Source organism: Fundulus heteroclitus, chromosome 20 (assembly GCF_011125445.2).
Source record: "Fundulus heteroclitus isolate FHET01 chromosome 20, MU-UCD_Fhet_4.1, whole genome shotgun sequence".
Classification (NCBI taxonomy): Eukaryota; Metazoa; Chordata; class Actinopteri; order Cyprinodontiformes; family Fundulidae; genus Fundulus; species Fundulus heteroclitus.
Window position 1 is genome coordinate 42,630,020 of NC_046380.1, and position 72,089 is coordinate 42,702,108.

Here is a 72,089-nt window from a genome sequence, read left to right on the forward strand (position 1 = left end):
TAGAAGGAAACACATGGCAAGGAGCATTGAAGGAAACACATGGCAAGGAGCATTGAAGGAAACACATGGCAGGGCAGGCCGCGTTGCAGGGAGCGTAGAAGGAAACACGGCAAGGAGCATAGAAGGAAACACGGCAAGGAGCATAGAAGGAAACACGGCAAAGAGTATGGCAGGGAAGGCCGCATGGCAGGGAGCATGGCAGGGAACACACTGGGAGCACACTGGGAGCATGCAAGGAGTATGCAGGGAACGTAGTGGGGAACATGGCAGGGAACATGAATAAATGAATGACCATGAAAGAATGAACAGAATAACAGGACAACTGCATGGCGGGACGCCTGGATGACAGGATAAATAACAGAGGATGCTTAGGGATGATGCACATAAATGAATGAGTGACCAAGAGGGAATGAACAGGACAGGACGCGGGCTTAATGAGACTTGAATGAGATTTGAATCCACCACCAGTATTCGTAGTTAGATTACCTTTAAGATGAGCATTAGGCGGCTAAGATGAATGAAAAGTAAGAGCAGATATGTGAGGCATGCTGATGATAGCCATCACCTACGATTGGGCTCCACAAGCGTCTGCTGTTGCGCAGCTCACATCCTGAATGCTGAAATAACTCAAGATGAAAGGCCACAAAATTAACGATTTCTTTGACAATTTCACGAATCTGCAAACCAACTGTTTTTAGAATCCTCTAAAACTTACGGATGCACATCCGTAAAATTTAACGCATCAACAGACAAAAAGACATTATAGAAAGTGTATTTCAAATCCGGACGAGAAGCAAGCCAGACCAGAAGGAAAGTTCAGAACGGCAACTCTTAACCAGAGTATCCTGTTCAAGGAGGGAAGGAAACGAAATTAGTGAGCTCAAGCTGCCTGGAAATAAAAACGTGACTCTTAAAATGATGCACATGCGAGATTGAGGTGACCGAGCGAGGAGAGCAGCCGACGCTCAGAAATAACTGATATGAAACTGATATTGAGAATTCGAGAGCTTGTCTGCAGGCAAAAGCCATCATGGAACTAGGTTAAGATCAATACGTAGAACTCAATGCAGGCTGACAGGTTTAGTTTGAGAAAACAACTGGGAATAGTGAAAAGAATATCAATAAGAAGAAAACATCCAGAAAATGAAGGACCATTAAACACGGGTAACACTTCTTAAGACATAATCGATAATGTTTGCTTAGCTCATAAATACGTAGAATGCCAAACGCATACCAAATGCTGTTATGAATAGATTAGCTTATTTAGCTTATTCCATGTCGTTTGGATGAATTTAATAATTTAATTCAGATTCTGCCCTGCATCCTGCTAACTGATGATCTCGTTGCTTAGTAGCTTTAGTTAGCCTCACAACTGCAGAGAGGATCCGTAATTGAAAATAGTATCAACCAGACAACAGCACCTTCAGTGATGCTCTCCGGTTATTCATCTTGAATGAATTCTTGAACCTAAAAGAAGAAATAGACAATCCCTAAATACATGAGCAAGTTGCTGTTAAAGATCGCCCAATACTCAAACCATCCCCACAGCCATCCGTACGTAGGATCCCAGCTGACATTCAGATAATACCTTCTAACAAAACCTTAAATAACTTTAACATGTATAATTTCACCAGCGTTGTATAGTAATGAAGTAAAAATACTTCACTACTGTACTTAAGTATATTTTGGAGTACTTTATACTTTTCTCGAGTATACAATTTTTTGATAACTTTTACTTTTACTTCACTATATTTCTGAACTTAATTGCATACTTTTACTCCAATCCTTTTTTAATGTTTGGTTTAGTTACTCGTTACAAAAAGAGAGAGAGAGACTCGAGCACGCAATTGTTTTGACCCCACCTACTGATTGACTGCGACAAAGTGGGGACTTGCCTGGTCTTGTTCATCACCACTAACAGGATATGAAGCTGGTTCGGTGGTAAATAAGGTTAAATTAACCTTGTGGTATAGTTAAAGCATCTAATAGCAGAGAGTCCTAATTTTCTTAACTAAATGATAACCTGCAGGTGTATCTATTAGCAAGTTTACCACTTCCTGTAGGTTGGCTGGACCTGGTTTATCAATTAACCATGTTCTTAGTATACACCCCCTGGTCTAAATTTTGCCTGCACTTGGTTGTGTACAATTTTAAAGTGCATAGTACTGACCTTACTTGAAGAAGGAAAACTGAAAGCTCACAAAAAGGTTGTATTTTCTGTCTAAATTTAGTCTAAATTTCTCCTGCACTTGGCTGTTTATATTATTTCAAGTGAATTTGACTTTCAAAGTTTACCAAAATCGAAAAAATGTCATTCAAACTGCATTTGCTTTGTTTTACTTCTTACTTATACTTTTTATTACATTACTTGAGTACATCTATTTTTACAGTAATTTTCATACTTAAGTACAAGACATTTCAGATACTTTAAGACTTTAACTCAAGTAACATTTCAGTCAGTGACTTGGACTTTTACCAAAGTCATATTTTGGAGAGGTACCTATACTTTTACTTGACTCCGAGATTTCAGTACTTTATACAACACTGAATTTCACAACACCTGAAGAATTGATTGGCAAAACATTGAAATGACAAGAGTGACAGAAGTGGCCTGGTCAGCATAAATGAGAAGTCTGAACCCAATACAGACCAGTCCAAGCGGATGCCAAATTGCACCAGAGTTGCAGCGGTTTAATAACAATTGGTATCAATTGCTGAATTTAAAATGCACTTCATACTCTAACCAGTAGGTGGCAGCAATGCCACCTCAAGCCCGGTGGCTACCGGCAACACCAGAAGAAGAAGAAAACGAAAACAAACAGTAAAATGAAATACGTTCGCCTGAATAGAGGACGAACATGGGTGAATACACATATTACCTGAGCTGGCTCCGAACGCATTAGCGAGTGAATGAGAGAGTAGAACCGGCTGAAAAGTTGCGGCCGGGACGAGCGGCAAGGTGGCGCCGCAAAGCCGATGAAAACCAGAGGAGGTCCCGGATGAGTCGGCGGATCCGTGAACCAAGAGCCAGCCCCACGGGATCAGTTTGAGAAAGACCCCGGCGCGCTATGAAGCGAAGCTGACCGGAACTTAGGCAGAGTTGGGACGCGTCTGCGTCGCTCGCGAGTTCTTTGCGCCAGGAATCGGAGCTGACGAAAACAGAGGTTGGAAAGGAAGATGTGCAGCTAGACGGTATTCCTATGGCAGGAGGATTTCAGGATAAGTTATTGTCTCTTGAAACCGGTCGACAGAGTCCAAACCGGACACGCGCAGCCACTGCTTGCTCGCTGAGGAGAAGGCCGAGATGAGGATGTGGAGTTCTTTTTAAGATGAACCCAGGATGCTGATTGGCTTTGAGGAGGAGCAGTTCAAAGCTGATTGGCTTGCGTCGGAGGCGGATGAGTCCCTGATTGATGGAGGTAGGCAATAGCGTTTCTTCAGTCTGAATTTTCGCTTAAGCTGCATTACTCTGTGAAAAGATAGAGGCCACAAAAAAAGGGAAGGTGAGAGGGTAAAAAACACTCAAACTTTATCCTATAACAGGATACAGTTTGAGGTATCACAAAACCCATAGCTCTCAACTCTCACGCATTGACCGTGTGACACACGCATTTCATGAATTGCACACGCTCACACGCATTACTTTGAAAATCTCAATCTTACAATGAAAATCTCACTCTTGAAACGCACGCGTACGGACGCTTCACGTCATGGCGGAACCAATTTGCGGTACAATGGTTTCCGCACGTCCAGTAGTAGCGGTAACACAGCTGCAAGGACCGGCGCCGCGCAAACAAGGTTCCCCCATCCAAAGTGAAACACTTCTACGGTCCGTGCTGTATGCGAATGAAATGGTAAGTCGGCATGTGTTATTGAAGTCCGTGTAAAATAGTGACCGTCTTCGATCTAACAACAGCCCCCCCCCCCCCGTTGGACCGTCTTCGATCTAACAACAGCACACCCCCACCCGTTGGACCGTCTTCAATCGACCAACAGCCCCCCCCCCCCCCCCCGTCAACAATCTCACTCTCAACAACCGTCAAAAGTTGAGAGGTATGCAAAACCTCTTGCACAAAAAGTACAAATAATATGAGACACATATAGCAGAAGGACCACCCACATGTGGGAAATGGCACTACTGACCATTTTGGTCAAATGTTGAGTTCTGGACCCAGATGTGGTGAGGCTGAGTTGCTAAAGGAGGCCAATGTGACCCATGAACTTTGGTCACGTTTGGTGACATTAAGTATTGGCACCCCTATTTGAGGCACTTCCCAGTACAGGATTTGGACCAAACTGACAGAGTACAATCACCCGGTGATACTGAACACAACCATGCTAGCGGCTAACGGTTAGCATGTTGCTAACCGGAAGTAGCTCTAGGAAGGTCTCACCAACTTCTACTTCACAGAGTCTGTACTTCCTTTAGAGAGAAAGCTCCACAAGAAATTTGGGCTACGTTGCATAAAGCATCTCCAAGCTATGAGGTGTCAAACATCCAACGCTTTTCAATGGGGGACCAAACCCCTTATGGTCCCAATACTGCATGCCCATATATGGTGCTACAGTATAGCTCAGATCGAAAGTGCAGGCTTTGCACGCAAGAGGTCATGGGATCGATTCCCGTTATGGAAGACTTGGAGTTTTGTATTATAATCCCCACATTGTGAATATCAAAACATGTGTGCTGATCCCATGAAGTATTTTTTGTACCACCTGCCATTTTGAGTTACCATGGCAACGTTATAAATTACGTATTTTCTCCCTATTTGAGGCACATCCCTTTACAGGATTTGGACCAAACTGACAGAGTACAATCACCCAGTGATACTGAACACAACCATGCTAGCGGCTAACGGTTAGCATGTTGCTAACCGGAAGTAGCTCTAGGAAGCTCCTACAAACTTCTGCTTGACAGATTTGGTGAATTTTAGGATTTTCTCCCTTTGTAGGCACTTCTCAGTACAGGATTTCAACCAAACTAACAAAGTAACATCACCCGGTGATACTGAACACAACCATGCTAGCGGCTAACCGTTAGCATGTTGCTAACCAGAAGTAGCTTTAGGAAGGTCCTATGAACTTCTGCTTAGCCAGGGTTCTTCTGCCTTTATAGACAGAGAGAGGGCTGCAGCTGTCAGTGAGTCTCCATGACAACGCTGCTAGCAAGAGGCTCCTAGAGTGGTCCATTGACTTAACATGGCACCTTTCGACAGCCGCCGCGGGGGCTGTGAAGGCCGTAGGAAGCTGAAATTCGCAGTGTTGCTTCCTGTTGCTATTTCTGACGGTACGGTACGCACCAAATGGCAGGCGCCTTGCTAAATTTCTTCAGAAATTTTCTAGTTGAAATAATGTTCCCTTTTTTTTTATTTATAGCCAATAATAAAAAATTAGGTTTATATTCTTGTCAGTAATTGACCTAATTTTTAAGTTAACAAAATGTCTTACTTGTAAATATCGATAAAAGTTCTGTTTGTCCAAACAATATTTTCTCTTGAGTGTTTCAAAATCACTTAAGATTTTGTTGTTCATTATTGTGCACATAGCAGTGATTCCCTTGGATGTCCAGTCCTTAAACCTGGTGTCCAGTTTGTTTGGTGGGAAGTCTGGGTCATATGCATTCCATTTTATGATTGCCAGGCCGTTCTCTAGTTAATTTTTTAATGATAGTTTTCCACACTCTAAGGGTTGTTTTCATCCACCGGTTATCTATATTATTTATGAGACTTTGTAGATTTGCATCGGTCAAAATTGCCTGCACAGGAATGGGTGTCGCCTTTGTTTCAATAGTTTTCCATTGAGCATTATATGTTGGGTTGCAACAGTATATTAGTGTTCTTGCTAGTGCTGCTAAATAATAATCTCTAAGGGAAGGTAGCCCCCAGCCTCCCATTTTCTTTTCTAGTTGTAAGAACTTATATCCAATTCTAGGTATTTTACATTGCCAAATATATCTTTATAATAGTTTGTCCCATTCATTAAAAACTTTTTGATTTATTTCAATTGGTAAAGTCTAGAATAAACAGAACAGTCTGGGCAGTTGTTCATCTTAATCGAGTCAATTCTTGAGCTAAAATTTAGAAAAGGAGTGTGTCAGGGTTCTCTGTTTGGTCGGTGTTCTAACTCTGCTTCACAGGTGGTTCTAGTTGGCTGAGGGGCGTGGCCCACACCTGCGGCTCGTTTGGAGCAGTGTTCACTGGCATCTTAAAGGTATACTATGCAACCGGGGTTGATTTTCCAGCGAGGCTCCCCCCAGAGGGCGAAAGTAAAAGTGCATTGTCGTAAAGATGCTCAGCTGTTCTGGTTTCTCCGTCAAGCCAGGCGCGGTTGTTTTGAGCTTAGCAGACAGGCGAACGCAACGAAAAGTCAAAAAAATCGGCAGTACAAACAATGACTAACACAGTGAAGGTATGAACATCAAGCTTCCCGCCTCGCCAAGCCGCCGCCTCGCCAAGCCGCCGCCTCGCCAAGCCGACGCCGCCTCGCCAGTTTTATTATTATTATTATTATTTATTTTTTTATGTTGGCGAGACGCTACCGCCACCGCCTCGCCAAGCCGCCGCCGCCTCGCCGCAGCCGCCTCGCCGAAGCCGCCGCCGCCTCGCCGCGGCCGCCACCTCGCCGTGGCCGCCACGGTAGCGTCTCGCCAACATAAAAAAAAAATTAAAATAAATTTAAAAAAAAATAATAATAATAATAAAACTCGATATGCTTGCATGTTTATTTGACGTTAACACGCGGTTCTTTGTTGTTGCTTTCGCGCGTGCATATAGTGAATGTCAGGGCAAAAACACATGGAGTTCTCGCCGTAAAGCGAGACTTCTGTGTGTGCGGGCCGCAAGTTCGTTATTTCCCCCACAGACCCCCAGGGCGGCCGAGAAAACCTTTGTTCGAACTGAAATGACTCATTTAATCATCCAAAACAGTATGGAACACATTAATTAACTGAAAAATGTTGCATAGTATGCCTTAAAGGATGACTCAGGCAGATGGAAGACGCCAGAGCCTTACCCAGTCGTAGTACGATGTGGCCTCTGACCAGATCTTGGAAACCTGAACTTGTGAGTTTTTTCATATCTCTGAAATGTGACTAATGTGACTTTTGGATCTCCTGCTTTTTTAAGGAATAAGAATTCCGCGCTCCCTGCCAGGCTTCCTGCCAGGCTTCCAGCCATGTTGTCTCTGTCAGAGACCCAGGAGGAAAATTCACAGCTTCAGGACTCACAACTTCCCTCCGGCCAAGGAGATCCAGCCTCCCCGGACCCTTCTCAGCCTGAGGACACGCAAATTCCCCACAGCCAAAGAGAGACTAACACCGGGGCGGATGAAAACGATGGGTGGATTCGCTTTGGCTTCATCAAAGCAGTGAAAGCTGTGGTGTATCATCTTTTGAATGCAGCGATTGAAAAGTACATGCGTGATAAATGTTACGGGTGTAGCACGGGCGTCCTAGCTGTTTGGAGCAGCTTGAGGACGGGTTCTTTGAAAGCAATTACTATCGTGTAATGCCTGTATTTTGTAATGCATGTCTCATGGATGCCGTTCAACAGTTTTTAGCCGCTCGCAACATCCATCAAGACAGCAGCACAGTCAACGCTGTAGCACAGGCGTATCTGTACGAATTGACGATGGTCAAGCGGGTGCACGACCCCATCAACCAGGTGTATGATCAGCTGGTTCAAGAAAACTATGAATTAAAAGATCAACTTGAAACCATCACGCGGTACTGGCGGGGGTCTTGAAAACAAGGCATGCATGTTTTCTCTTGTATTTCTCTAAATATGAAATGACTGTTTTTTACAAATACTTTGTGATATACTAAATGAGTGTTTTCTACAACTAGCTGGTGATATATGAAATTAGTGTTTTTTACAATGAGTTTGTGATATATTAAAGTAGTATTTTCTGCAATTAGTTTGTGACATCGTATTAAAATGAATCTCTTTCTCTAAATATGAAATGATTGTTTTACAATTAGTTTGTGGTATAATAAATGAATGTAATTTCTTTCCTGATTATGTTAATAAAATATATAAAAACCCGAATACACGCGTCTTTTCCTGTCTTTCATCATCACTACGTGTGTGTGTGGGAAGGTATGGCTGAAAAAAAGTTAATGAAACGGGTTTATTACAAGCCTTCGCACCCTGGCTCTTTCGGTGGGGTAGATAGATTACAGAGAACTTTGGAAAGTGAAACGAGTGAGAAGGTACCGGTTGGAAAGGTCCGAGACATTTTATCAGGACAAGATACTTATTCTTTGCATAAACCCGCAAGAATAAGATTTACGAGAAATCTGTGCACATCATTATACATACAAATTTGTGCCATTCTTGAATTAAAGTTGAAGAGAAATTCTTTTCAAGGGCTTCAAATGGCCCCTGGAAATAGTTTAGGCACTCCTGCCTTGGGCGGTTGCCTACTAGGCAGTCCCGTGGAGGTGGTGTGGACAACTAAGATAACATCCGCAGGTATTATAATCACAACACATGTCCTCAGCTGCGCTTCTCCCCTTGCGCCTGTTCTCCGTCTCACTCAGCGGAGTTACAAAAGAGAAGCTGGCATGCAACTATGCAAAACCCAGTAAAATAAATTAATTAATAACAGCTTTTATCTGCAGCTCATTTTTTATTGTCTCCCTAGAGAGCTTGTCCATAAATTTGGCTTGTTTCTAAAAACTCCCGACTCTATAGTTCTACTTCCAGTGTTACTCTACAAAGAGCAGAATGACATATCGGAATATTGTTTTGCACATGATATCTAGTGGAAACTTCAATTAAGTTTGAATGTTTAAAACACTAAGTTTTAAAGTGAAAGTTTTAAAAGAAAAAACTTCAGTTAAGTGGCTGGTGCAAAGTCTTAAAATCAGCCTCTCTACATGTGTGACAGCTATCCCGTCCCACAAGCACATAAGGGTATCAGATATTAAGCCTTTATTTAGTCTAATTCAAGCACAACTTCTCTTTTACCAGAGAGATGTGAAAGTGGAGTGGAGAACATGACAGGACACATGACATCTGTGTTTTTAATGTTGATTTCAGAAGTCTTCCTGTTGCAAAACATTAGCGTTGTTAATTAAAATTGAATATAGGCTAAATATATTTTCCTTTCATTACTTCAATCCTGAAAACACTACATATCTTCTTTTTTTCTAATACCGACTACTTGTCATTTTTATGCAAATTATGATAATTTTGTTATAGTTCATAAGATAAAACCAAAAATGTCTATTTTAATCAAGCAAATACTTCTAAGTAGTGTATAAACATGTTAAAAGTTGAAGAACTTTTGCAAAGGTATATTTATTTTCTAAAATGAAAATAAAACTTGGTAGAAACTGTCATGGTTTAGTTTTTGGTCTGGCCTTTTTCCTGTTTTTTTTATTTTTCAGTTCCTCCTCTCACTCAGCTCACCCTCCAGCTTCGTGTGGGTAATTATATTTCTGATTAATTTTTAGTTGAAAACGGCACCCCTCAGGGGAGCATCATTAGTCCAGTACTATTTTCTATTATAATAAACGATGTTTATAAGAAGGTTAAACCTTACATAGGAAAATCACTTTTTGCAGATGACAGGGTAATTTGGAAAAGAGGAAGGAATATGGAATATGTTGTAAAGAAAGTTCAGGATGCTATTGATGTGGTGGAAGATTGGTCTTTGAAATGGGTATTTAAGTTATCTGTTGAGAAATCTCAATCCATGTTTTTCACGAGAAAGAAAGTCAAAGAAGATATTTGTCTGAAATTGTATAAACAAAGATTAGAAAGGGTAAAAAGTTTTTAAATTCTTGGGGTTGTGGTTTGATAGTTTGCTTACGTGGAAAAATCATATTAATAAGATAGAAGATAAATGTAAGAAAGTATTGAATATTATGAGGCGTTTAACATGAAGTGTATGGGGAGCTGATCGTATGCCATTGAAAATTTTATATATTGCATTAGTTAGATCAGTTCTAGATTACGGTTGTATTGTTTTTGATTCAGCTGCTAGTTCATCTTAATAATTAATAATTCAGGCTCAAGCGTTGAGAATATGTTGTGGAGCAGTAAAATCAACTCCAATATCGGCGCTTCAGGTGAAGGTTGGAGAAATGCCATTAAGTCTTAGAAGGAAACAGTTGAGGGCAAATTATTGGGCTAATTTACAAAGTCAAAAAGAAACACAAACAAAAAGAATACTAATTGAAAGTTGGGAAAGTAGTAAAATTAAAAAGGAGGTATGTAGTAAGGGAATTATTCAGATAATTGAGGAGTTAGGAATCAATAATTGGGCCGTTAGTCTAACTACCTTAATGCCAGCAATACCATCATGGTTACTACCTCAACCTAGTGTTGATCTTTCTTTATTAAAAAAGATTAGTTCAAACAATAACGTGTTAAGTATACAAGCTTATGTAAACACTTTGATACATGATGGAGATATGGGTATTATGCACATGTATTCACGGATGGGTAAAAAAATCCAGAGAATGGAAAAACAAGTTGTGCTTTTTACATTCCTGAATTTAAAGTTAAGGTGTTTAAAAAAATAACTGATCATTTTTCGGTTTGTGCAGCAGAAATGACGGCAATAATGTTATTATTACAATGGATAGAGGAAGTCAACCATTGAGCCAAACCCATGAGAATACTAATATGTTCAGATTCAAGTGCAGCATTGGCTAGTCTCAAAAGTGTGTCATCTAAATGTAGGGAGGATATTATGTTAGAATGTTTGTTATCATTATACAGAGTATGTAGTCTGGGGATGGATGTTCAGTTTTTATGGATTCCAGCACATAGTGGCATTCAAGGGAATGAGATGGCAGATTCTGTAGCTAAGAAGGGGTTGACGATAAATAAGGTAGAAGTAGAAGTACCAATTAGCAAAGCAGAAATCACATCCTACATACGAAGCAAAATTAAGGTACAGCGGCAAAAATTTTGGGATAATGGAAATAAAGGAAGACATTTATATAAGATACAGCAAAAAGTGGGGGAAGAAGAGCCTCTGGAAAAGAGCAGGAGAGAACAGGGGATGTTTAGCAGATTTAGACTAGGCCACACAAGGCTAAATGCGTCACTACACTATTGGGAAGCATCCAACAGGAAAGTGTGAGATGTGCAGTTAACCAGAAACTGTGGAACATGTGCTGTTTGAGTGTATTGAATACTCAAATCAAAGAATGGCTGTAAGGAATGGACTGGAACAAGAAGGAATCAAACAACGGAACATTACAAATATCTTCTCAAATAAATCCGGAAAGATGGTGCTTAAGATCATGTCATCTTATCTACAACAAACTGGACTAAACCTGAGGATTTAAGGAAAAGTATAGCTGCTCCCAACTTTTTCTAACTGGTTGATGCAAGTGCAATTATCCAACTGATGGTTCCAAACGTTTATTACAGGATTTTCCGTCATACAAACGCTCAAGACCACCATGAACACTGCAAAATACACGGTGGAAAATATTCATCAGTGAAACCGTCATGTTCCCTTATATGAATTATCAGCTGAAACTTATTAAACAAACATAAATTCTCTCAGTCGTCCATACCGTATGCCCCTCCAACCAGAAGGTTAGGAGTTGCTAGAAGTCCTTACAAGTCCATTTCTTCTATATTTCAGTCTCTTGCCTTTACTCTTGCACACGCCGACTGAGTATAAACGAAACTCAGAATTTTTACATCAAAGACATCACGCGAGAAAGTGATGACCCAATCAGTGACGTCTCCATCTGACATTATTACAATATTTCCCCGAAGTATGTACGTATTATTCAAAAAATACACAAATATGAAATAGATATTAAAAGTAAAACATATTCATATTCACAAAAAATAAAAATTCACTCAAAAAAATGCTTATGTAACTGCGTTCGCTACAAAAAGTAACTATAGATCAAGTAGGTGGCGATAATTTGATTGCTCCATTTGATTGCAAGACGGCAGTAAAAAAAGAGGAAGAAGAAGAACCTCACCCTCCACTCGCTCAGCAATCTGTCACACCTGTTGGGCACTAATTAGTCAGAACTGACTCCACCTGCCAGCCTCCCTACATAAGCCTCCCTCAGTGTTATCTTCCCTGTCGGTTCGTCTTCGGTCTCCACTCACTTCACGTCTGCCTGGTTGTTCCCTGTTTCAGCCGCTGGATTTTCCTGCCACCTCTGAGCTTCAAGTCAAGCCTCTGTTAGCTGCTGGGTTTCTTGTCTTCGTCTGTGCCTCAAGTCAAGCCTCAGTTAGCTGCTGGGTTTCCTGCTGCCCATGTACTACAGCAACCCTGCATCTCATCTACATTTCTCTTCTCATCTACATTTCTCATCTCATTCTGATTTCCTCATCCACTAATCATCTCTCTTTCTTTCAATAAACTATCAGAAAATAGTTCAGAAAAAGTTAATCCAAAGATAAATTTATAACAGAAACAAGTTTGCTTTTAGCTCAAAATGAAAAACTGCCATATTTGTTTTAAGTATGTGGGTTTAGTACGGTGAAAATATTTCAATTAAATGTTGTCCATGCCTAACAGATAAAATAATTAGCAAGGTGGGACAAGAGAAGGTGAAAAAAATATCCCTGCCATTTTTAACACCAGAAGTAATTCAATCATATATGGGTCATCCGTCTTCTTTTTCAGTCTTCTTTTTTTTTTGAAAGCTGAACTCCACTTCCATTTCGCTTTTACGAAAGCATTTCTAAGCTTTACCAGAGCATCATTTTTTGTTTTAATATAACTGCTGGCTGGATTTTTCTATACTGTTGTATGCGTGTAACTACAAATACATGTAGTTTGTACAACTGAATATTGTACACACAGTTTGCTAGGTTAACAAATGACTGCTAAACCACAATGTTGTTGGATTCAAACAGCATATAGGAAAACCAAAACCAGCAAGGTTAAAGCTATTGAACACAACTTCAAATATGTATTATGAACCATTACACTGCATATAATCCATAAACACACACACACACACACACACACACACACACACACACACACATATATATATGTATATATATATATATATATATATATATATATATATATATATATTTATATATATATATATATATATATATATTTATATACCATAAACATGTATATGTAAATCTTAACAACTAACTTAATAAATCAGTCGAAACCGGGCTCGACCGGACCGAGCCTCGCAATCTTCCACTTTTTCTACGTTTACCAATAGGGAACCCCGGTCATCTGTTACCCCACCTCCAGAACCTATGCAGTTGGGGCAGGTTCGTTTAACTAATGAGGAGCGTCAGCAACGCTTCTCTGGAAATGTATGCCTTTATTGTTGTGGTGAAGGCCATTTTTTAAGAGACTGTCCTGTTCGGCCAAAAGACCGAGTCCGCCGTTCGTAATGGGGAGAACGGTGGACGGTAACAGAACAATTCCCCAGGTAGCCACTAAGGCGCCGTCTCTCTCTCGCTTATGTTTGCCAGTCACTTTAATTTTTGACCAGGACGGCTTTGACGTTTCGGCTTTAGTAGACTCTGGTTCTGATTTTAATCTTATTGACCAAGCCATAGTGGATCAGCTTCGTGTGCCCGTCGAGCCGTTATCAGAACCTCTTCAGGTCTCGTCCTTAGATGGACAAAGGTTAACCCTGATCACCCATCGGACCCGACCACTAGTGGTAATAGTCTCTGGTAACCACCGGGAACAACTCTCATTTTTTGTTTTTCCAGTGAAGCGTTCACCCGTGGTTTTAGGATTAGCCTGGTTAACCCTCCACAACCCACAGTTTAACTGGGCTGAGTCCCGACTGGAGTCATGGTCCCCAGCTTGTCATTCCCGGTGTTTACAGTCCGCTCGCCCCGTTTCTGTTCCCCCGACCACCTTGGCTGAATCAGAGGACGTTATTGACCTCTCTCGCGTTCCGGAGGAATACCACGACCTACGGGTGGTATTTAGTAAGACTCAGGCTTGTTCACTTCCTCCATATCGCCCTTATGATTGCGCCATTGATTTGTTGCCTGGGGCTCCACTACCGGTCAGTTGGCTTTACAACATTTCAAGAGAAATATATAGGGGAGTCTCTAGCTACAGGGTTGATCCGCCCTTCATCCTCCCCATTAGGCGCCGGCTTCTTTTTTGTCGGCAAGAAGGACGGGTCCCTTCGACCCTGTATCGACTATCGAGGGCTCAACCAAATAACTGTTAAAAATAAATACCTGCTTCCTCTGTTATCTTCAGCTCTCGAACCAGTCCAGAATGCCACAATCTTTACTAAGCTTGATCTGTGTAACGCTTATCATTTGGTTCGGGTGAGACAGGGGGACGAGTGGAAGACGGCTTTTAAGACCCCGCTAGGTCACTTCGAGTACCTAGTTATGCCTTTTGGTTTGTGCAATGCCCCGGCAGTGTTTCAGGCACTGGTAAATGATGTCCTTCGGGACTTTTTGAATGTTTTTGTTTTCGTCTATCTGGACGACATCCTAATTTACTCTCGTGATTTAGAACAACACAAACAACATGTCCGTCTTGTTCTCCAGCGACTATTAGAGAATCGCTTATTCGTTAAGGCCGAGAAGTGTGATTTTCACCAGACCTCTGTTTCCTTTCTTGGTTTAGTTTTAGAAGGCGGACAAGTGAAGTCAGACCCGGAGAAAATAAAGGCAGTAATGGAGTGGCCCGTTCCTGAGTCGCGCAAACAGCTCCAACGATTTCTGCGTTTCGCAAACTTTTATAGGCGCTTTATCAGGAATTATAGCCAGATAGCCTCCCCATTACATGCTCTTACCTCCACCAAGGTTCCATACATCTGGAGTCCTGAGGCAGAGGAAGCCTTCAACAGACTCAAGTCCCGTTTTTCCCAGACTCCCATACTCGTTCACCCCGATCCAGCCAAACAGTTTGTTCTAGAGATCGATGCCTCTAATACCGGGGTGGGTGCGGTTCTGTCCCAACAGTCTGAGGTTGACAATAAATCACATCCTTGTGCATTCTTCTCCCGTCGTTTGTCCCCTGCTGAGCAGAACTATGATATGGGTGATCGTGAGCTGCTAGCTATTAAACTAGCTTTAGAAGAGTGGCGGCACTGGCTAGAGGGATCCGAGCAGCCCATCATAATCTGGACAGATCATAAGAACCTCTCCTACCTGCAGTCAGCCCGTCGACTCAACTCCAGACAAGCCCGCTGGTCTTTGTTTTTCTCACGATTTAACCTCACCATCACCTACAGACCTGGCTCAAGAAATGTCAAACCCGATGCACTGTCTCGTCAATTCGCCCCTTCTGAACAGGAGAAGGAGCCGGAACATATTCTTCCCCCTACATGTACTGTTGGAGCCCTGCATTGGGATCTGGAGGACAGGATCAACCAGGCCCAACTATTAGACCCGGACCCAGGTACAGGTCCGGCTGGACTTAAGTACGTTCCCCAGTCTGTTCGCCCTGAGGTTCTACGCTGGTGTCATGATGCTAAGTTTTCCGCCCATCCGGGTATTTATAGAACCCAGTCTCAGGTGTCCCGACGCTTCTGGTGGCCATCATGGACCAAGGATGTTAGAGAGTATGTCCTAGCCTGTCCCGTCTGCGCCCAGAATAAGCCCTCTACTCAGCCACCTTCCGGTTTGTTAAATCCTCTCCCCATCCCCAAACGTCCATGGTCCTACATAGCTATTGATTTCGTTACAGGCCTCCCTTTGTCCCAAGGTATGTTAACTATTTTGACAGTTCTGGATCAGTTCTCAAAGTCATCCCATCTCATCCCCATCCGTAAATTACCCAATGCCCTCCAGACAGCCCAGCTCCTCATAAAGCACGTTTTCAGACTCCATGGCATCCCAGTTGACATCCTCTCTGACCGGGGCCCTCAGTTCTTCTCCCAGGTCTGGCGGCACTTTTGCTCTGCTCTGGGTGCCCGTTACACACTCACCTCCGGATACCATCCTCAGACCAATGGCCAAACTGAACGTATGAACCAACAACTAGAGACCACCCTCCGCTGCCTCACGTCATCTTCACCTTCTGACTGGAATAAGTTTTTGCCCTGGGTAGAATATGCCCTAAACTCACATCACCTCAGCCACTGGACGTTCACCCTTTGAAGTTGCTTTAGGATATCAACCTCCACTCCTACCCACAGATGAACTCAGGATTCCCTTCACCCCCGTCAACGACTACATTGCTCGCTGTCAGGACATCTGGAGAACCACTATCACAGCACTCACTCGCACCGCAGAGCGGAGCAAGAGGTTCGCCGACCAGCACCGCAGACCAGCTCCCCATTATCACCCTGGTCAGAAGGTTTGGTTATCTTCCAGAGATGTCTTATCCAACCCGTCCGCTAAGAAGCTTGCTCCCCGGTTCACTGGGCCCTATGAGATAGAGACAGTTATCAACCCGACCACCGTCCGTCTACGTTTGCCCCCTCACTCCCGAGTACACCCTACCTTCCATGTTTCCCAGTTCAAGCCCGTTTTGGACAGCACCTTGTGCCCTCCTTCCGGACCCCCACCACCCGCCCAGGACAGTCAGAACCCTCGCATCCTCAGGGTTGTGGACGCCCGTCGACGAGGTAGGTGTCACCAATACCTCGTCGATCGGGAGGGTCGCAGCTCTGGGGAACGCTCATGGGTCTCTGCAGCAGCCATCTCGGACAAGGATTTGATTTTAGACTTTTGGTCTACTCAGCCCAGCACCTCTTCGTCTGGGCTGCCAGGAGGCGGCCGTTGGGGGGGGGGGGGGGTACTGTCAGGGTTCTCTGTGTTTTCCTGCTCTAACTCTACTCCTCAGGTGTGTCTAGTTGGCTGAGGGGGCGTGGCCCACACCTGCAGCTCGTTGCAGGCGGCTTCCTCTGGCTTCTTAAGCAGAGCGCTGACAGATGGAAGACGCCAGAGCCTTAACCAGTCGTGTTTTTGGTGCTTGGATGCACTCACCTGTCTTGACGTCTTGTCCGAAGAAACAGACCTGCAGAATCCACCTGCTCAGATTTTGCTCTGGCTCTCCCCTCATACTTCCTGGATGTTACCCAGCGAGGCCTGAGATTCCCCCTCCCGAATTCTGCTGGCTCTTCTCTCCCTCTGGTCAATCCATCTGTCACCCACCGCCGAGGAGGCTCGCTCTAGATCCCTCGCCAGTAACATCTGCCGCCCTCAGCCACTAGCCGCCTATCACCACCAGAGTAGGTTCACAGAGTTCCCTCGGCGCTACTTCTTCCCGGTTAGGTCTGCCCAGCTTTTATGGTAAGCAGCGCAGCTTCTAGTAGTTCTCCTGGTTCACCTTTCAGAGTCACTTACTCTTCTTCTCTTTGCAGTCATTCCAGCCTTGACGTTCTGACCCTGCCGAGTTGCCTGTAGTCCCGTCCATTAGATCTGCCTGTTTCCTAAATAAACATCTTTAAACTGTGCTTTGCTTCCCGATCGTATCTGCATGTGGGCTCGTCATCTGAAAACCATGACAGGTAGCGTATTTCAAAGTTGACTGCAAATTTCAAAGTAGACCTGTACGCTGCACATTTACCCCAGTGCTACAAAACATATAGAGGTCCTATGCAAATGTTGCATAGGACATATGCAGGTATCCTATGCAGTCACTATGTATGCACAAATGAAGAGCAATTCGCCTCGACATGCTAAATACTTAGCCTGATAAGGGTGTGACTTATTTTGTGAATAACTATTTTCTTACTCAGGGGCATTAACTAATGGACTCTGCATAAGTATTAAACTTTCCACCCAATATTGGGTGGAAGTTAAACATGTTCAACTTTCTAATGTGATTGCAATATATGCCTATATTTTCTATACCCTGTCGTGCAATTGTGCATCCGCATTTTTGTTTCAAAAACATAACAAAAGAAAACCATGGGAAAATAATGCTCACAGCAAAGGTCCTTAACATTTGTTAATCTCGCACTATGTCATACACATTCTTCTCTGATGCCAACATGCTGGATTTCTTAAAACTGCAAATAAAAGTGACGATAAAGCCTACACTTTGATTAAGCCTGGTAATAATAATAGTACTTGGGGGCACTCACAATTGCAAAATGGTCAGTTGATGCTTAAATATGAAAAAGTTAAAAATGATTGTAATGTCCCAGTAAAAATATTGTACAATGCCTGACGTTGTAGGTCACTGAATTCCACACCCTATACACATGCAATATTCAGAATAGATAAAACAGGAATTAATGTTCAGCAAATGTTCTGAATGTTCTTTTTTTGATTTTGTTTGAAGGCCTGATGGGCTCTGTACATTACATTTAAGAAAATTTTGATTTTCTTAAGCTGTACAGGAGATGTAAAGGAAGGGATGTTTTTAATCAATATGCTGTCCTATATCTGTTATCTAGAGGAGCTCTGAGTAAACCGTGGCTGGTATGTTTGGCAATTTGTCTTCATAAATTCAAATGGTTAAGAAAGTACATACAGCAAAAGTTAATGCATGCAGACTTGAATTAGAATAAGATCTATTAACCATGAATCATTGTTCTACCCGTCTTCCTCTCTGAAATTAAATGACAGAATTTTAAGGGATTTCAAATAGTCCTCTTTTGACTTTTGTAAAAACTCTCCTTCATCATAAAAGTATATAAATACTTAAAATAAAACAAATGGGAATAGTTTTGAACAATTAGCCTACTAGCCTAAAAACGGGGGGTAAAGTCTGTGACTCAGTGTTGTGCTTGACGTTTGTTTGCCGGTGGTGAGAGTGACTTAAACATAACCAATGAGGGAAGGTTGTACGGTACATTTCTGCCATTATTCTTCCTCAAACCTTGCATTGTGTTATATTTAAAACACATTTTGTTTTAGCTCAATAAACTCCAGGGGATCCTCCATATGAAGAAGGTTCTACAAAGATTTTCTTGTGGATGTAATTCATTAGTGGATAGCCACAAATTTCTTGCTTAATTTTTGAACCTGACTTCTAGTATCTGTCCTGATGTATCAATCTGGGCTGAGTCTTTAGTGCTTTTTTTTATTCAATTCAATTGTATTTTATTTATATAGCACCAATTCATTAAACATGTCATCTCAAGGCACTTTACAAAGTCAAAATCAATCAGATTATCCCTATTTAAGGGAACCGGTTAATTGAATCAAAGTCTTGACAAGCAGCATTCACTCCTCTAGAAAGTAGTTGTCTGCACTGTCCATGGCTTTGCAGCAATACCTCATACTAAGCAAGCATGAAGCGATTAAAGTCTGTCTTGACACTTGCTGCTAAGCACTAGGGCTAATTTGGAGTGACATTAAAGGAAGCAGATGGGACTGATTGTTCAGTCCGCTAGAGAGGGCAATAACAAGGAGCAATCTCTGCACTCTAGATGCAGATATGTGAAGTTGATTCTCACAGAAAAACTGTGTAAGATGTTACATTATTCCTTTGCGTGTATATACTGTACAGACCAAGCTCTTTACTGTCTGTTTTGGAAATTTTTTTGACCAACTACATGGATAAAGAAGATGCTTGATGTTGTAGATAAAAGCTAAGCATAATAAATGTATCTAAATGTGAGGCTCTCACACAAACAATCAAGTTCAATATATATATTTTTTAGTTTGGAAGCAGAATGAACAGCGTGTTGATCCAAGCCCACACCACAATGTGGAAAATGTGTATGGAATCGCAGAATTAGACTTGTAAAAATGGAATATGGTTTAGATTTTGCCCGTGAAACACTAAAACATTCACAGAGGAAGGGCAGAAAGCCTGTCTGAGCTTACTCAAAGCTGCATGCTGCTGTAACACTAACATTCATGACGTCCCAAGCAAAACATTTTATTTATAAAGAGGGCAATAATTCTTTCTGCAGGTTATGCACACATGTGAAATATTGGAACAACAAAGACTACGCTATAGAATTAAGAAATGGGACATTTTAGTACCTCATCCGTCTCCACACAACTGTTTAACAGAGCACTAAAACTGCAATCCTTAGGTTTAAAAAATAAGGTGTACTAAACTTTAAAAACTGTGTTTCAAAGACTAGACAAAGACAAATCCAACTGTAAAAGCTTTTGAAACTGCACCAGTTTTATCATTGTCTTGTTTTAGAATTTATGGACATATCGATAATAAGACCCAACTTTTGTTCAGCCAAGTTCCAGGGTTAAACGTTTTACTGAAATGCCAAAAATGTTGTAAAAATTCAGAAATAAATAATATTTGATTCTGTTAACAAAGAAAACTGTTTTAGTATGTGAAGTGCTATATGTGTTATATTAATCAACAGTGAGGTAAAATGAGAAGCCCCTGATATCTTACCTGCAGCAGGCAACTAAGTTCAATTTCATGGAAGTTGACATAATCACCTAACACACACATCATTATACATAAATTTTTTATTAACATCATGTATTATGTCGTTTAAATTGTGACATTTACAGCAGACCCTGTTAAAACATTTAGCTTTTCCATGATGATAGCTCGTGTTAATTTTTTTTCATATTTAATGCAGTTTCTTCATTAAACTCCACAGCTGTTTTTCAGCCATTCCTCACCCTCATAAATTACTTTAATTCATCTACATAACCTTTTTCTCTCAGTTTAGTTTAGTTATTTTTTTAACCTATGTTAGGAAGAACTGAAAAGTTCTTTACAAATAAAGTTTATTTGGCTGATACTGCAGGCCAGAGACTAACTTGTAATAACGTTTTAACAGAAACCCACTTCCAAAATCTTGAGCCACCCTTTTAATGTATAGTTTTTGAGAAATAATGTCTGGATATTTGTGCAAAATTGAATGAAGAAAGAACAAGAAACAGCAGTAAGCACCAAAGAGTTAAATAGCTACAATCATTTTTCAACAAGGATGGAGAGACTGTGCAGAAAGCTTAATTTTATACTGATTGGGAGCCTTGATGGTAAAGATCCATGAAAAAGTTACAATTATCTAAAAAGGGGAGACAAACATTTCACACATAAATGTCTTTGTCCTTTTCACAGTGTGCTGAAGACATTGAGGGATACTTTTCCTTATTGCAGATCTCTTTGTAGCCTTCTGTCTGTGTTAGACCACTTGCTGTTTTTTGGGGGCAAAAACACAAGGATAAAATCATGATTTAAAAAAATTATTACTCCAATAAACATTAGTAAATATTTTACCATCGATTAGGTTGTAGAGGAGGCTGTAACTTTGCCCCGACTGAGGGAGGTGTGCTTCACTTCAAGTTCTTCTGAGAACTCCTTCAGTATCTAAGGTACCAAACAAGGAACCCCACAGAAAGAACACACAAATCACTTATTTTTCATAAGCTATCCATTACAAGGATTATATTGCTAGGTTTTTGCTCAGTGTTTCCTCACCTTATAGAATGTTCCCATCAAAAAACCCTAAAATAATAAAAAAGAAATAGTTAAAACAACGTATTGGTATTTTTAAACGGATATATTAAAATGAAAGTAAATCCTACCGTAGTTCAATGGTGTTAAAACTAAATTTTCTTGCTCCACACCTGTGAGGTCTGAAAAATAATTAAACATATATTGTTACACTGCAGAAACGTAAGGGTATGAGCGGTAGCGTTATCGAGGGGATTCCTAAGACGTCATAGAGAGGATTCCCCCCACCATGTATTCAACATATAACTTAAAAAAAGACACCGCGTGAAGAACTCTCAGACAGAGGGTTAGAATATATTCATTAGAAAAGATAACTTACCGAAGAAGCGTACGCCATGTTGTGGGGTGTGCGTGGAGCCTGCGTTCTGACCCTCTGCGTGAATCTGAGCATTAGTGACGACCCGTGCAGGATCTCGTTGTGACATGTTTTGGGGGGAGTCACCGTGTATGCGTTCAATTAGGTGGGAGGAGAAGGAGCCTTATGTACATTATTGATAATACAGTTATTATGTTGTCCGTGAGATGTTTTTTTAGGATGCGTAAAGGCGTGAAATGCAACATCCTGTTGATTGTTTTTTTTGATGACAGGGTGTCAACTCTTTATGGATAGCGCGAGGGTTCTGGAGAGACAGACACAGTCTTTCTCCTGCCCGGGGTGCTTCCACACACATGCGGAGTATTGTTTTAACTACTTCCTGACCGAGTCAATTTATGAACCTCACAGTGACCTGTACACTATATGGACTGAACTTATTCTTAGCAACACTGCTGGCCCTGGTCAGTATGAGGTTAAACAGCTAGTGCTTAGAGGGGAGAAGTGAAGGATTACATTTCAGGGTTTTGCCTGGACGAGCAGTCTTTGTGTCTTTATCCCACGGGCGCTTCGAACAAGCTGAATATTGTTTTAACTGCTTCCTACCGAGTCAACTCATGAACCTCACAGTGAGAAGGTGACCGGCACAGTGTATGGACAGATTTTGTTCTAAGCTGCATTTACCAACCCTGTGAGTATGAGCTTAAGCAGTTAGTGCTTAGAGGGGAGAAGTGAAGGATTCCATTGCAATGTTCTGGCAGCGCGAACAGAGTTTGCACAAGAAAAAATTGTATTTGTGTTTTTATTTACAGATTCCAGATGGGCAAGTCGTTTATGCGTCTAAACTGTTTATTGTTTATATAGGTTTCTTTTGATTCTAAAGAGCAAAAGTCTTCTATCCTGTAGCCTTTAAGTATTCAGAGTCTGACGGCTTTTACGGCTGAAACAAAAACTGATTTCCCCCACCTTCAAGATTGGGTATGGATAACGGAATTAAATAATTCAAAATAACTTTAAATAATCAGAATAATACTAATAAAAAATTGGGTATGCATAACGGAATTAAATAATTAAAAAAAAATAATAATAAATTACAATACTATAAATGAAAATTATAGTTTTAATAATAATATTAAGACTGTTAATAATAATAACAAAAAGGAGAATAATTATAATGGAAAAGTGGAAAAGTTCTTGTTTGGAAGTAGGAAGTGTCCTAGTGTGTCACCTCAGGATTGTGTTTTTATGCTTGGAACAGCAGAACTGGCTGCTTGACTGGATTCATGCGTGAGTCTTTTTGTCAACATGCATTTTCATCTTGATGCTCTACAGAAAGAAGACTGTCATGTCCGTACCTGGCCAGCTGAATGCTTCCACCTCACCCACCCTCCGGCCCCCTGTCACATTGCCTCACCTCTATCAGCGCAAAAGTCTGTGCACATATATATTCGATTCTTTCTGTAAGAAATGTTTATTATCAGGTTTCCTCATTATCTTTCAAACCACAGACAATTTTTAAAGATGACAAATTAAATTGGATTGGCTTTTAATACATAGTCTAATGATGCTCTATATGGATGAAGCTGTTTTGTCACATTCTGTCACATCAAAAAGCCAAAGTTTGAATTTATATTTATAATTTTTCTTAATCTTGAGTTATTTTTAACGAGCAGACAGATATCGGAGAGCAATGTAAGAAAAACAACTTGCAGAGCAATCTGCTTCTTGGTTCACTTTATCATTTCAGCAGATTGTCAGCAGACTTTTCCAAACAATGCCCTCCAGCTTCTCTCTCTCCTGGGGACAATACTCTAATTTTTTTTACCTACTCTTTCCTTTGGGTAATCAGTCAGACAGGCCCATAGGCTGGTGAGATAAAGAAGTGTGGAAAACTAGCATTTGATGCCCCTGTATCCTTCTGTGTTTGTGTTCCTTTAAATGTAGCCCAGAGAGGCAATCAACTGAACATCCAAAATTGCTCAGGAGCTTCATAAGTAGACACACAGAACAGAATTTAAAAAACTGTAGTTATTACCTCCCACCACATGGTGGCGCTTTGTATTGGATTACCGACGGTGAGCATATACACTCACGCAGATAAACCAAGCCACACTCACGCTGATAGACCGAACTGAGAGCAACACACCAGTTGAGCTAATTAAACTGAGTAAGAACATAAATTAAAACTCATAAATTTACAATACATTTTTGTTGTAGAGTGTTCATAAACCTTTCGTTATTAGGAGAGAATCTTATGAGCCTTGAGAGGAAGAGAGGAGCTGCTTCAACCACATATAAGCCCTCTGAACTCCAGTAAGAGCAGGGCTACATGCTAATATGTTAAAATGCTAGGCTTCGGTTATTAGCTTTGTTGGAGTTTGCTCATGTGAGGATGTTAATTGCTGAGACAGTTTAATAAAACCAGTTGGAGTTATTATCTAAAGTTTGACCCACCGTGGTACTATGTATCATTGTGCTTTATGAAAAATAACCAAAAACATGGCTAATTACAGTGCTAATGCTAATCACGGGTAGCTTGCTATGCTAGCACAGGTAGCCTACAATGCTACTGTGTTATTAGACACAGAAAGAGATAAAATGTGATGGTAAGATGCAGGAACATTGTTCTTACGTACTGTTTTTGTGTACATAATGTGATTTATTTCATTGTGGTTATTCAAATATTCATGATGTTTAAAAAGAGTGAATGGATAAAATGCATTCATGGTTAAAAAGGTTAAAAGACAAAGTGTTCTAGTTAAAAAAGATAAATATTGATTTAAAAGGTGGTTATTAATACAAACACTGCTTTAAAAGGTTGTGAAGTCCATTTGTGTTAAGAATATAACTTCTTAATGTATAATTGTGTTGAAATAACACTAAAGTTTGTACACAATCATTTACAATGATTGGTTATAAAAATGCAGAGAATCAGAGTAAGAATAGTGATGAATATAGTACTAATGGAAGTTAGTTTCTGCACCATGTGTGTAGATTGGTGTTATTGTTCTGGTGGATCAGGAATTGATCTACAAGAAGAATTCTGAGCCTTCCATGGCAGGGTTTCCCGCAGCGCTATCTTGGCGTGGCGGCCGCCACGCCAAAGTCACGCTACCGCCACGCCAACATTCCAAAAAAAAAAAAAGAAAAAGTGACGTTAACACGCGCTTTCGCGCGTGCGTGAATGGCATGGAAAAAACACATGGATACCCCCGCTCCGCGAGTCGGTCTGCCCCCCCCCCCCCCCGCTCCGCGAGTCGGTCCGCGGAAAACGTGTCGTCCACCCCCCCCCCCCCCCCCCGCTCCGCGAGTCGGTCCGCCCCCCCCCCCCCCCTCCGCCAGTCGGTCCACCTCGCATAAGCAAATTCCTGCGGGAAACACTGCATGGTTCAGTGGCGAGCCAAGCGACAGGAAAGGAGAACGGGATTAACTTCACAAGAACTACAGACATCTTCCTACTTCTCTGATTCAGATAATCACGCTCAAAACGAACTAAAACCTACCCGGGTAGTAGAAGAGTAAATGAACAGACAACACATACACCACACAGAACAAAGTTTTTCTTCTGGCATCGAAGAAAAGGACACTTTTATTTGAACTTTTCTATTACATTTTTGTTTATCAAAGAGCTCTATTTTGTTAGTCATTGTTTTAATTCTTTGTATTAAAAGAAATAATACTTGTTGAATGCAACAAATGAGCATTGTTCAACTTCCACTCAGAGTCCAACTTTCTGAACCTAGAGAATGTGGTTTCTTCCTAACTTCAGGGTTAAAAGTGCTACATAAGGGAACCAGTTGATTGCTTCAAAGTCCCGTCAAGCAGCATTCAGTCCTGGAGAAGCGTAGAGCTACAGGGAGAGTCGTCTGCATTGTCCATGGCTTTGCAGCAATCCCTCATACTAAGCAAGCATGAAATGACAGTGAAAAAAAAAACACCCATTAGCGGGAAGGAAAAACCTCCGGCAGAACCGGGCTCAGTATGAACTGTCATCTGCCTCAACCGACTGGGGTTTACAGAAGACAGAGCAGAGACACAACAAGACAGACAAAAAAGCACAGAAGCACACATTGATCCAGTAATCTGTTCTACATTAGATGGTAATAGCGGATGATCTGTCTTCCCTGGATGATGTCACAGTTAACAGAACGTCAGACCAGGTGTACCTTGTATGAAGAAAAAAGAGAGAAAGCAAAAAGTTAAAAGCTGAAATGACAACAGTCATTTCAATGTAATGCAATGCAAAACTAGAGAACAGTAGACTGGAAAACAGTAGAACTCAGTAGAGTGAGAAAAATAGGGCCTGATGTCCTCCAGTAGCCTAAGCCTATAGCAGCATAACTATAGAGGTAACTCAGGGTAACATGAGCCACTCTAACTATAAGCTTTGTCAAAAAGGAAAGTTTTAACATTAGTCTTAAAAGTAGACAGGGTGTCTGCCTCACGGACCAAAACTGGGAGTTCCACAGGAGAGGAGCCTGATAGCTAAAGGATCTGTCTCCCATTCTACTTTTAGAGACTCTAGGAACCACCAGCAACCTGCAGTCTGAGAGCAAAGTGCTATGTCAGGGACATACGGGAAATCAGAGCTCTGATATATGATGGAGCTTGATTATTAAGTGCTTTATACATTAGAAGAATAATTTTAAATACCATTCTTGATTGAACGGGAAGCCAATAAAGGGAAGCTAAAATTGGAGAAATATGATCCCTTTTGTTGATTTTCATCAGAACTCTTGCTGCAGCATTTTGGATCAGCTGAAGACTTTGAACTGCATTTGGTGGACTTCCTGATAGTAAAGAATTACAATAGTCCAGCCTTGAAGTAACAAATGCATGGGCTAGTTTTTCAGCATCACCCCTGGACAGAATGCTTCTAATTTTGGCAATACTCCTGAAATGAAAAAAGGAAACTCTGGAAACCTGTTTAATATGGGATTTAAATGACATGTCTTGGTCGAAAACAACACCAAGATTTTTTTGTTTTTATTACCAGAGGCCAAGTTAATGCCATCCAGATTAAGTGATTAAGAAGTTTATTTTTTGAGGACTCGGGTCCAGGGTGAGAATTGAGGTGATGATTGGCCGGAATTAATTCTATAGCTGTATTGTAAGTTTTTGGGAGTTGGAACCTAAGGCTTCCTCCTCTGTTTAAGGTTGGTTTTTCTCTCTTAACGTAGATGGCTTCCTTCACACCCCTTTCAAACCATCTGTCTTCTTTGTCCAGAATGTGAACATTTTGGTCCTCAAAAGAGTGTCCTTTGTCCTTAAGGTGTAAGTGGACAGCAGAGTCTTGACCTGAGAAGATAGCTCTCCTGTGTTGAGCCATGCTTCTGTGAAGAGGTTGTTTGGTTTCTCCAATATCACCCTCATATGGGTGATCAAAACATCACTCTTTTTACCCAAGCCAATAACAACCCTAACGACTCCTCATTACAGAGGAGTGGACCAGTTTCGGTTCAATCTGCTGGCTTAATGTCTTTAACGACCGCCCATTACTAAGGGGTGGACCTGTTTCGGTTGAATTTGCATTACAAAGGCCTTGTAAGCCATTACAAGGCCTTTGTTTGGACAGTAGTATAAAGCTTGGTACTCATCATTACTCTAGACCTTTTGAATTGAGAAAGCTCACGTCTTCAACTACAGAAAACAAGTCCAGTTGCTTTCTTTTTTTACGTTTTTTACTTTTTTTTGGAATGACCATGACCTGGATGACTGAGAATCTTCACCAGCAATATGCATCTTGTTCTGATAAAGAGTCTTGAACCTTTTCAGCCGGGGCCTTCTTACCAGTTTCACTTTCCATAGCTCTCTGTAATCTATCTACTCCGCTAAAAGAACTAGGGTGAACAGGTGTGTAATATACCCGTTTCATTAACTTTTCTTCAGCAATACCTTCCCACACAAGTAGTGATGCTAAATGAAGGAAAAGACGCCTGTATTTGGGGTTTTTATGTATTTTATTAACATAATCAGGAAAGAAATTACATTCATTTATTATACCACAAACTAATTGTAAAAAAATCATTTCATATATAAAAAGAAAAGATGCAAAAATAAAACAGATACATTGAAAAGACATTCTTTTTAATACAATGTCACAAACTAATTGCAGAAAACACAGATTATTTATATTACAACCTAATTGTATTTTTTTCTTCCCAGTTTCCTGTCTAGCAATGTGGCAATAAGAATTGATGTCTTAATGGCAAATAGAGCTCGACAGATTTTGCTTTCACAAGTGGAGCAAACAGCTTTCGCCATAGTGCTCCGCTTGATTTGTGCATGTAAATAGCTTTATTGTGATTCCTGCAGGTAGAATTTCAAATTATATGGACTCTACAATGGGAAAGTATGAGAGTAAAGGAAGAACAAGAAGAGAAAAAAAAGAAAGAGAAGAGGTGAAAGAAAGAAGAGATAAAAGGGAGCGAATGATAAAACGTCCTCTGTCTGCTCTATCACCTGGAAAGAGGCGCAAAAAGAACAGCACAACCAACAGACATAAAGCAACAGACACAATCGAGTAACACCTTGATGTCATTACTAAATCATATGTAATATTATTTAAGCTGACATGTGTAATGTGATACCTGAAAAAAGAAAGTGAAAGAAAATAAATACATGAATTACAGGCTTTCTGTATATAAGTGAACACTTAATACCTGGAACCCTGCACCTGTGGGAGTTTGTGAGAGTGCACTAGTTTAGGTGAAAATGATCCAAAAGGAAATAGCTCGATAGTGGTTGTAGAGAACGACAGGCCCGCCTTCCCCGAGCACAGAGGCAGGGGTCAGAGGACCCATAACCCCGGACTCCCAAAGGGGTCCCCAAAGCAGGGCGCCCAAGAGGGGCCATCACAGGAAATCTGCAACCCCCACCGCCCCGAGGAAAGAGGAGAGACGACCCCGAGGAAATCCCCCAGCTACCGCAATGCCGACACCCCCAGAAGCCGCGGGGACGAGCCCATGGGCTACGCCTGCAGCCAGCCGCACTGAAGTGGTCCCGGCCATGGGCCTTGAGGGCCAGAGGCCCCAGGGGCGCCCCGCCCTCGCCCCCGTGGCCAGGCCCCGTGAAGCCACCACCAGGATTGGGCCGGCACCCACCCGGGAACCAGCCCCAAATCTGAGGACCGTAAATGCGCCAGAGGGCCAAGGTGCCTGCCAGCGCAGCGGAGGAGGGCAGGACGTGGGGGGATGGGCTCCAGACCTAGCGTAGACTTGAGATGTTCTTGGGAGAGGGAGCGGACCAGACCCGAACCTGAAAAAAAAACTCATTCACACCATCCCTCCCTAATGCCCCACTCACCACACACACTTACAAAAAAAGGACACTGTACACACATTCCCACATAACACTCACATCCAAAAATCCCAAGTGGATTGTCACCCCAATTAACTATACGACTGCCTGTGCCCGACCCCCGGCCCCACCCCCGACCAGACGCCCCCCGGACCAACATGAACCATACGGGCCACCTAACAAGAGCCCCCTCACCCACTAAATACCTGATAAACCCCCTCCCTCCCCGACCTTACCCTAGCCACCCCTGCCCCCCACCCCTTTCTGGGGAGAGCAGAGGCGTCAGCCCCAGACCCGGCAAGCCTCTGGCTACCCACAGCAGCCCCCCGCCAACACCCCGGACCCAGTGGCCTGTACCTCCTCCAGGCCCCAGACTCCGTGCCGCGATCGGAGATCGGGGGTGTGCAAAAGACCCCGATCCTCCCTACGCCCACTCAGATGTTGTGTTGTTGCATGTTGTTCTCAAGTGTGTTTAAAACTGGGGTGCCGAAGAGGGTGCACGGCACAGCCCACCCCCCTCCGGAAGGAAGCTGGTGCCAGCGCCCCCCTCCAAGCAACTACCCAGATCCCTCAATGTCTAAATGCGAGAGGGGGTGAAGGGAGTTGGCCGAGGCGAGGCTCACACATCATAAGCCCCCCCCCCCAGACATCTTTACCCCCACCCTCCCATACCGTGGCCTACATGAATGTGCATTGTGAAGATGTTTGGAGTGAAAGTGTCTAAAATGCATGATAAAATTGGGGAGAGGGACGTCATCAGAAAGTGGCAACCTCCAGTAACGCCCCCCTCCCCAATGACCTACATGTGTGGCGGCATGATGGAGCAGGCAGAGGGAGGAGTCCGGGGATGGGGAGCAAAGGACTGGGGAGCCAACCCAGGGAGCCAGCTCCCCTACTGACTCCAATAGGCACCCCCGCTCCCCGAAAGCCCCACCCGGAGAAAGGGGCCCCTCCAGCGGCACCACCATAGCCTGGGGCCTGGGAGAGGCTGCAGGGCCCGCCAGCCAACCACCCACCAGGACCAACACCGCCACCCCCCCAGCCCACCCACCAAGCCTACTGGCTTTACCCCCCTAAAAAAACATAAAAAAATAAAATAAACCAGGACTGGGACAGGGGGCCGGACACAAGCCCACCAGAACGTCCACCCCCCCCCCCACCTGTAGATTTAACCCCTCCCCAACACTAACATTCAAACAACTCACCATACATTCGACAGTAGACATCCAGGCTGGGTTAGTCTCTACTCCCCCTCCCTCCCCTCCCCCCACTAGCAGAATGCCGATCCAATGAAGGGGAAGAGCATCTGCCATGAGATGTCAATGTCCATGCCCCCCTACCAGCTCAACAGGCCCCGAGGCCCCCCAGCGCACCAGAGGCCCCGTGCAGGGGCAGACACCCGGGTGCGCGCCGGCCCAGACCCCAAGGGGCACACCCCTCGGAACCGGAACCGCCCGAGGGCGGCGCGCCCGGAAGAAGCAATTAGGTTTGGCATCAGTGGCCGCTATACGGACCCCGGGAAAAGGCTGGATGCACCCTCGGCTAAGAGGCCCGATGTTTAAAGGCTAAACGGTTCTCTCTGCCTCTGTCTCTCTCTCTCTCTCTCTCTCTCTCTCTCTCTCTCTCTCTCTCTCTCTCTCTCTCTCAACACAGTGTCAAAGAAGATAGCAGATACAGCGCCTGATGAGATGTCATGTGTTTTAGGTCTTTCACCTTCACCTTTTTTCAACTTTGACTGCTGGTGCAACATTACACTTACATTCAGTCAATCAGCAATCTGAATGTCCATCCATCCAGCGTCACAAGTGTCCTGGAGGTTCTGGGTTCCACTCCCACAGACTGACAGTCTTGGTCCCTGAGCAAGACTCTTAACCCCAGATTGCTCCCCAGGCGCCACACAATGGAAGCCCACTGCTCCCAAAGGGAATGGGTTAAAGGCAGAGAACAAATTTCATTGGAATGTATGTTGCAATTACAAATAAGATGATTATTATTTAGAAACTGATCAGAGTTTGAACTGTTTAGTGGAGCTTTCTGAGTTATCTAAAATTTTAGCTTCATTTAAACCTTCAACTTGTATGTTAGACCCAATCCTTACCAAGTTATTTAAGTATTCCCTTTAAATAATGCCACGATTTGGACATGATTGATGTATCCTTAGTACCACAAGCTTTCAAAGTAGCTGTTATTAAACCTTTACTTAAGAAAACCTGTCTTGATCAAGATGACTTAATAAATTACCGACCCATATCCAGTGGTCAAAGTAGTTTCAAATTCTTGCTGGTACTATTAATTAACTTTGATACACAGTTAAAATCCTCGGTTCAAACTGAGACAGGTGACCAAAGACTTTAAGCTTTGCTTAAATGACAACTTGCTTAGATTCCTGCACTTTAGAGTATATTAAGCACTCAGGGCAACGTCATTTTATTTTAATGTGCTATATACACAATGTTGAGTTGAGAATATTAATAGCTTTTAAAAAGGGGGGAATTACTTTTTTTGATTGCAAACAGCTTCTTCAAAAACAGCAACAACATATAACAATATTTTTTCCCTGACTTTAGCAAGAAAATATTGAGGTCGATAATAAAAGGAATTATCAGATTCACTTCCATGGAATGAAAACACCCCCTTATTATCATTATTCCATAGGTTTGTTTATCAATCTATGTCTATAACCAAATTTGTGACTGTGGCTGCGTTTCATCAAGCCTCCCTATGGTCCAACATGTCCTCTTCAGCTGTGACACTTAAAGTACGCAAGAGTTCACGGTGTGTCTTTATGCATGATCCAGCTGCTGATTTTTCCCTCTTTTCTGCTCCATGCACTTCTAGACTGTTACATTTTTTAACTGTTGTCATCACCTTTCAAAGCGACAGGTTTTTCATCTCAGCTTCCACCCTGAGCAGACACTTTATCTCCTCTATTGCCCAGCATGCTCTTTTGTGTAATTACGCATGCTGAAGGTTGAGTTTAAAGTTGTTCTCTGTGCACATGTTTTGTTTGTGGTCCGAGCGGACCACAAACAAAACAGAATGGACATTCTGCTTCACATTTAGTCCATGAATAGTTTTAAAGACCAAAGCCGACAAGAAATAGCACTTTCCAATTTTGGAACAGATTATCTGGTACCAACATAATTTATTCTCAATTATACTGGGTTGAGGTGGTGATGGGCTGCTTTTGTTTTTCTTCCATTGGGATAAACAGTGGGGAAAATATACATAAATAAAGATTTTAAAGGGCTCCTTTACAAGGAAGAGGAAGATTGACAGGTCTGAGCTGAAGCCCCTGATGTACAAGTCCCTTAAAAGGTCCCTTAAAAGTATGCACCTAAATTACATGTGACTAAATCATGCACACCTGAATTCAAGCGCATGGCAACACAGCAATCCATCGAAGCACTGCTTGTTCTAAGTGGTTATGATTGAACTAAATAGCATGTTCGCTGCTGTGAAGCGGGCGCTGTACCGGTCCGTTGTGGTGAAGAGAGAGCTGAGCCAAAAGGTGAAGCTCTCAATTTACCGGTCAATCTACGTTCCTACCCTCATCTATGGTCATGAGCTTTGGGTTATGACTGAAAAGCGCATTACCGAGATCACCGAGATCCCAGATACAAGCGGCAGAAATGAGTTTTCTCCGTAGTGTGTTTGGGCTCTCCCTTAGAGATAGGGTGAGGAGCTCAGTCATCCGGGGAGGACTCAGAGTAGAGCCACTGCTCCTCCACTTCGAGAGGAGCCAGCTGAGGTGGCAAAGGCATCTGGTTAGGATGCGTCCTGGACGCCTCCCTGGTGAGGTGGTCCGGGCATGTCCCACAAGGAGGAAACCCAGGGGAAGACCCAGAACACGGTGGAGGGACTATGTTTCTCGGCTGGCCTGGGAACGCCTTGGGATTCCCCCGGAGGAGCTGGGGGAATTCCCTACTGAAGCTGCTACCCCCGCAACACGACCCCGGATAAGCGGAAGATGATGGATGGATGGATGGATGGATGGATGGATGGATGGATGGATAAATAGCATGTAAAACAACTACTAACTCTGTTATTGATTTTAATTGGCACATTTTGCTACAGGCAGAAGGACATTAAATGTGGTGTTGCACGTTTTGAAGGCTGGACAGTGACAAGAACCCCTTGCTCCAAGGAAAGGGAGAGGAGAGGAGCAGAAGGTAAGAGCGTTGAGGCACAGGCACACCACATATTGTTTAGAAAAATGCATGATTAATAAAAACTAAACTTCAAAACAGATTGGGTGGTGTTTCAGACTACATCTGGTTAGAGGATCTATTATCTGATCCAAGATGCGGCCGTAACTGTTTCTGAATGAAGGATTTATATCTGTCAGTCGCTCTCTCCTCTTAACAGTAAATTAAGACAGTAAAATTATTTTAGGTACTGGCTTACTGTCACACCTGCCTATATCTAATCTTCTTTTTCCTGTCTGATTTTCTTAAGAAAGTAGTTGCTAATCAAGAATATGAACATTCACAGATAATGACCTATTTGAACAGTTTCAGTCAGGCTCATCATAGCCCCGAAACAGCGCTGGTGAAGGTCACTTACGATATTCTCATGGCCTCAGATAATGGACTTGTGTCTGTACTTGTCCTGTTATATCTCAGTGCTGCATTTGATACAGATGATCACAATATTCTCCTTGAAAGACTTGAACATACTGTAGGGATTAAGAGAAATCATTAGGCTAGTTTAAATCGTATCTTTCTGACATATTCTAGTTTGTTCATGTCAATAATATATTTTCTTCCAACTCCGGGGTTACTTGTGGAATACCACAGGGTTCAGTCCTTGGGCAAATTCTCTTTACTATATATGGTCCCGATTGGTAAAATGATCAGACAGCATGGGATTAATTTCCACTGTTATGCTGATGACAGTCTATTTTTATCCATAAATCCCAATGAATCCAATCAATTACTTCGACTACAGTCTACATGTCTTGATGACATCAAAACTTAAAATATCTGCTTTTAAATTCTTACAAGACAAAACTTGTCATATTTGGTCCAGAGTCCTTAAGAATAATCTTCTTAATCATTCACCAAATCTGGATGGCATTAAATTGGCCTCTGGTAATAAAATAAAAAAGAGTCTCTAAAAGTAGAATGGGAGACAGATCCTTTAGCTATCAGGCTCCTCTCCTGTGGAACCAACTCCCAGTTCTGGTCCATGAGGCAGCCACCCTGTCTACTTTCAAGACAAGGCTTAAAACTTTCCTAAAGCTTATAGTTAGAGTGGCTTAGGTTACCCTGAGCTATATGCTGCTATATGCTTAGGCTGCTGGAGAACATCAGGGTCTCTTTTTCTCACTCTGCTGAGTTCTCCCACCCATTCCTTTTGGGGTCGTGAGGGGTCCTGGTGCCTATCTCTAGCTGTCAATGGGCGAGAGCCGGAGTACACCCTGGACAGGTCGCCAATCCATTGCAGTATGTTCCTAACAGAGAATTTGTCTCTTAAACTGCAGGTCTACTGGTGGTTGTTCCTAGAGTCTCTAAAAGTAGAATGGGAGGCAGATCCTTTAGCTATTAGGCTCCTCTCCTCTGGAACCAACTCCTATTTTGGTCTATGAGGCAGACATCCTGTCTACTCTTAAGACTAGGCTTAAAACCTTCGTTTTTAACAAAGCTTATAGTTAGAGTGGCATAGGTTGCCCTGAGCTACTTCTGTAGTTATGCTGCTATAGGCTTAGGCTGCTGGAGGACATCAGGGTCTATTTTTCTCACTGCTGAGTTTTCAGACAGTTCTCAATTTTGCATTGTTTTTTGTTATTTCAACTTCTAACTTTTTTGTTCTATCTGTCTTTTTTCTTTTTATAATAGGTACACCTGGTCTGGCATTCTGTTCAGTGTGACACCATCAAGGAAGGCAGATCGTCTCCCATTACCATATAACATAGTAAGGATTCTATGGCTGCACAGTGGAGCAGTGGGTAGCGCTGTTGCCTTGCAGCAAGAAGGTCCTGGGTTTGAGTCTAACCCTGGGTCTGTCTGCATGGAGTCTGCATGTTCTCCCTGTACATGCGTGGGTTCTCTTCGGGTACTCTGGCTTCCTCCCACAGTCCAAAAACATGAATGTTAAGTTAATTGGCTTCTCTAAATTGTCTTTAGATGTGTGTCAATGGTTGTTTGTCCTGTCTGTCTATGTGTTGCCCTGCGACAGACTGGTGACTGGTGTAAACCCTTCTCTTGCCCAGTGAGCGCTGGAGATATGCACCAGCAACCCCATGAGGGATTAAGCGGGTCAGTAAATGGTAGGATGGATGGATTAGTGAGGATTCCTGGATCAATGTGTGGTTTTGTGATTCCAAAAAAGTTACAAAAACCATTGGACTTTTTTCAGAATTTTGAAGACGTTTCACTTCCTATCCAGAAAACTTTCTCATTTCAAAATGTCTGGAGTAGTGTGGAGTTCCAAGCTTTATAGTACTGCATTGTAATGCCTTAGATAACATGCAAATTGAACCGAAACAGGTCCACCTCCTTAGTAATGGGGAGTCGTTGGCTTGGAACTCCACACTACTCCAGACATTTTGTATTGAGAAAGCTTTCTGGATAGGAAGCAAAACGTCTTCAAACTTTGGAAAAAAGTCCATTTGTTTTGTTTTTTAACTTTTTTGACTTGGATGACTGGGAATCTTCACCAGCAACGTGTGGTTTTGTGCATTCGATGTCTCTGCTCTGTCTTCTCTAACCCCCAGTCGGTCATGGCAGATGATTGTTCACACTGAGCCTGGTTCTGCTGGAGGTTTTCCTCCCTCTTGAAGGGGGGTTTTCCTCTCCACTGTCGCATCATGCATGCATGAAGCAACAGTGAGGGTTTGCAGTGAGGGTTTGCTGAAAAGCCTTTGACAGTGCAGATGACTGTCCACTTTGGCTCTATGCTTTTTCTGGAGGAGTGAATGCTGCTTGTCAAAACTGCAATCTACTGGATTTCCTTAAATACAAAACCTTTTGACATATCTGTTTGTATGAGTTGATTGAATTTGACTTTGTAAAGTCTCTTGAGATGACATGTGTTGTGCACTGGTGCCATATAAATAGAATTGAATTGACCTTAATTTAGTTGATTGGCATCTGACTTAGTATGCGCATAGGAGGATGGACCTACATATCCTTAAAAATAGCAGCGCTCCAACTGCAGGTTGCTCAAGTGCAAGCCCACAGAATTGACAAGGTCTCCTGATTAAATGTTTTCAGAAGAGAACTGAGTGACAGTCTGTTTGCCTCCAATTTAAGCCCGTTATCTGAGGCGATGACCCGGATAACTGAGAATATGCACATGCATGATGGAGCACCAAGCTCCAACAAATCCAAAATCAAAGGCTTTTGATGTGTAGTTATTAAGCACTCTGTCATTTAAAAAAATATATCAAGTTCAGTCTTAGTGCTATGACCTGGTACATAAACTGACTAGAAAGCACTGAAAAGATTCAGAACATTCAATTTAATTAAATCACTTTCTGATGACCTTTGCTTAACATTTTGTGAGTCTATAATTACACACCATTGAAGTATCCTGAATAAATTTCTATAAACGATGTTCAATCACTGGCATTTTTGACACCTGATTCACATAGTTCAGACCTTAGAGAAGCATTACATTTCAGCATTTTTCAAGCTTGACACAGCTGAAAGTACCTTCGGGGACCATGCCGTCCTATGAAAAAATACACTGATGATGAAAAAATAAAATAAAGGGAGCAGAGCATTAACTCCTGACATCTCTTTTAATGTAAGAATAGCCTTAGCAGTCCAAACGCAACTGTTGATCTTAATGTAGCCTTTTAAGCTATAAAGCAGTGAAACAGAGGAAACCATCTGGTTAAATTTTCCTCCTTGTGGTAATACATAATGTGCCTCTCGTTCATGCCTGAACATTGTGTGAGATTGCTTTAAACAGTAAGCCACTATTTTCAGGGAAAAGATCTAAAAGTAATCAGTAGGCGGGTTGTCTCTTCGTTAAGCCATGATAAGGAGGTTTGTGCATGTAGATGGGAACTATAAGAGGCTTTGCAGCCTGACTTTATTAAAAGGATCTGATATCTACCTGCACTCTAAAAGGGCAGACATTTTTGACATCATTACTTTGGAAAATAAGGCTTGATTTGTTATATTGGTGTTTACCCTAAAGGACCGTGTCAAAAGCATTGTTAATAGAATTCTGCTTCACAACAAATCATAAAGCATTTTTTTTGCCTGCCTGTTTGTCTGCAAACATCTGATTTCACAATACATTTTATTTTTCTTCCTCCATTTTGCACACACCTCATGGAAGAAATATCTTGATGGGCACAATGTACTACAGGATTCTGCACAGCACAGCAGCTGCCTGCCAGCTTTCAGACTAAAGGCCAGTTCTCACTGTGATGGTCAGCTGGAAATTCTTTTTATTTTGATACTGTTATCATTTCCCATTTCCCTACTTGATTGAAGCTTAAAAGCAAATGCAGCTCAGATCGTGCCAACATAAATCTCCAGGCCCATTAATCCGCTCTGGTGTCGTCTTTTACACAGAACTGCCAAATCATGTCTGGATATTCTGGGGGAAATTAAATGAATGACAATCAGAAAGAACTCACCCTCAGTGCAGACTGGATGGTGAAATAGGTAGGCGTCGTTGAGAGATGTCTGTTGATTATTTTTTGTGTATTGGATATATAGGAATCAGTGGCCTCTGTAGAGACAGTTAAGGTCGAGGTTGTGTTTTTTTCCTCAACTGGTTCTTTATAGTAAATGTTTTTTAAATTCTATGAAAACAACTTTGTTTCCAGCCTGTCATGTGCATTTTGCACCAGGATACAGGACATATTTTTCACACAAGTAACCAATTCTTTTTAATAATAGAACGTATTAACAAATATTGCTCTGCTATCCTACTGCTGATTCTTTTTTTCTTTTTACAAATGAATGAATCTTCACCAATTGCTTTGTTTTTACTCTTTTCTTCCTAACTTGTGCAGAACCTGAGGACAATAAAAAGTGTGTATAGCTGGAGGGCTCTTTGCCTCTTCATGTGACCCTTTGGCTTGGTGCTTGCTGTTCCTTTGCTTCAATGATGACTTACTCATATGTTTCAATCATATGTCTATCTGGGGCTGCTGCAGCCTTCAGGATCATTGATCTAGCAGCTGCTCTTGGGTTTTACAAACTTTCTACCCTTCTTACAATTTTAACAAACTAATTTGAAATTGTTTGGTTTTATTGATCAATGTTCCTTTATGTAAACATACTTTCTTTGTACAACACTTTTAGCTGTATTTATATTTCAACTCAAATAAAACACTGAAACACCATGTAAATAATTCAGTTGAATTCAGTTTAATTATATAGTGCCGATTCACATCTCATCTCACATCTCAAGGTACTTTGCAAAGTCAAATTTAATCAAATCATCCAGACACATTGGTCAAAAGCCTTCCTATCCTAAGGTAAGCCAGCAGATTGCATTGAGTCTCTACAAGCAGCATTCACTCCTCCAGAAAGAGTGTAGAGCCACAGTGGACAGTTGTCTGACTGTCAATGGCTTTTCAGCAATCCCTCATACTTATCATGTATGAAGCGACAGTGGAGAGGAAAACTCCCCTTTAACGGGGGCAGGCCATTCTGTCTCAACTAGTCCTTTTTAGAATGTTGTAAGAATCCTGGTAAAAAAGTTATTTTTATAAAACTTTCCTCAGACTGTGCCATCTCAACTGGATCAATCAATTTACTGTGGCTTCTTGCTTCAAGCAATCCCTTGGACTTTGTCTTCGGCATAGTTGCCGATGACCTCATCTATTTTGGTCTATGTTAACTACCAGTTTGTTGTCTCTGCGCCAATCATAAGGTCATATAACATTATCCATGTACTTTAAGTAATCATTCTTATGAATAAATTATAAAAACATTACCGTGAGACATTCGGAAATGTTATATCCAGGTTAAGAGTCAAGTCAAGAGTAAAGAGTATTTTATTTGTTACCGCAAGTGACAAAATTTCTCTTTGGCCACTTCAGTTCACATTACACATAATGAAGGCAAAAACTGACAAACAAACAGACAATGAACAAGAGTTACAGTGTTTTATGTAGCGTTCAGGAGAGTCACAGATAACATATAATGAGGTAGTAAGGTGCTTATTGAACAACGAGGATTTGAGGCTTTGTTTACAGCAATGTGCATTTAGATATTCTCAAATGATCGTGTGCAAGTAGACAGTAACATTATGGTGATTGTAACATATGGAGGGCTAGTAATAGTAGGGTGATTTTAAAGTGTTGCATTAGGGGGCGATTGACCAAACAGCTCTTGGGAAGAAACTGTTTCTAAGTTTATTTGCTTTTGCTTTATGGCTTCTGTAGCGTTTACCTGATGGGAGAGGGGCAAACAGCACATTGCCTGGATGGCTGGGATCAGTGGAGGTGTGTCTGGCCCATCTTTGGATTTGTTCTAGATAAATTGAGTCTAGATCCTAGAGACAGCATCCCACCATTGTGGGGTGGACAGCAGAACAGTCCTGGGTGAAAAGGGAGCTGCGCTAAAGACACAACCCTGCCGCCATCCTTGTGTTGTGGATCAGTAGAGCAGATGTGCGTTTCCCTATCCTCATCACCTGGGGCCTGTGGGTGAGGAAGTCACTGATCCAGCAGCAGAGAGATGTGGATAATCCCATATTGTGGAGCTTCAGAGCCAGAATGTCAGGGAGCATGGTGTTGAATGCTGAGGTAAAGTTAATGATGTCAGAGCTGAGTGCAGTGCTAACGAGACAGCGTCCTCTGTGGAGCGATTCGCCCTGTAGGCAAACTGTAGGCTGTCCAGGCCAGCAGGGATGGCTTCCTTCATGTACTTTAGGAGGATCCTCTGGAAGCACTTCATGATGATGTGGGTCAAGAGTGATGGGACGATAATCAATGAGGTAAGTGATTATTGTTTTTTTTGGAGACAGGCACGATAACAGAGGATTTCAGACAGGCAGGAACCATGAAGAGCTGCAGGGAGAGATTGAAGATATCCAGAAAGACCCCTGCTAGTGGGTCAACACATGATTTAAGTGTCCAGGCTGACACCATGTCTGGACCTGCGGCCTTGGTCTCTTGGTAGAGGTGCAAGACGAGAGGCTGATGGTGCTCCTCTGGCTGTGGAAAGGTTCAGGCTCCCTGCAGCTTGGAGAGTTGAAGCGTGTGAAGAAGCTGTTTAAGTTGTCAGGGTAATCTAATGTATTATTATCTCTGTTTGGGTACTTAATTAATTTATGGAACTTGGGGAGCACAGCGTTGAAGTTAACATGGTTAAAGTCCCCAGTAGTTATCATAACTCCTTCTGAATTACTGTTCATTTGGCCAGTAACAAAGCAGTAAAATTGTCACGATCTCAGCACTAGTGCTGGTCTGATTACCATTTGACACACCTAGTCAGCTCTGCCCTGCTTCCCATCTATTCTCATCAGTTCCACCTGCATCTCGTACTATATAAGCCTTCAGATCAGTCACTAGTGCCAGATTATTACATCCCAGTGAATTAATCCAGCGTTCTTTGTCTTGTCTGATAGTGTCCTTGACCTCTTTCTGTTTTTTGACCTTCTAAGCCTTACCTGACTCCGCCAGATGGATTTGCTCCGCATATCCATCTGGAAACTTTCCGTTGAAGTAATTTTGGGAAGGGGCGAAAATACTGGTTAGCTGATTGGCCTATGTTGGTGATAGATGGGCCAAATAAACCAATCAGATCAAGGAAGCATATGACGTACTCGTCAACATGCTTCAGCGTCGCTCTGTTACGAGCGACGACGAAAACACAACCACAAGCCAAGCTACTCTTGCTGCTGCAGGTAAAGGCTCATTAGCTCAGCAAAGAAATACTCTGTAATTCCGAAAAAACTTGCTCGATAGCCACGCTAATGCTAGTTTCATCGGCTAAAGACGCCATGTTCTTTAGACTGAACTGTCGCGCTTCTCGTTGCGTCACACCTCAACCCGCCTCAAAGCCAACGCTGATTGGACGTTCGTTTGGTGAACGGCTCCAAATTTTCTTTAACGGAAAGTCGCCAGACTGATCTGCGAGTGAAACCTTGAAAGCTCACGAGATCAGGATGGTCTTACGAGGCTATTCTGAGCCTGCCTAGCCCGTTGAACTTGATAAATGTTCTTTCTGGATTGCTGACTTGGATCTTTGCCCTGACCCTGCTCCTGGATTTTGATTTGGATTGTTTTCCCACTCTGCTGATCACCTGGCTCTGACTCGGTTCTGGTTCTCAGACTACGACCGTCCTGTCTGCCTCTGCTACTACGGTTCTGACCCATTGCCTGTTCCCTGTCGACCAAGCTCTAGCCAGTCTCTGGAGTCTTCATCAGAGCTTCTCTGGCTGGATTCTGGAAAGCTTGGGGGGACTACCAGCAACCAACGGCGATGCGCAGCAGCTGAATCTTTCAATAAACTGCCTTCAAACACTACTTGTCTTGTCTGGCTGAATTCTGGGTCCTCCGGTTCTGTTCATTACAGAATAATCTGGGCATCACCGGACACATCGCCACATAAGCAGGTATCTGATAGGACTTTCTAGCCCAAACGTTAAACCATCATAGACAAACAATTCTCGCTCTGGGTTATAAATCATGATGGACACTTAGACGTTGTTTGGGACATTAGAGGACACTATACACTTATTTGAGGTCATCTTGGGAGCGTCCAGGTTGGCGTCCAGGTTGGTGATCTGGCGATCTGTCGGGCCCAGACGCCATCTCCCCCGCAACAACACTGCTTGTTGACCTACTATTTGGAGCCCGTCCTCATCCAAGTGGACACGGGTCCTGTTATCGTCACCGAAGGTCTGGTTGCCACCTCGGATCCTGCTCTCGTCACCGAGGGTCTGGTTGCTGTCTTGGAGCCTCTTCCTGTCACCAAAGGTCTCATCAACCCCTCAGGCACGGTCTGCGTGGGTGCGATGCTCGTCAGCCCTGCAGTCTGCGTGGGTGCCACACTTGCCGATCCTTCAGTCTGCGTTGGTGCGACGCTCGCTGATCCTCCAGTTTTCGCTCCGGAGTCCTGTGAGGTGGTGGTTCAGGGGGATCCGCCTCTGGTCCTTGCTCCAGAGTCCTGTGAGGTGGCGGTTCAGGTGCATCCGCTTCCGGTCTTCGCTCCGGAGTCCTGCGATGTGGGCGGTCCAGATGGATTCGCCTTCGGTCTGCATTCCAGGGCCTCGTCATGACGGCAAGCATCCAAAGTCTCACCGAGACATTGTTGTTGGAATTCTAAACAATAACTGACTTCCTAGAGTTATTGAATAAGGAAAGGGTGAAGTGATGAAGTTCCAGCATGTTAATAGAGAAACAGAGCAGAGATCACATAGATGGATTTCCCATAACAGACACCAAGCATCCAAGGTCTCATCACCGTTGTCGACGTCCGCCTCCTAGAGCCCTGCACCGTCATCGATGCTGGCCGCTAAGCGCCCTGCTCCATCGCAGGCCACCGAGGGCCCTTTTGTCTCACCCACCTGATTGAGGCTGCCCGCCGGAGACGCTGCTGCTTCGGGGCCGCCCGCCTGTCACCGGTCAGGACCTGTCCCCGGGACGCCCGCTTGACATTTTGTCACACTGAGGCCTGCCTCTGGGACACCCCCAGAGGTTTAGTTTGCCCTGTTTGGGTTGTTTTTGGTTAATTCTGTTTTGATGGACTCTCGCCTCCCGTCCTAGGCCTCCCTCCACCCGCCCTGTTTGGGTTGTTTCTTTTTTAGGGCGTCACCGCTTCTTCAGGGATGTTGCCATCTAACCACGATTCTTTAAAAATAGTTACACAGCTGTTCATCTTACGTGCAGCGATTCTTAACCGGATGTCATCAAGTTTGTTGGCAAGGAATCTTACGTTGGCCAGAGTCAGGCTTGGGAGTGTTGGTCTGTATGCTTTTAGCCGAGTCAGCAGGCCTGCCCGACAGCCTCATCGTCTTCTTCACTTACCCTGATTCCTGGGTCTCCGGGGCGGGTACAGTGGACCTTCTGTTGTCTGTTCCACGGTCGGTATAGTGAACAATCGGGTTGGGTCGCAGTTCTAACAGCTCCTCTCTCCTGTATTGTATTAGAGCTTGGAGTGGTGATAACATGAGTAAAAACCCAAAAACAAAAAGTAAAGAAACCAAAGTGCCTTAGCCGCTGCAGGAACCTGCGCCGCCATCTTATCTCATCTTCTTATCTCATGATATCAGGTTTTCCTGATATGTGGATGTAAAGTTGAGTGTTACACAGGACTGGACAGTGTAAGAAATGGTTAGAACGGTGTTGGTATTTTTCATGGCTTAAGAATGATATTTAACTCTATGAACTACAGACACTGTTTCGTGTAAAGAATTAAAATAAATTTTTTAGTTAAATCATATAGGAAAGACTTTCTTAAAGAAGGCTGTGGGTAAAATATGAAGACAGCAGTATGAGCTTACTTAGTGTAATTTTTTTTTTAAGTTTTGTAGTTTATTTGGCAGACTTCTGGTATTTTGGTTCCTGGTTCATACAGTCTCTAAAAGTAGAATGGGAAGCAGATCTTTTAGTGATCAGGCTCCTCTCCAGTGGAACCAACTCCCACTTTTAGTCCCTGAGACAGACACCCTGTCTACTTTTAAGACTAGGCTTAAAACTTTCGAGTTGCTTAGGCTATCCTGAGCTATCTCTGTAGATATGCTGCTATAGGCTTAGAATGCTGGAGGACCTCAAGGTCTAATTCTCTCACTCTGCTGAGTTCCGGCGGCGCCCCTGGCGGCAGCAGCCGAACACAGCTCCTGTACCAACTCGCGGACTTTTTGCATAAAAATGCATAAAAATGCCGCCAAACTCGCTGGAAACCACTCATCTACCCAGCCGATCAGTACTTGACCGCGAGCGCCTGTTGGAGTTACGTTGTGTTTTTGGACTTTTAAATACCACGCTCGACTGTTTACGTGACTGTGGCGTCCTACGGAGACCAGCCCCGGAGGCCTGTGAAGCGGCGGCCTCGACGAGCAGCTCACGCCGGAGGAGAGCGACGCGGAAGCGGTGTAGCCGGCCGAAGAAGCGCTGTTGCCGAGGAGGCTTAGCAGCGAGGCTAAAGGCTAACCCATTCAGACCGCCGCTACCATCCATCTGGCTTCCAACGTTCGCTCACTGGACAACAAAATGGACCATTTACAACTCGAGCTCTCTGCAAAGAGGGAGCTCAGGGACTGCTGCGCTCTCATTCTGACCGAAACATGGCTCACCTCAACAATCCCAGACAACGCCGTTAGCCTGGAGGGGCTAGCTACTTTCCGCTCCGACAGACAAACAGAACTCTGCGGTAAGTCCGAGGAGGCGGACTCTGCGTTTACACCAATAACACCTGGTGTAAAAATGCTAGATTAGTCACAAGTTTCTGCTCTCCGGACATTGAGCTTCTCTATCGGACTATCTCTGAGCTGCAATCTGCACACACAGAGGGTGTTTTCATCATTGCTGGGGATTTTAACCAGGCAAATATGAAAACTGTTCTCCCTCATTTTTACCAACACGTGGATTTTGCAACTCCGGGAGAGAACACTCTAGACTTAGTCTACACAAACATTAAAGGAGCATTCAGGGCAGCCCCCCGCCCCCACCTGGGCTCTTCAGACCACCTTTCTGTGATGCTAATTCCTGCATACAGGCCCCTGCTGATCAGAGCAAAACCAACAGCGAGGCAGGTGAGGGTGTGGACTGAGGGAGCAATGGAGGCGCTCCAGGACTGTTTTGAGTGCTCTGACTGGAGCATGTTCAAAGCTGCTGCAACTTATGAGGACAAGATCAACATTGATGAGTACGCCATGACTGTGTCAGCCTACATCAACAAATGCATTGAGGACGTCAGCACCACCAAGACCATCATCACCCGAGCCAACCAACGACCCTCGATTACTGCGGAGGTCCGTCAAGCGCTAAAAGCACGGAACTCAGCCTTCAAGTCTGGAGACAAGGAGGCTCTGAGGACAGCGAGAGCCAACCTGAACCGTGCCATCAGGCTAGCAAAGCGGAACCACAGTCAGCAACACCAGGAGCATGTGGAAAGGCATCCGGGCGATCACTGAATACAACACGCCCTCCCCCCCCCGGTGGGTGAAGTTGATGCTGACTTCCTCAATGGACTAAATAACTTCTTTGGGAGGTTTGAGGCACTAAACAGCACTCCAGCAGTGAAAGCTGTTCCCCATCAGGAAGAGGAGGTCCTCTGCCTTGACACCAGCCGACGTGTGGAAGACTCTGAGGAGAGTCAATCCGCAGAAGGCCCCAGGCCCCGACAACATACCTGGGCGGGTGCTCAAGGAGTGTGCAGGTCAGCTGGCTGGTGTCCTCACAGACATTTTTAACACCTCGCTGGACCAAGCCATAGTGCAAGCATGCTTCAAGTCTGCCTCCATCATTCCGGTGCCAAAGAAACCTCAAGTCACCTGTTTCAACGACTACTGGCCTGTTGCACTGACTCCCATCATGATGAAGTGCTTTGAAAGGCTGGTAAAGGAACACATCGTCTCCAGTCTCCCCCCAACACTCGACCCGCTCCAGTTTGCCTACTGACGGAACCGCTCCACTGAGGACGCCATCTCCTCTGCTCTTCACCTGAGCCTGGCACACCTGGAGGAGAAGAACACGCACGTGCGGATGCTGTTCCTGGACTTCAGTTCAGCGTTCAACACCATCATCCCACAACATCTGGTGGGAAAACTGGAACATCTGGGCTTCAACACACCCCTATGAAACTGGCTGCTAGACTTCCTCACCAACAGACCTCAGTCAGTCCGGGTCGGACAGAACACCTCTGATGTCATCACCCTCTGCACGGGCTCCCCTCAGGGCTGCGTCCTGAGCCCCCTGCTGTTCACCCTGATGACACACGACTGCGTCCCCAGGTTCACCACCAATCACATCGTGAAGTTTGCTGACGACACAACGGTGGTGGGCCTGATCAGAGACAACAACGACCAGGACTACAGAGAGGAGGTGGAGCAGCTGGTGGGCTGGTTGGTGCAGAGACAACAGCCTGATCCTGAACGTGGAGAAGACGAAGGAGATCATCGTCGACTTCAGGAAAAACCGGCCTCACCATGCTCCACTGCTCATCAACAACTCAGCGGTGGAGGTGGTCAGCAGCACCAAGTTCCTGGGGGTGCACATCACGGACAACCTCACCTGGACTGTGAACACCCCGTCACTGGTGAAGAGGGCACAGAAGCGACTGTACTTTCTGCGGAGGATGAGGAGAGCCCGCCTGCCCCCGCCCATCCTCACGACCTTCTACAGAAGCACCATAGAGAGTATTCTGACCAGCTGTCTCTCTGTGTGGTGCGGAGGCTGCAGTGCCTCCGACTGGAAGAACGTGAGGAGAGTGGTGAGGACAGCAGAAGGGATCATCGGGGCTCCTCTTCCCTCCATAAAAGACATTTCATCGCAGCGCTGTGTGTCTCGAGCCCGTAACATCATCAGGGACTCCTCACACCCCCACCATAGACTATTCTCCCTGCTGCCCTCTGGAAAGAGGTTCCGCAGCATCCGCTGCAGGTCCACTAGGTTCTGCAAAAGCTTTTTCCCTGCTGCCATCAGACTGTTGAACTGCTGAACAGCTGAAGTATAAAAACGGACTGTGTACCACACTCGACTCGCTGATTTGCACATTTGCACATTTGCACATTTGTATCGTATCCTGCAAAATTGCTGCTGCACCTTACCCAGAAACGTACTGCAAAACTGTTTACAATGCAACTGTCTACTTTTAAATCACTGCTGCACCTTACTGCATATTTGTTTACATTTGTTTTACATTGTTTACATTTCAACTGCCTACTGTTCACTGCTGCACTTTATCCTGAAGTCAATTGAAACATATCCTGTAAGCGACTGCGATTTATCACTGCACTTTATCCTGTACTGTAATTCACTGCAAGGTATGCTGTAGAGTTACTGCAATCTTTCTGAGCTGTGTGAAAACGAAATTTCGTTCTGTATGCACTCTGTGTATACAAAATGACAATAAAGAAAGTCTAAGTCTCTAAGTCTAAGTCTAAGTCTTCTAACTGTTCTCCAGTTTGACATTATTTTTGGTTATTTAAACTTTTAACCTTATGTTCCCTCTGTATCTTTGTATTTTTTCCCCTCTTCATAGTAGGTACACCTGGTCTGGTATCCTGTTAACTGCAACACCATCCAGAAGTGCAGATCATCTGTCATTAATAATAATACAAAATTAATTTTTGATACATTTGATCTCAAATCTTAGTGCTACAGAGATTTGTAGAGATGTTTTGCTACAATGACAAACAGATAAAAACAACAATATTAAAATGAAACATAAAAACAACAACTAGACAGAGTATGCCTTTTCTAAAAAGGTATGTTTTAAGTTCCTTCTTAAAAACAGCCGCCATCTGTGGGGTTCTGAGATGGTCCAGGAGAGTGTTCCATATACAGGGAGCTGCAGCTTCAAAGGCTCTGTTGTTCATCGTTTTGAGCCATGTCCTGGGCAGGACCAGCCGGTGCTGCTGGCCTGGTGATGATGATGGTTTAGTAGTAGAGCCTGCACAATGAAGGAGGCTGTGTTGAGAAGATGTAAGGTTTATAAATAAGGAAAATATCATTAGTAATAACATTTAACTTATTCTATCCACCTCAATCTAAAACCTTGCTTTTGTATTCTTAAGAAGATTTGTCTCCCCCTTCAAATAAATAATTAAAATAAATCGGCCTTTCTTTTAATTTAAGACTATATATAATCCTTCAGATTTTTGTCTGAGGTTCTGTGTATGATCTAGATTTCAGTCTTGTCATTACAGATCTGATCCGTGGCAATTCCTTCAATCTTCTTTTAGATGTAACATCAGCTGCTGGAATGATTGACGCTTTAATCCACAAGATTAATTTCACAGTCCAAGTTTTAAGACAATGTTACTGTGGGGAAGAGACAGAGATCATGCACACAGATTAACAAATATGTATTTTATGCTCTCTCTCAAGATAAGATCGTTGTCCACTGCACATGTCCACTTTTCTTGAAATTTGGACCATAAAGTGGCTGAAGATTACTTTTTATGCAGCCGATATAAAACTACTTTTGATGAATGATGATTTTATTTTATTTATTTATTTTATTCATAATAGGTACATCTGGTCTGACGTTATGTTAGCTGTGACATCATCCAGGGAAGACAGATCACCCGCTATTACCATCTAATGTAGAACAGATTACTGAACCAATGTGTGCTTCTGTGCTTTTTTTTTTCTCTATTGTCTCTGCTCTGTCTTCTGTAACTCCCAGTCGGTCAAGGCAGATGACTGTTCATACTGACCCTGGTTCTGTTGGAGGTTTTCCTTGCCGTTATTGGGGAGTTTTTCTTTCCACTGTCGCTTCATGCTTGCTCAGTATGAGGGATTGCTGCAAAGCCATGGACAATGCAGAAGACTCTCCCTGTTGCTCCACGCTTCTCCAGGAGTGAATGCTGCTTGTCGGGACTTTGATGCAACAACTGTGTTCCCTTATATAGGACATTTTTGACCAATCTGTATAATATGACCCTATCTGTATTGGTTCCCAATCAGTTTCTATTTGTTAAGGTATCTGTGGATCTGAATAGATCAGTCTGCACAGACACTCTTTACATACTATCTTCCATCTTTAAAAGAAACCTACCTCTATTCTTGGGTGCTTGGGATATGGGCAAGTCAATAAAGTCCACACAGTAGCTCAATATTCCTTGTTGTATGTGTACATGATAATAAAACAAAATAAATAAAGTTATAAAATAAAATAAAAACATGTTAATTTGTCAACGTACTGTATATAACCACAATGAAGTTTTCCTGTCTTCTCCCAACCCCCCAAAATATAAAACAAATAAAAGTAAATGAGTAGACAGCTGTTTCAACATTTTATTTACGGTTGATTTAAATATTCTTGGACACAATGGATAGTTAAAGAGGGCAGAATCAAAGTTTCCAGTGATAGTTTCACACATTAAATAAATGCACATTGGAGAATATATACCAGCAACATGCAGTACTCAAACACAGGATGACACATAGGTCAAGAAGAATATCTTAGAAAACAGTTGGTAAAAGGAAACTACTAGCAGACTTCAATTATACTAATCCAATACAAGATATGGAAGCCACATGATACATCCCGGAATGAAGCAAAGGTCACATAGAAAAATGTACATCATAAATTGCAAATACTTCTAAAAGATTTTTTATATTAAATAAACATTTGTTTTAAAATTAAAAAAATGTCAAATGTTCACATCCATTTAATAAAACAAAGACAAGAAATACAAAAAAACCCAAAGGACAGAAAAATCTAATTATTTAGATAAATTAAAGATTTACAAATACAGGCTACTTATATTTACTCAATATATCAGTCATTTTATAGGGATATTCATTACATTTCCAGCCTGTTGCAATAGATGGTATGCTATCAAGATCAAGATAGCAAATTTTAAACAAGTTGGTGCAGAGTTGGATTATTGATCGACTAAACTTTTGTTAAAATATCTCTACCAGGAAAAAGTCCCTCAGCATTAGTGTTGGGCGATTTTAAAGCGAGGGTTGTAACATTTTCTTACACAAAAAAATGGAAAAGCTGGGAGACTAGCTTAGGCTTCATAAATCTGATATTTTTGCCTATATGCAACCCACATCAGTTTTTTTTATGGCAGTGTGAATGGCCCAATTCCGATCTTTTCACCCCCCAAAAAATCTGATTTGAAGCCACTTCCATATGTGATACTAATTTGGATATGTATCGGATATTTTTCAAAGTGTCCGCACTGAACAGTCATGTCACATTTCATTCATCTTTTATGACACTGTCCAGACTCTCACTACACATCCACACTCGTTGGTGGTAGTTAGCGCTCAATAAAAGACCATTGTTTCTAGCTGTGCTGCTTTATTCTTACCTTACTTTATCTTGCTATGAAGTGGTCCAAATAATGTCAGCTCCCATTGCTCAACAGCTTTTTAATAATAACAAGGAGAGATGCCGGCCGCTATCTTTTTTTTTTAATTCTCTTTGACCGCTTTTAACGAAACTTTGTTAAACACCTCTAGAAACAATTACACCCATCTTTACCTCCGTAAACAAAGCAATGTTGTGTGACGTCTGCTTCTGGTATATGCCCTTGCAGGTCACTTAAATGGTCTTTTATTTAATAGTCCCAAATTTACATCTCACACAAATAGACTGGTTAAAACAAAAAAGGAAATTTTATTTATCTCATTTGTGTAGATTTAAGTCTAATTTCTCTCACCTTAATTTAGCAACTTCAACAAAGGAATTGAGAAAGCCAACTTTTAATTATAGCAATTAGTGATGAAATCAACATCATGTTTGGTCTCACAGATGTCACCAATTAACTCAATGTTTCAGAACCTCCAGCAACTCCTGTAAATTTGTAGCCATTACACCATCACTCCAACACCCCCCCCCCCCCTCCATCCCCCTACTGTGACCCACCCATGGATACATTTAACTGAACTACCACTATCACCCATATATTTTTCTTGAACCATATTTTAATGATCCAGGCCCCTCCTTTAGGGTAGGCTGCCACATTTTTCTGTGTTGCAACTAGAATTAACAGATTAAACAGATCCAACAGATTGAAAATAATATTTGCAACAAGTATCCATCCCTGTGTTTGTTTCTCTCTATGTTTGATCCTATATAACTAAACACATTTATAGATTCAATTAGGTTCTTAAAAGCCAAGATCACGATAAACATTCTGGCCAAAAATCAATGCAACAAAAATTACACAAATGTCAAATAACAGAAGGCAACATTTCTTTTTAAATGATTAAAACATGGCATCACTCATTTTGTTGATGTATTGCAAAATATTTCTAATGGTTTAAGGGAATATCCTCAGTTCAACATAAAATGAGAAATACGAGACTTTTAGCCCCTAAGAGGGCTGTTGAGCACTGTCTGTAAACCAAAGCAAGCTGTGTGACAAGCACAACTCTCTACCTCCACTCCAGCTGTCACTTTATGTAAGAGTATCCCGCTCCGACAATTAGATGTTCCTCAAATGCAAACTGTTTTTGTGTTCATTTCTTATTCTGAGCCAATGTCTGCCTCATCAAATTTTTACTATGGTAAAACATAACGACAAAAAAGTTTTTTTTATTCTTTATTCTATTGAGACCACACGCCACGTCACAATATCCATGTGAAACGTGAAGTAAAATCAATTGAAAACAAGAACTCTTGATGGCACAAAGACAGTCAAATACTGTCAGTTATTTTCAGTACTTGGATGAGTATTCTGCACATTAGCTCAGATGCTATTAGTAGTGAAATTTACATATTTTGTTTGTGCAAACTTGAATAATGCTTTGCTATTTTTTGTTTTGAAAGTAAAAAAAAATGTTTGAATGTATGACTTAGACATAAACTAAGCTGTTCTTTGTATGTCTTCATTGAAAGTGAACACACATAAATGCTTTAAACAATATAAAGTTGTATACAGTAAACATTTTTTATAGCCTGTTGCACTTAGCCAGGAAACATTCTAAGGTTTAGGGCCTGGGGTTATCTGACAAGGCAAATGTCTGTGAACAAATGTGGCTGAGATTAGGGGTGTAGATGAGAGTCAGTTGGGTAGATTATCACTGAAAGTCTTAACAGCCTTTAAATCATCCATTTTGTGTGCCGTGACAATTGCAGAGCCATTCATTTTGGGTGTATGTCTCTATGATGAATGCTTTACCTTAAAGACACAAAGGTTGTTTGTTGGTACTTATCCAACGTTATTGGGGTCTCAGTAGTAAAAACAGAAAGAAATTAGTTATTTATTTTACTGCTTGTCTTTCAGTATCTAATGAAAAACTTCTTGGCATGGTGAGCGATGGATCATTTTATTTTGATATACTGGAAATGTTTCTTTTCACATTAAATGATGTTCTTGGTACCATTCAGGAGACAAATTATGATAGTACTTGGTGGAGCAGTTGTTGATCAACATAATGCATGCTCCTCTTGTAATAAGTTTTACAGCAACATATATATATTTGACCATCAGAATGAGACTTTTAACAAAAAAAGAAAAAAAAAAAAAGAATAAAGTTTGATTTCTATTCTGAAGTCAAGAAAAGGCCCTAGATTCGTAGAATGTTCCTTACCATTTTAAAATTTTGGTAGTAACCAGATCTTTGATCTAGTTATCATTATTTTCTTCATCACTGTCTCTCATTGTGATCCCTTGCATCCCTCCTTCCCTCACCGAAGCAGTAGCTTCTTCTAAGGTCAGCCGATTTCTTACGGTCTCATACATTGTAGAGTTCAATGTTGAGTCCAGCACTCCCTGAAGACGGAAATCACGGTACTTTTTCTGTCACAAAGAATAACAAACAGTAAATGCACTGAATATATTATTTTAAAACATTAGTATGTGTCATAAATTGGGCTCCTTGTTTTGGTTTAAAAATATTTAGTTCTTCTGTGAAAATAATGATAGCAGTTAATGTAGACAGGCTGCTGCACTTTCAATCAGAGAACTGTCCTGTGTGGGAGTGAAATTTGGGAAGTTTCCATCAGCAGTTGGAAGCATGAAACACTTGGTGTGTTATACAGGCCCATTTTTGTAAACAGCTAAAACATTTAGTTTAACTTTCTGAAAATGTACACAACTTTACTTACTGAACAACAACAATTGAATTATCTATAAAACATTAATTGTTAGAAAGTGTTTTTTTATTCCCATACTTCTCTTTTGTACATGCATACTGGAGCATGTTCCAAAGCTCTCATGGTGATGATATGAACACTATGAGTGAATGCATCACTGACTACATGACCTTCTGTGTGGAGAGCATTGTGCCTACACGACGGCTATGGTGCTTTCCAAACAACCCCCCCCTGGGTTACCCCTGAGCTGAAAGTCCTCCTGAACCAGAAGAAGAGGGCTTTCTACTCAGGGGACAGAGAGTAGCAGCGTAGAGCTCAGCGGGAGCTCCAGTGGAGGATCAGGGTGGCAAAAAAAAACACTGGGAGGAAGATAGAGGAGCAGCTGGCGCAGAACAACGTCAGGGATGTGTGGAGAGGTCTCAAGAACATGTCTGGGTTTGGGCAGAGGACCAGCAGGGCTGCAGACGGTGACACCGGACAGCATCCCCCTAAGGCTGCTGAGGACCTTTGCTGATGAGCTCTGTGAGGTCCTCAGCTACATCTACAACCTGAGCCTCAGCCTGGGAGTGGTCCTCACCTTGTGGAAGACCTCCTGTGTGGTACCGGTTCCCAAAACACCGCACGCCAGGGAACTGGCCCACTTCAGACCAGTCACCCTGACCTCCCACCTGATTAAGACCATGGAGCGCCTCAGCCTAGCACACCTGTCCGCTGCAATTTGCCTATTGGCCCAACATCAGAGTAGAGGACGCCATCATCTACCTGCTGCGGCGGGCGCTCACCCACCTGGAGACCACCGGGAGCGCTATGAGAGTCATGTTCTTTGACTTCTCCAGCGCTTTCAACACCATCAGACCAGTGCTGCTGAGGGTGAAGCTGGAGGACGCTGGAGTGGACAAACATCTAGCTGACTGGACCATCGACTACCTCACTGACCAACCTTAGCGGGTGCGGCTGCACAGCTGTCAGTCAGAGGTGGCAGTCTGCAGCACCGGGGCCCCCAGGGCACTGTTCTGTCTCTGTTTCTTTTCACCCTCTACACCTCGGACTTCACCTACAACACAGTCAGCTGCCATCTTTAGAAGTTCTCCGATGACCCGGCCATTGTGGGGTATGTGTCTGAGCTGGAGTACCGGTCGGTCATCATGAACTTTGTGGACTGGTGTAAGAAGAACCACCTGTGTTTAAACACCAGTAAGACCAAGGAGATGGTGATCGAACTTAGGAGAAGACCCCCACCTCACTCCCCCATGAACATCAATGGGCAAGACATAGAATCTTTGGAGAGTTTCAAATACCTGTGTGTTTACGTCAATAATAAACTGGACTGGACTCATAACACAGATGCCCTGTATAAGAAGGGCCAGAGCTGCACCAGACTGTAGAGGAGCTGAGCAGCTCCTTCAGAGACAGACTTAGACATCCTGTCTGTAAAAAGGAGCGCTACCGCAGGTCATTCATCCCTGCTACTATCAGATTATACAATGCCACTGCACTATAACCTGGTGTAATAACACTGCAATAGCTGTGCAATACCTACTGTGCAATAACTAATACCCTGTGTACAATAAGAGACTTCACCCATTTCAGCTATCCCACTTATTTTATTATTCCCTTTTTAATAAACCAGAAACGGCACTGTTGTCTTTTACCTGTTACCACTTTAATGTACGACCTTAAATCCATATGTATATAAGTCACCATAATACATCTGGATTGCACTGTATATATCTGGACTACACTGTATATACTCCATGTACCTTTTCCTCCTTTGTGCACCTTCTGTTGATTATGAGAGCCGATGTGACATATGAATTTCTCCATTGTGAGATCAATAAAGTTTTATCTTATCTTATCTTACGTATTCATATGGTTGACTCTAACAATCAGCTTGTATTTAAATATGTGGTGGATGTTCTCACTTTGACAATCCTGATGAGGATCTTCAGTTGATAAATATGTAGCTGCAGGTCCATGCGGTCAGTCAGCCATGTTCCAATAAGGTTCATACTGCTGGTGTACCATTGCTGTAGCAAAAACAAATTTACAGTGCAGAATATGCGCTTTACATGATGCACATAATAAAATGCAGAATGTGACATACAAAAAAAATGGCATCCCTAAAAAGTGTGATGCTTAGATTTTCTGACAGATCTAATTAGACCCGAGAACCAAAGATCAGTGTATCTGTTCCTCATATAAATAAATTGCTTTCTTTGAGGATTAAACATGCTCGGACTCTTTAAAGGAGAAGTCTAGTCATATTCAGAATTCAAACTTCTGAAAGTACTTTAAATATAAAATTATTACATATTGTTCAATAAATGATAAGTTCTTTTAATTAAGAGTAATTTTAATTTTTCATTTTCATTCAACAAAACTACATGCTTATACTCTAGCATCATCCATGCCGTGCCCCTGAAAAGTTAAATGTTATCTTGGTGATGTCCCCCTTTTTAAATATATTGTCATTAACCTGAGTTAAAAAACAACAACAAACAAAAGAACAGTGATTTGTTGGTAACATTGTGGTGGTAGTGTTCAATAAATGTTGGCTTAAGTCCCTCATGTAAAGTCTGACTTGTATAAGAAATGGATATGATTAGTATTAGTTCAGCCCCAAACAGTTATCTATAAACATTTTTTATGGGCCCTACAAATTGTACCTACTGCAATTTCCAGAAATATTTTTTATACTCAGTCCAGACTGCTTTGTTTGACATAGTTTCTAATTTAGGCAAATACATGTAATAGCTGAGGACACATCCTGTTATTATGCAAAATATCTTACTCTGTTAAAGGAGGGTCAAATTATTGTCATACATCAAGCAAAGAAAACATAAAAAAAAATTGTCTAAGAATACTACAATTGGGTTTAAAACTGTCCAACATTTAATTAAAAACTAAAGCGGGATAACAAACCATCATCTTCATTAGTTGTTGGAAAAAATGGTGAGTGCGCTTAATTAGTGATAACATAGTTGTTTGGTGAACTCAAATTTTAGAGAAAACAACAGCAGAACTCATGGCTATGTTCAATATAGTAAGAGCATTTCCACATGTATAATGCAAAGAGAACACAAGGCACTTGGACTAAACAGCTCTGTAGCCTTAGGAAAACCACTGATCAGTGAAGGTAACCATGCCAAAAAGGTTACATTTTTTTAAGGAGCATAAAGATTAGACTTTGGAAAAATGGAAAAAAGACGTCAATGCCCTCTGTTGAGTCCAGATATACCCTATTTCAGAGTAATGGTTATATCTGATGCACCCACCATGTCTACTGTTTACGGTACAAGCCTTTGGAGGGAGTGCAGATGGTCAGGTCTAGGCTCCACTATAGTGTCCTGAAAAAGTGAGGTCAGATGAATACCTAGTAGACTAAATTACCAGTTTATTCAGTTAGGAATTGTTTTCTTCCCTAATGGCATGTTACAGCAACAGTTCAACTGCAGAAGATCTCTCTGTTTCTTAGCTGTCACATAGCTCCAAAACATGCTTAAAAACATGCTAAAAACAACAAATATGGTGCCACAACAGCAAGAATTTTTCAATAAAAGTGATATACTTTTTTACTATCAAAGCCCTTATTTGGAGAGCGGAAGTTCAGATGGTCTGTAAAATAATAAAAGGCTTTAGCCTTTAAAAATAAATGTATTTAAGATAAGATGCTTTATTTGTCATTATATATACAAAGTATATACAATGACATTTCGTAGATCAGATGGAGGGTTAGCCTGAGCTGCTGTGACTCAGCGCGCTGCCACTAATGGCCGACATCACCAGCAAGTATTTTAGTGGTAGCGCCCGGAGGAAACATGAGAAGAACATGCAAACTACACACAGAAAGTGCCCTGCCAAGCCCAGGACTCAAATCCAGACCTTCTTGCTGTGAGGCAAGAGCGCCAACCATGGCGATTAGATAAAAATAAAACTTTTGGGTGCTGTAAGAAAAGAGGGAAGAAGTAATGTGTCCAGAGGAAATGCTGCGGTCAGAACATGTCAGTACTAGTATACACATATAATCATACCATCAGCTTATTTTAATTCAATCAACCGTTTATGCAACCTTTTATGTTTAAAAAGCTAGTTAGTAAAAAGTTATCAAAGGTAGTTTAACCATTTGCATTGATTCATTAACTTTGCACCAATTAAATCTCTGGAGCAGTGGGTCGCAAACTTTTTTAGTCGCACATCCTCTTCTGTGTTGACGCACCTGAAAATAAAAAAATAAAAAAATGCAACAGGCTTTTTTTATTGCCATATTAAAGGTGACATGATTAATCATGCTCAAATGACCAGAACACACATAAAAATCAATAAATAAAACTGCAGTTGCAGTTACAATACCACAACCATCATAACACAGGTTATGGAAATAAAATTAGAACAGAATTTTAGTTAAATTGCTATAATGTTACTCACAGCATCCACAACAGGATCTAAATCTGAGTCTGACTCACAATTCATGCCACAGAATAGAAACACAAAGCAGTTTAATTTGATTTGTGTCTGATGACGAGAGAGAGATGTTATGCCATCACGCCATGGCAAAATTCAGATTTAATTTTGAACAACATGTGACATGGGGAAGAAATCAAAATGGATTGTGAGCAAAGAAGTTCACACCCACACCGAGACAGCCCCTCACAGCAGGGATTCCCTGCTATGAGCCTAGACCAGACTCTCAGTCTCCCCACATCTTTCTCGAGCTCTAGAGGAGAGAGAGCCCCCCTGGACAAGCCAGCCAGGCATGGGGCCTCATGGGGCCCAAAAGACCCACAAGCCAGCACAGAGGGGAAATCTCTCTTCGTCTGGAGGATCCGACTGGGTTCGGAGATTTGCCGACTAGATCTCTGAACCCAGATCTCCGACTGGGTTCGGAGATCCCAGATCTTTGCAGTCTGACTTCTGCGCAACCAGCCGCTGAAGTATGCCAAAACCAGCCTTGTTTATTCTTCTCAGGTGTTGCAGGAAGCTGATTCCAGACAACGTGGAGCGGTCGAAAGGTCGGTACAGGACCCACTTTCCGAAGCTTAGGGCAAAACCTGGATTCAAATCGCCTGCTGCATTCCGGAGTCTCGGCTACGACCGAATCAGAGACTGCAGGCAGGACATCGGGCCGGCCTACCCTGTTACAACCACGTTTCGGCTAGCCGCAGAGCCACATGTCTGCTGCTGACATGACAAACTGTTTCCCAGGACCACTGCTCTTCCTTGGGTGGCCAAAGTGAACCGAACTCACACAAGGCACCGACAGCTTTGGCAGAGAAATAAACAGGGAAAGCTAAATGGTTGTTTGGAAAGCTTGTGTAATGCGTCCACATGCTGTTTTTAAACACATGGGGATGAGCGACATAGCTCCCATTAGCCTGTTGATACTATGCCATTGCCGATGTAATTCGAGTGTGTTTTTATGCTTATAACAACGTTATCTCCTCAAGAGTTGTATACACTGATGGGATATTGATGTTTTGTTATCCGGTGTACTCATGACTAAATTAAAGCTAAAGTTTTTTGTTTTTTTTTCCAGTGTCCTGTCTAGCAATGTGGCAATAAGAATTGATGTCTTAATGCCAAATAGAGCTTAAATGATTTTGCTTTCACAAGTGGAGCAATCAGCATTCGCCATAGTGCTCCGCTTGATTTATGCATGTAAATAGTTTTATTGTGATTCCTGCAGGGACAATTTCAAATTACATGGACACTGCAATGGGAAAGTAGGAGAGTAAAGGAAGAACAAGAAGAGAAAAAAAACGAGAAGAGGTGAAAGAAAGAAGAGATAAAAGGGAGAGAATGATAAAACGTCTTCCGTCTGCTTTATCACCTGGAAAGAGAGATGTAAAAAGAACAGCACAACCAACATACATAGTGTAACAGATACAATAGAGTAACACCTTGATGCCATTGCTAAATCATATGTATTATTATTTAAGCTGACATGTGTAAAGTGAAATAAAAAAAATAAAAAAAATAAATAAATTATGGGCATTCTGTATATAAGTGTGTCAGGATGCAGCTTGTAGGCTACATGCTGAGCCTCTCTCTCTCTTTCCTGCGCAGCCTGATTGGTTCCACCTGTCAGGCTGCAATCAACCTCCAACTGCTCCCACCTGGTTCCACCCTTATTTATACTCACCTCAGTCTGTTCTTGCTCGCCGGTCCGTAGTGTTCACTCCCGCTCCGTCTCTGCCAGAATCCTTGTCAGCTCAGTTTTTTTGTTACAGTCAGCCTGAAGACGTTGCTTCAACTTGGTTTTTGTTCTAGCCATTTCCCTAAGACTCTGCTCAGCTCCGCTCCACGATCTCAAGTTCTGCAGCTGTTTCCACGGTCTCAAGTTCTGCAGCTGTTTCCACGGTCAAGTCCGCAACTGCTCCATGTTCTCAAGTTCTGCAGCCGTTTCCACGTTCTCAAGTTCCTGAGCTGTTCCACGTTCTCAAGTTCCCGCTGCTGTTCCACGTTCTCAGGTTCCTGAGCTGTTCCACGTTCTCAGGTTCCTGAGCTGTTCCACGTTCCCAAGTTCCCGCTGCTGTTCCACGTTCCCAAGTTCTGCAGCTGCTCGACGGCCAAGTCCGCATCTGCTCCACGTTCACAAGTTCTGCAGCTGTTTCCACGTTCTCAAGTTCTGCAGCTGTTTCCACAGTCTCTAGTTCTCCGCTCCAGAGTTTCCTCCCGGTCAGTCACCCATTACTCCTCCAGTTCTACCTGGAACCCTGCACCTGTGGGAGTTTGTGAGAGTGCACTAGTTTATGTGAAAATTATCCAGAAGGAAATTGCTCGATAGTGCTTGTGGAGAACCAAAGGCCCGCCCGAGCACTTCCCCGAGCACCGAGGCAGGAGTCAGGGACCCATAACCCCGGACTCCCAAAGGGGCCCCCAAAGCAGGGCGCCCAAGAGGGGCCAACACAGGAAATCTGCAACCCCTCCCCAAAGCAAAGAGGAGAGACGACCCCAGGGAAATCCCCCAGCCACCACAATGCCGACGCCCCCAGGAGCCGCCGGCAGCCAGCTGCGCTGAAGTGGTCCCGGCCATGGGCCCCGAGGGCCAGTGGCTTCAGGGGCGCCCACCCCCGTGGCGGGGGCCCTGGCCAAGCCCCAGGGAGCCAGGCCCCGCGAAGCAGCCACCGGGAATGTGCCGGCACCCACCCGGGAACCCGCCCCTAACCCGAGGACCGCCAATGCGCCTGCGGGATAATGCTACTGCCAGTGCAGCGGAGGGGGCAGGACGTGGGGGGGATGGGCGCCCCACGTCCTGGCGGAGACTTGAGATGTTCTTGGGAGTGGGAGCGGACCCGAACCTGGAGGGAAAAAAAAAAAAAAAAAAAAAAAAAAAAAAAAACTCATTCACACCATCTCTCCCTAGTACCCCAAAGAAAAAAGTTTTTAAAGTCAGCTAGCCTAAAGGCTATTAGCTTAGATATCCAACTATGGCTCGTTTAGCAAGGTTTGCTTTGTTTCACTCCATCATTCGATATTGCTATGAACATTTTTACCACATTAATATGGAATATTAATGTCGATTTAAAGGCGTTTTGTATTACTTTAGCAGTAACCGAATTTGGCGACCACATTTGGTCGCTACAGCGACCCCTAGCCTCCCGGAGGTATGATCGCATTAATAAATTCAAGTGTTCCTAAAGTTTACCGATTCTTATTGAGAAAATCCTTCATAATGTTAGTTTTTCAAATAATGTTTTGTTTAACTAAGGATTTGCAACAACCAAATGTTTTGAATTAGTTAAAATAATTTAAGATAATTTTTTAACTTTGGTTCTTTAACTCAGATCTGCAGTAATCCATAGTTCACCGGATTAGTCTGATGATAACCACTTTGTTTTTGTCTTGTGTCTTTTAGTGCATACATAGCTTAGCTTCTTTTTATCTTCATCTTGCTTAGTTTAGTTAAGTCTCACTAGCCTAGTAGAGAGGATTTGATTGATGAACAGATGAACACATCATATTATATAGTGATGTTCTCTGGATGTTCCTTTTATTTCTGTAAACAAATTCTTGAACTTGAGAAGTTCTGGCCACTCATTCTGTGTGTGCATAGTTTGCTGTTAAAAGATCACCAGTGCTCGAATCATCCCCTTTAGCTATTGATATCAGCTCTTGGGCTGATTTCCACTGGGCAATACCTAACAGACAGAGAGATGTTTATTAAACATTAAATAACTTTAAACAGTGTACAATTGCACAACAGAGAGCACTTTGGTAGAGATGCCTAGAGCAACAACAGAGCGCTGGCCTCGATAACGCTGTTATTAATCATAGAAATAAATTAAATTCCTGATTGTTTCACAGCGGTTACATTCAGTAGATAAACCATGGCAGCAAACCTCAGATCCCCTCACCCTCCACCATCGCACTCACTGACCACAGGTTGCTGGTTTCCCTGTTCATGTTTGTTTATGCGCTAAAACTGCATCTTTAAAATGAACTGCACCTGTCTGAATCACAATGAAAAGTACTACAGCTCTGTGCGTGAACATAGTCAAGAAATTGCGTCAATTTTAGCAGCAGCAGCAGAGGCTGCAGCAGTGTGGGCGTGTCATGCGCATCAGTGGTTGTCACTGGTTCAATCACGGCAGCACTGTTTGTAGGTGCTGCGCGACCGATAGACAGTCATTGAATTTAATCTTGTAAATAAAACTTTCGGCCCGAATTCTGTTTTTCCTCTGCTGACATAAATGACGTAGTCAGGAAGAGAGAAAAAGACATTTTCTGATTCTCACCCGTTTTCTTCTCCCGGATCAGTTGCAATTCTCTCCTCTATTGCCTCCAATTCCTCTCTGTCTTGGTTCCTCTCCTTCTTCACTGACTTTGACCGTAGATGTCCCATCTGTCAGGGTTCAGTTCTATACCCTGGACAGTTCCGGCTCCTTCCTTCCACCAGCCCAGCTCTGACTCCACTCTACTTAATCATCCACACCTGTCAGCCTCTGATCATCCTGGACTGTTTCCACCTGCAAGCGTGTGAATACTGTATCGTTCCATTATGACACCCAAGTACCAGGCAGAGGTTTTGTTGCTAACACTTTATATTAGTGTAACATATACGTGGGGTATCAGAAGACAAATGGTTCGGTTTAAGGAGGTGTTGAAAGAGTAAATAATGACACAAAGGCAGATGCTTATATTTGGTGTTGGTACCATATATTATGTGAAACAAAAAAAACAAAAAAAAAAAAAAACAACAAACAATATCCAAAATATTTACAATCTGCAGACAAGTTAGTTTTCACAGTGCACTTCAGATAATTCAGTTCCATAGACTCCGTAGTTCACAGAATTTAACAAAATAAAACATAATCAGGTGTACTCAAAACATTGCATCTAAATAGAGAGAATGATTTGAGAGATGCGATCAGTCCATTATCTAAGTCTTAGTAATTGGACAGATGTGTAAAGGAAAATGGAGGGGTTGAGCAAAGCTGCAGCAGCCTCCTACCAGACCCACAGGATGAGGATGTATAGGGGCAGGTTCTGTTCCAGGTAGTAGCTCGCCATCAATTGACCCACAGCTGGGCTCACCTGGCCTGTATTAAATAACCAGGACCCATGGATTAACCACTATTCTCTTAATTTATCTACTAGCTAGTATTATAGTCTATATTCTGTGTACACATTAGGAATATCTACAACATCCCATTCAATACAATTGATATTCTTGTCATTCAATGTATAAACAACAACTTAAATACTTAACAAAACGTTAAGTTTGCATTTTCATTAAGTAAAACAAATAAAACTCAATAGGAGCAAATGGAGCACAAATGCTACTAGCATTGCTAATGCTACCAGCCATCACAGCCCTATAGAATTATATTGAAAATGCTAATGCTATTAGCATTGAGCAAACAGAGCATTTCAGCACAATAGATAGCCATGCTATCTAGTGAACAACAACAGACTCACCAATTCCCGCAGATATTCGACACACCGTGGAACCAGATGGTTTCTAACACCACGGCAGTAGACACTACAAATACAGTCTCATACTAGAATCAACAAGCATTTAAGATGGAAAAAAAAAATCAGTGAATAAAAGGTATTGTGTATAGAGACATACCAAGTGCAGCTGCTCCAGTGGCTTCCCCCTCACTACTGATTGGGGAAACTCACCTCAGCTTATAAAATGTGCCTGAACTTCATGATTGGTTAGACTACAGGGGTGTGTCTTGTGGTGTGTTCAGGTACTGGGAAAAAAAAGGACCAAGGGATTTTAACCTGGGTTACATTAGGACAAACAGACAGCTTTCACAGAGGAATCCGCCAGTCCCCTGAACCACCACTCCTCCCCCCGGAAGCCACATATTTCTTCTGGTATAAACTCAAAACAATCTAACTTAAAGAAACAGTAAGTGTGCAACAGCACTTAGCAAAAGATAAATAATTATTGATTAAATGTACAGTTATTGATTTTATTTTTAAAAAGGAAATGTTTATCTATACGTCTTTATGGTGTGGGGGAAAAAACAATGTCAGACTGCCATTACATTTTTCTAGTGCCAGCTTGCGTGCAACACTCTTTGGGAAGCCCTGCTCTAGAGAAATTTGTGAGAAAATAAATAATAATTCATTATAAATAAAAAATAAATAAAACAAAAAATACAAATCTTGGTAATATTGTATATGATGGAACGTCTTGATGATTTTTTTCAAGGGGTGGGGGCAGAGAAGTATAGTGGGGAGAAGAAGCTGATCTGTTCCAGATGGCCTTACGGAGTTAAAATATTGGGTATTCGCACAACGCTGCGCTGATTTAGTTGTGTTCTTTGGTCAGATCCACCGCCGCAGAGAAAAGGTCCTGTAGCCTCTACACAGACAGTGACAGCTTCTTGCTGGGGGTTTCCTCCACACCGCAGTAGCTGTTGTCTGTGTGAAGACCAGGCTTCGCTCCACGCTGCTGCAGGAGCAGACTCTCTTCTGCACGAGGCTGCCATTGCAGCTGCAGCCAAGTAAGGTTGTAGTGTAAAGAAAAATTTTTTTTTTGAAACACACCCTCTTCAGAGACAAAACTCAACAGCTTTCAGTGTATCCAGTGAATACCTCTCCTAGTATTGAGTCAGCAAATCGCAGCTATTTTCCCCCCTTTGTTCCACTGTCAGCTGGATGGCGACACCCGATCTGTGATGGCTGTCTGGTCACACCCAAGGTCAATCACTGCGTAGCAGTCTGCTCATGTCTTCTCTACTTGACTACAACCGTACTACCCTCTGAATAGGATAGAGATAATTCAGCCTGGTAGGGAAAATAATGCAGTTCGAAAAACTCTAAAACCGCACGGAATGGAGTGGAGTGCAGCTAAGGTGAGTCCATAAAAAGTCCCATAAAAGGCAATATTTTAAAAACACAACATGACATTAGGAACTATATTGCATAGATCGACCACAAAGGAAAAATGAAACAGCTATTATTACCCGTAAAGAGGGGGGGCATCAAACTTGCTTTATAAAAAAAAAACATCATAACCACACAGAAAAGAAAGTGAAGTTTACAAAGCTGAGTGAAACTTATTTATCCAGGGATCAGCAGTTAGTACAGTCATTGGTAATTAGGTTGTTTATGGCATGGAGGTTTCTTTATACAATAAGAATCCATTTTAATGATATTTCACTGAAAGGGCAACCACCTTACACTACTATAACACAAAGGAAAGTGATAGGATCACAAGCTGGTAAGATAACTCTAGCTTGTGATTCATGGACAGCTATTGCCACAAAACCTGCATCTTATACAGCCTGTTTATTTAGATACAAATGGGTTCAATAAAACTGTAGCAAGGAAATGGCAGATAGCTAAGATGAACTTAGTTTTAGTTACAGGTAAGGTGAGAGATCTTGAACTCATGACCTTCTGCACCATGATTGAATCAAATCATAAATTGACTATTCTCGTTCCTACTCAATATTGTAGTAAAAATCTGTGCTAACTCCTTTGCATAATTGTTGGAAAAAATTAATTTGGGAAAGTAGTTTGTACAGAAACATTTTTTTTACCACACAATGCATTCTTGTAGCCCTGAAAATGGATTGATAATGTTGGTACATGAAGATCATGCTTGCTTAAAAGGACCATACACGTATGCCAGGAAGAATTGCTATCATGAAGCAGTGCTCGGGTGAATCAGTGAAGTGACCTGGTGCCAGCAGCTTCCTATCTGTCACTGTGTGCCTGTGAAGGCTTCAGTGCGGCAGCAGGCCTGTGATCGCGCCCCGAGCACAACCCCCTGCTGAGAGGCCAGGCCTGGAGTGACTGATCCACTGACTGGCTGCTGTCCCTCCCTCCGTTACCCACTCCTCCTTCCCTTCTTTTTCTGTAGATTTTGCACCTTGCCACGCAGGTCCCATCTGCAGCCATGTTTTTACAGCAGCCATTTTGTACTTGTTCAGTTTTTTTATTATTTCTGTTTAAATGGAAGTGAGCATCTTTTTCAAACAAATCATGAAAATGTTAAACAGTTTAACACTGCATCATTTTTCAATAATTTCTACCTAAAGCCTACAGAATGCGTGCGGTCTTGGATATTGCCCATCATTTTTTTCCCCTTCCTAAAAGTAACTTCTGATAGAATGACAGTGTGTAAAATCAAATTAATTTGTGGCATCTGTGGAAATTGCAGGTTTTAAACACACACACACACACACACACACACACACACACACACACACACACACACACACACACACTAAATATTTCTAATTTTTTAGATCTTTCATCATCACTTTCGAGTCAATAAACCTTTTTTGCGGTCAATATAATTTATCATTTTGGTAGAGAGAAAAGTTAAAAAATATTGGTTTCCAGAACCAAAGGGAACAAAGTGGTTAACAACGTAAAGGTACACGTTTGTTTGACATGCTCAGTTAAAGTCAGCTAAAGGCAACTTTCTTAACATGTTGAAACTAGACTGCCTTAACCTTAAAGGACTGCCACTGCATCTTACTGTAACCATAATATACAGCCATGGACTTTCCATGACTAGCTAGGATACTAAGTATATAAGAACAGACAAATTATCTGTTAGAACTGTTAAGTTCTATTTTATAGGCTTTGTGAGGATCGGCAGGGGGCTAGAACGTACTGGCAGCCAAAACAAGCGTAATATTGCTCTGAATAAATAATGCCATAACCCGACAGGGATCAAATCTGTGACATTCTAACAAGAGCCATTTTGTGTCTTTAACCGCATTATCTGTGTGTGCACATTTGTGTGTTTTGTCACTTCACAACATTGCGATGAAATTCTACCTTTACACAGGCGATATGTGATTTGCAACACACACACATTCCCACATAGAAAATCTACATCTGCTAGTCCATCCCCCTTTGAGTGAGAGCTAGGAGAGCGACCTCCTGCCCCCATTTGTCACCAACTCATAGCTCCCACTGAAAACCTCACTTGTTTTCACACCCACATCTTCACACAGCACTTTAAGGGGGAGGGAATATTTGATACAAAAAGAGTAGACCTCTGCATGTTTCCCTACATATTCTCATCTTTAAAATGACCACTTCTGAGAGGAAGTCTTCAAATTACTAGAAACATATGACAGCCAAAGTTCAGAGATCCAATGTGCTCATGCTAAGGGGGGGTTGTTTTATTATTTTTACTGGGTGGTTATGCTTTGACAGCTTCTGTGTTTTTTGTTCTGTGAACAAAAAAATAAATAAAATAATGGGAAAGTAATGCTTTAAATATTTTAATAAGTTGCGAAGAATTGCCATTTTAAGCTGTATTGTAGTGTTTGTTGTGCAGATGACTTGCATACGGCTGCATCCAAAGAGGTCTAATTGGTAAGGACTCTTTAGCCAAAGCAGAAGTACGTCAGAGTTCACTATGATAAATGCTATCCAAATAGTGCTGTCAGGGAAGGGGTAGAAAAGGAGTCAGTGTGCTTCTGGTCATAATTCCTTTAGCATAGGGAGCTTAGATGTCTTCACTGGTGCTCAATCAGAGCCGACAGGACGAGAGACAGCAGTAAGAAGAGAGGAGGGTGTGTAGCTGTGTTCATTAATAACTGATGGTGTAGATCTGAACAAGTTACGATTAAACAGAGGATTTGCACAATGGACATTGAGCTGCTAGCTGTTGGACTAAAGTACATGCTTCCCAGAGAGTTCTCACATGTGATGGTGAAAACAGCATACGTCCCTACTTTCCACAAACAGTGACGTCATCAGTAGCGCTGTGAGCAGAATTTAAGCAAAACACCCCAAGGCTCTTCTTCTCAACTCAGGGGACTTTAGTCATTTATCCTTGTCTTTCACCCTCCCCACATGTAAACAATATTTTACCTGCAAAACTAGAGACATTGTATGTATGTTAATATACAGCCGCTACCTCCCAGCTACAGCAAGTGGCTGGATGTTAATTGCATACAGTAAGAGGAATCCCCCCACCCCCCACCCACACACACACACACAGCTGTAGGGCAACAACATCAGTGATGTCTGGAAAAGCCAAAAAACAGAACCCCCCAGGCTGTGGGTGACTTGAGATGGGTAAATGAGCTGAACCAGCACTTCATGAGGCTTAACCAGCCTGTGTCCCCAACTCAGGCTAACATGCTGCAGACACCCTCATCCTGGACCCAGAATCAGAATCGGAAATACTTTAATAATCCCAGAGGGAAATTTCTGTTTTAGTACAACCGCCATTACATACATCACAAACATTTCAGGGGAGACTATTTACTGAGGCCATACTGCCAAGGACAACGCTTACAGGGTGCCCACAGGGCGCTGCCATTACTCTGTGGAAAGATAGGGGCCAAAATAGGGGGGAGGAAAAAACACATATTTCAAACTTTATCAAAAACCTCGGCACGAGAAGCACAAATATGACGAGACACATAAAAGCAGAGAGGTAAACATTGGAGACTAGTCGCGTGTAAGTTCATATGTTTTTGTGAGCATCAGTTATGTGTGTCTGTTTGGGTGAAATGTTTATATTTCCATGAACACTCTCCAGAGGCCATTTTCCTTGATGTTATCAGCCGGCCAACAGTTCAGAAAGCATCTGCAGATGTCAGCGGGGGAGGAGGGAGAGTTTTGAGCATTCTACGCCATAACAATTCGGGAGTGATTAGTGATAGGGAAGGCATTATCTGTTATGAGGACAAGCTGCACTGACTGTCCGGTCAGCTTTCAGTCTTTGCTGGCTCCAAATGGCAAATCCAATATTCCAAATTACTTGGGCTTTTCTGCGTTTCACTTACAGATTATATCCCATCTCCCCTTGAGTTCAACCACCGAAGCCAGTCTGCATACCAGCACATCCAGCTTTTCGGCTCTGTTCCTCCACATCCGGGTCTGTTTGTTCACCGTGATCACGTCATATGCAGCCAGTAGACTGATCAAGGCCAAATGGCTACCGACATCCACTGTATTTGCTGATACATCAAAAATCCACCAACTCCAATAAATAGAAATCCAAGTATCATGAATCCAAACATGTTTACGTCTCCACGTCCAGGACTGACAAAGTCAAAAGACACACCATTTTCCATCCAAGAATATAGGGTGTATCCCAGGAGTTGAGTCAAATCGGGACAGGACGGGTCCTCCTTTCGCTGCCTACCCGTCGAAAAAAATTTAATTAATAGCATTGCGAGACCAGCTTACCAGATCCATGGTTTTCAGAGTTCGGGTGATATGAAGAAAGTGCTCAGAAAGACAAGACATAGCAGCAGAAGCAGGGGAGGGGGGGGGAAGGGCGGGTGAAGAGCTGGAGAGGAGAGAAAAAACACGACCGACCTCGAAAAGAGACAGAACAGAGTGAGTTCTTTTTGCACAGCCCCCAGTTCCTTTTTCTTTCCTGACCTGAAAGCCCTCTTCTTTTCCTTTAGCAAAGCTTCTATGTCAGGGCATATCTAGGGCTTGCTCTTGGAGAAGCACCTAACTTTCATGAGGGGCACAGTCTATTGATATACCCCGTAATGCATTCTGTTATTTGATCTATGTCCTCCCCCATTAGGATAACAGAGTTCATCCGATGCTATGGAACTGAAGCACTCACACAGAGCCTCTTCAGCCTCCTCAGACCATTTTACAACTGGTTCTCTATGTACAAGAGGTTTATACACAGGCTGGAGGCGAACCAGGTTATGATCAAGTTCCGGGGGTATTGCCATATCTGTTGGTTATTCCACATGGCAATTATTCTAACAGGCTCACGTAACGCCAGTGTTCGTTCCTTTGTAGTTTCCACTTGCTGGCTGTGCATGTGCAATTCTAGTGTTTATGTATCCAGTTAGGTTAGTGGATAGGTTGGCGTTTAGCCATTCATTGTAGCTCCACTGTTCTCACCATGGACTTTGAACATGGGCGAGAGTCGCATGAGGCAAATTACGTTCATGTTTATCAGAAGAAGAGGAAGACATCAGTAGAAAGTAATAAGACCAGAGTGGATTTGGGAGTTTTTTAAGATGCAATCCCCCTCAAGAGCTGAAGAGAAGGTAAGCAGATCTTGTGCATGCGCAGTTATTCAAAAAGGGACTTGGGGGAACTTCGGAAAAATTTGCCAACCCTAGCTGTAAATTCTCCACCAGAGACAATAATAAATTGAGTTTACTGCAACATCCCAGGAGCATATAAAGCTGCTGCAGCTCCCCACTTTGGCTCATCAGATCACATCCCTGTGGAACTGATCCCTGTTTAGATCTGCAGAACCAGACCTGTGACCATCCATCCATCCATCCATCCATCCATCCATCCATCCATCCATCCATCCATTTCTCTAATGATAGAGGTGAAAGACCTTAATTTCTCAGCTCCCGCACAAGAAAAAAAATCCTTGGCCTCAGTGGGCAGGGCTGAGGATGACTCAAATGGAGCGGAGAAAGGCTCTGCTGTACAGACAGGCGGAAACGGAGCTGCAGCAGAAGTGGAGGAGACCTCGGGAAACAAACCTGATTCTGGAACAGATGAAAACTGAGGATTAACAGCTGACTGACCGACAGGAGAGGACGGAACCCGGCTAATAGTTCGCCAGCGCCACAAGCACCGACGCCGGCAGGACACAAAGCTCTTCTTCTTCCTGTGAAGGTGGGACATCATGGGCTCGTGCTGGCAAACACATCTCCTCCACATAATCCGGAAACTGGCGAGGGTTAAGGAAAAGATTTGGGCGCAGATCCATAACCAAATCTGCCTCAACTTCCATAAACAGCTTCGGGTCTGAGTTAAACATCTGAGAGGAGCAGACACCGGAATCCCTGGGTGAGTAAATTTCCCTTCTCTGAGCAGGGAGTGAGGTATGGGCATCGACCACCATAATTCTTCCGGAGTGTAAAATCTGGGCTGCAAGCGGGTTCATGTTACCAACCAAAAAATAAAAATAAACTAACTTGAATGGCGATGGGTCTGAAATGGCTAGATCATTCTGTCATGAATGGGACAGGTGGACCCAGTATTCAGCCAGACAAGCAGATGTATGATTTAAGAGATTTATTTGTAGACAGGCTGGTGTGTGATAGTAACAGGGCAAATCGGAGCTCGTGGTCAAAAACAATCTAGAACGATACACTGGCAGGCAGGTTAAACCGACGGGGATCAGAAACGCTGGATAGAACCCACAGAATGGTTTGTAAATGATCTGGCGCTGAGCAGGTAACAGTAGCAGGACTAAATAGGGAGGTGAGCAGGTGAACAGGAGTGAAGACTAATTACCAGAGGCAGGTTTGAATGATCAGAGGGAAGGTGGTGACTGAAATTAACTGATATGATTAGCTGGTGACTAAACAGGGAAGTGACAAGCAAACAGATAGGTGGTGAGGGGAGCTGACAGAATGCTGGCAGGTGAACGGAGGTGACTGATTAAAGGCTGATGACAGAAGAGATCTGAGCAGGCCGGAAGAACTGATAACATAAAACAAAGAACAAAATCAAACCAAAACAAAACCCAAAACTTTGTCATAAACCAAAACTAAGACAGAACATAACCTAAGACAAAAATCAACTATGACAACCTGGTTTAAGGACCATGGTATCCCTCTTCTTAATTGACTAGCAAACTCACCTTAACCCCATAGAATATCTATGGTGAAAAGGAAGACATTATATGCTTAACAATGCACAAGAGCTGAAGGCCACTATCAGAGCAACCTGAACTCTCATAACACCAGAGCAGTGCCACAGACGGATCGACTCCATGCCAAGCCGCATTGCTGCAGTAATCCAGGGAAAAGGAACCCAGACTAAGTATTGAATGTTGCTTATACTTATACTTTTCATGTTCATACTTTTCAGTTGATCAGCATTTCTGAAAATCCTTTTTAGGGTTCCAAAGCTGCAGTGTAGAAAGAACAGGCTATGCAAGGCATAGCAGTTGTCTGCTCTGTGAGCAGAGAACCCCATTATTTTTCGTCCGTTTTTTCATTATTTATTCTTCTTCTTATTCTCCGCTGAAATGTGTTGTGCGGTAATGGATCTTTTGAATCATGTATCCAAGTACAGAATGTGCACCGCTACTCAAGCCCAGAAATTCAGACCCCTCAACAACTAGGGGGCGCTATAACAAAAGACAATGTGTTTCGGCCTATAACCACCAAACTACTGGTCCCACACTCAAAAACTTCATACCATGTGTTTATTGGATGATTCAGCATCATAAAGGGAATTGGCACACCTTTCGTTTCCCAGCTACTTTATGTGCTACATGGCTTGTTAAACTCCTCCTACATTTTTGTGCAATCTGCGCAAAACTCCATATATAACCCAGTAATGGACAAATAAAAAAAGTTATTGCAGCAGATTTTTTAATTTTGACTTTTTTGAAAAGTAATGCTAAAATAAGTGGTTAGCTAGCTAGCTCTAAATGCAATTGGTGATTATTCTAAAACCATAACAGATTTTAACATGTCCTTCATAACCCATATTCTAAATAAGATTTTGCACACGTGTGGGGCGCTGTGATGTCAAGAAATCTACTACGCAAGAATGGCTGTTCAGATTTTTACAAGACCTTCTTTATTCCCTTCTAGTCATAGCCCTGTACTAAAGTATTAAATATGGTAATGATTAAAACAAGTGGCGGGCCTATTTTCAAAAGTTTGAAAAAAACCTTGAAAACCAAAATCAATATTTTGGTGTAATAAGCTCAGATTTTTCAGGATGTATTCCTTGAATAAGGTGTAACAATTATCTCACTGCATGCAATGAAGTTTTTGAAAGGTGCACACTCAACACAAGTTTGGAAAATGGAGAAATCAATATATTTTCCACAAATATTGTTCTAGACCAATGGAAATGTGGACATTTGTTAATCACATGGAGACTAAAAATGGATGTCAGTTTGGTAAAAGTCCAGGCGATTTTGACCTATTTACAAGACATTGAAGATTACATGCACAATACTAGAACAGTTAAACAATTTTTTTCTCTGAAACTCTTTTGTCAAATAGCATGTAAAAATCAAGTGCTCAGAGAAAGCACTCCTGGAGATCCTTGAATATTTTCAGAATTTTAGAGTAAACCTTTGATTTTTAATGATTTATTTTTTTTATTTAAGATGGAGCTTGCTG

The 72,089-nt window shown here is 42.5% G+C and overlaps 1 protein-coding gene and 3 long non-coding RNA genes across 5 annotated transcripts in view; 1 reads left to right on the top strand and 3 right to left on the bottom strand.

Moving 5' to 3' along the window:
• Nucleotides 1–20,576: 20,576 nt before the first annotated feature.
• On the bottom strand, nt 20,577–21,709 carry LOC118567296. The gene is made up of 5 exons (XR_004933580.1): nt 21,617–21,709; nt 21,369–21,419; nt 21,262–21,288; nt 21,061–21,150; nt 20,577–20,977 (listed from the first exon to the last, which is right to left on the bottom strand). It is a non-coding gene; the product is annotated as an uncharacterized LOC118567296 (long non-coding RNA).
• Nucleotides 21,710–22,099: 390 nt separating this feature from the next.
• Nucleotides 22,100–35,246, top strand: LOC118567194. Its single transcript, XR_004933535.1, has 5 exons — nt 22,100–22,301; nt 22,943–23,070; nt 32,987–33,081; nt 34,750–34,825; nt 35,124–35,246. It is a non-coding gene; the product is annotated as an uncharacterized LOC118567194 (long non-coding RNA).
• Nucleotides 35,247–51,851: 16,605 nt separating this feature from the next.
• The window catches only part of LOC105920400 (calcium-dependent secretion activator 1), a 710,204-nt gene continuing 689,966 nt past the window's right edge, over nt 51,852–72,089 (bottom strand). For both annotated transcript variants that reach the window (XM_036151653.1, XM_036151654.1), the window contains 2 exons: nt 54,483–54,587; nt 51,852–52,264 (listed from right to left, as the gene is read on the bottom strand). In XM_036151653.1, the coding sequence (XP_036007546.1) occupies nt 52,091–52,264; nt 54,483–54,587 (279 nt within the window). In that variant the 3' untranslated portion in view covers nt 51,852–52,090. The remainder of the gene's footprint in view (nt 52,265–54,482; nt 54,588–72,089) is intronic.
• LOC110367269 lies at nt 61,682–62,693 on the bottom strand. Its single transcript, XR_002427351.2, has 3 exons — nt 62,633–62,693; nt 62,479–62,542; nt 61,682–62,099 (listed from the first exon to the last, which is right to left on the bottom strand). It is a non-coding gene; the product is annotated as an uncharacterized LOC110367269 (long non-coding RNA).